Source organism: Protopterus annectens, chromosome 5.part1 (genome assembly GCF_019279795.1).
Source record: "Protopterus annectens isolate FY-2018-M chromosome 5.part1, PAN1.0, whole genome shotgun sequence".
NCBI lineage: Eukaryota > Metazoa > Chordata > Ceratodontiformes > Protopteridae > Protopterus > Protopterus annectens.
In genome coordinates, this window is record NC_056736.1 from 167,472,228 (window position 1) to 167,544,316 (window position 72,089).

Genomic DNA, 72,089 nt, shown 5'->3' on the forward strand with positions numbered 1-72,089 from the left:
CCCATATACTATGTCTACATGGCCCCAGTGAGATTATTCAGTCTGCACTAAGACACTGAAGCTCAGCAATTTATTCAGTGGTTTATAATATGCCCTCACTATGTCTGTGTGTCTAATAGTGCAAAAAATTCATATAATACCCAAAGGTCGACATCACTTATTTTTCCTGTTCCTTCTCCTCTGACTTCCAGCTGATATTTCTCCACCTAAATATGACATTTTTTTCTTTAAAATATAGAAGCATATACCATAACTGAATGCTTTTACCTCAAAGTTGTTTAAGTAATCATGGCTTCCTCCAGCTCTCAAAAGGGCTTCTACCTACTTTCTACCGCAAGTCTCGTCTCACAGCCTTAAATTCATAACATTCTTGTGTTGGTCTGAACAGAGCCAGATTCAGCAGTAAATGACCTAAGCAGCTGCCTAGGGCCTGTATTGGCTGCAGGGGGGGGGGGGGGTCGTCCTGGCATGGGTAGGTCCAATAAAAAATAAAATCTTCCATAAATAAAGAAAGCTGGAAGACTTCTCTAAACACTGGAGGACTTTAGGACCTCATGGAATATGTCTGTTAAGAACAGCAAATCCCAGAATCATCAGCTTTAGGACAAATGTCATAATGTAAATTATGGGAGATTTTATATTGGACAATGGTAGGGGTATAACAAGTGCAGTACTTCCTGTGTTAGCAAACAACCATAGCAAGTGAGCAAGATTTAGGAGGATGAGGAGGAACAGCCAAGTAAGCAGATTTCCTGTTCTATCTTTAAGCAGATTTAGTGAGTGCATTTCTATGTCCAATGAACCTGCATGTGTGTGCATGTCTGTGTCTGTGTGTGTAATGTCCCAGTCAGACTTTGCTCAGAGCCAAACCATGAGCCTTGATTATTGGCATTCAAGTGGCTCCAAGCCAACTGCCAGGTCTCCTTAACTTAATTTTGGTTTCTTTGTTCTTGTAAATTATTGAGCATTACTGTCTGTCAGTGTCAGTCCAACTGTTTTAATTCTACTGTTCAGTGTCAGTGGTGCAACGGGCAGCATACTTGCCTTTGGTGCAGAATGTTGTGGGTTATCTTTCCACACAGGGTGGATTTATTGCTGAGAATACTCTGCAGAATGGGGGATGGTTACTGCACTACTGAGTGTATCCTCTTTTGGATGAGATACCTAGTAACTATGAATCCGTTGTCAGTTTGCCAGCCATTCCGTATTGCATCTCATCAGTACACCATTTCTTTAACATAACATAACATATAAGCAATTTATTCTTCAAGAACAGCAGGCACTGAATTTGTAGATGAAGCACTAAAGTGTAAATCTCTTTGCCAGGAGCAACCTCTTCTTTAGTTACAGATCTCTTTAATGTAGAATTATTCAGATGATTTTAACTTCTGCAGAGATTGTGCATATTGACTGTTATTGGTGGATTAAAATGATAGCAGTTTGAGTGCCCTTTAATGGTTGAAATGTTCTGAAATTAATAGCCTTGCCATTATTGGTTCATATGTTTTGCTGATTGCTTATTTGAAAAATGTGTAAAAACTCCAAATTTAAAACTCACTCTAACAAGTGGAACTGTATTAAACAAAGAATATAGTTTAATACAATCAGGAAGGTAAATCAAAGATCACCCATGGGGACCCATGGTTTGAAAACAGCCCAAAAGTGCACTTAATCCACCACTGGCAGGATGCATTTTATATGAGTGTTTGTTTCAATGCAGTTTCAATGAGTATGAGTTTCAAGGTTAGAGAAGTTTATTCTTGCTCATGCTAAGTCTGTTTTTGTTGTGAGACTATATTATTTTGTTTAGCAAATAACTATCAGTTTGTGCTATAAAATTTGAAATACATGTTTTAAGTTAAATCCAAATATCTGTAACCACTGTAGAAGAAAAAGAAGAAAATAGTATGTACACTGAGAGGTTTGAACAGTATTTCATGGTATTTAATGGAGAGAGGCAAGTAATGGGATACTGGAATGGTTGCTGGGTGGGGATGTGGGGGGAGGGTGATCCAATACCCTGTCTAGTGCCCCATTTGACTATGATCTCGTTCTTGGTCTGAGTCTGAAAATAATATTTGTTACAGATAATGCAGTTTACCTTGCATTAGTTTGTGTGGTGGACAGTAAAGTGCTTTATGGGTGACATCATTGCAATTGTCATACCATAAGTTGTTGGAGTTTTTCACAGTGACCCTCCCTCCAAACTAAAGCCCTCCAGACTACCTTTGATTAAAAAAAATACTGTGGGTCTCTATCCAAAAAGTCACATTGAAATAGACTGAGCCTACTCCTTCAATACTCTCCCTCTCATCCTTCAAAACCATTCTGAAAAACTTCCTTGCAAAACACTGGCTCTGTTCTTGCTCAACAATAGGATAGACTATATCCCTAAATATGATTAAATAACCTATTCATACATTACAAAATCACAAACAGAGGTCCAGGTCCACAAACAGTAGCAAATAATTTATTCACCAACAACAGAATGAGCGCTTTTGTCTTGAATAACAAGACTTCATCAGATATCCCCACATGATTTTACTTAATTATTTATACAACTTTATGGAGTTCATAAATGTTAAAAATAATGATATTAAAATAACATGCAATAAAAAATGCAAAATGCAGAATAAACAGTGAACACTCCCAAAAATACTTACAATTGTAATGCTTTTGCTAGTAACACTGGTTTAATGGTGATATATTCATTCAGACCTATTTTTAACATTTATGAACTCCATAAAGTTGTGTTATGTTATGTTAAAGGTTATTCAGAAATGGGAGTATAATATACAAAGTAATTATGTGGGTTCACATTTTTAAGGTACTATACGTCTTTAAATTTCAATTAGCTCTAATGGCATATGGTATAAATAGTTAAGTAAAATCATGTGGGGATATCTGATGAAGTCTTGTTATTCAAGACGAAAGCGCTCATTCTGTTGTTGGTGAATAAATTATTTGCTACTGTTTGTGGACCTGGACCTCTGTTTGTGATTTTGAAGTCTCTACAATTACATTGCTATTCATATGTTACATTTCCTAACTCTCCATTCTTCACTCTCTTCCTTACTTCTAACAATTTCTCTCCCCTGGCTTTATCTCTCAGTATACCACTAACCTGCTTTTCTCTCAGCTCATATTGTGATTCCTGCTTGTATTATACTAACTTACTTTTAATTTGTCTAAAAAATGACTAAAATTTCTCTGACTATTAAATCATTGTAAGGAACCCCATTGTACCCCATTGTACCCCAGTAAAGAAACCACCATAAAAAACTTCTCCAAAGCCAACTTCATGCTACTCAAGTCAGAAGTGACAAACTTCATAATACCCATGCAGACGGGAACTGAAAGTTCAACTGCTGAATCCTACACTAAGGCACTGTACGAGCACATCCACTCATGCATGAATCGTGCCATCCCAAATAGAACCAAAATGCTCTCATCCAAAAAAAGGAAGCCAATCTGGTGGTCCCCTGCCATAAACAAACTTTACAACAAAAGGAAGAAACTTTTGCAGAAAAGAGGAAAATCCCAGGATGCAAAAAACTCCCTTACTGGCCTCAGTAAGAAACTGAGATGCCTCATAAAATCCTCCAAAGCTAGTTACGAAAATAAAATTGCCAAAGATTCCAAAGACAACCACAAAGCATTCTATAACTATGTCAAGAATCTAAATGGCAATACTCAGATCTGCGCTGAGCTAAAACAGAATGGCATTAAATATACTGATCCAAAGGATATTGCCAGTATCCTGGCAGATCAATTCAGTGCCAACTTCACCCCCCTCTCACCCCCTAAATGGCCCATCTCAATACCGGAAGATTGGCAAATTCCAGTAATAACGGCCACACAGGTACAAAACGCACTCTCTAAAGCCAAGAATACAGCATCCATGGGACCAGATGACATCCTGGGCTGTGTACTACATGAACTACAATATGAACTGGCACCTCACCTAAGTGTCATGTTTAATCATAGCCTCACCTCAGGTTTCGTGCCCACTGAGTGGCGCAGAGCTACAGTTATCCCAATCCACAAGGGGGGATCCACCTTGGATCCCAGAAACTACCATCCCATCAGTCTGACAAGCCTTATCTGCAAGGCCATGGAGCATATTATCATGGAACTTATAAACAAAGACACTGGCAACCTTCAAACACTGGACCCCACCCAGTTTGGGTTTGTGAAGGGCCGATCTTGTCTCCTGAACCTGATTGACTTCTTTGAATCAGTCTCCAGAGCCATGGACAAGGGTAAGGTGGTCCACACAGCCTATCTAGACCTTGCCAAGGCATTTGACACCATCCCCCACTCTGGAATCATAGATAAACTTACTAAGTTGGGCATTAATCCCTATGTCACCCAATGGGTTGCTAAATGGCTTACTGATAGAACCCACACTGTAAAAGTAGCCGACTCCAAATCCAGCTCCAGACAAGTGACAAGTGGAGTACCTCAGGGTTCAGTCCTGGGCGCTCTTGTTTGGCATCTACTTCTCTGAAGTACAGGTCAACACTAAGGGACTCTGGCTAACAAAGTTTGCAGATGACTGCAAACTGGGAGCCATTACTGAATCCCCAAATGATGTGGATACTCTACAAAAGGGCCTTACAGAAACAGATGCTTGGTGCCAGAGCCATGGGCTCAAGCTCAATGCCAAGAAATGTATTGTTATCCCCTTTGGGAAAAAACATGTATCCATGAATTACCATATAGGTGGCAGTACACTAAACACAGAAAGTGTGATAAGAGACTTAGGGACACAGGTGGACAGTGGTCTCACCTTCGATAACCACATCGCCACAACAGTCAGGAAATCCTTTTATGTGGCACACCTTATCACGAAGGACTTTTCATCCAGAAAAAATTAGGTCATTGTCCCACTGTACTCATCCCTCATTAGACCCATTATAGAATACAATGCCCCATTTGGTATGTACCTCTCAAGACATCTGCAACAACTGGAAAGGCCTCAGAAATACCTCACTAAAAGAATCACAGGCCTAAAGCAGATGCCCTACGCTGACCGACTTAAAAAACTCCAGCTATACTCTGTCGCATATCGTCTACTCAGAGGCGATCTCTGCTTAACATACAAGGCCATGTCAAACCCAGAGCTGTTGGACATGCTACACTTAAAGAAATCCCAATCCCTCAGAGCTACACACTCCAGGGATCTAAACCATGTCATCACAATAAACAAAACATGCTGGAGGGATAGGTTCCTGACCCAGAGACTCCCCAGACTCTGGAATAGATTGCCCATACATGTCAAGCAGAGTGCCTCTTTGGACCTCTTCAAGAGGAACCTTGACGATTGGACGGGAGAAAGGAAATTCACCCCAGGGATCACGTCAGTCGCCCTGCTAGACAGGGGTCCAGGAAAGTAAATAATGTGGGAAGAAATAGCCAGGGAATTGTTATGGCTAGGCTTGTATAGGCCCTAGGGCTGATAGCCTAGTACCAACCTATGAACCTATGAACCTATGAACCATTGTCATATAACTTGTATTATTCCTGACCAATGTTTTCATATTATGTCTAATTTGGCATAATTATTTAAACTGTAGTTGTTTTTGTATTATTTTAAAAGACTGTTAAACTATTGTTCTTAAAATGTTTTGTAATACTTTGAAGCTTTTCTACCCAAGCCTCTGCTTAAAATGGGCTTCTACGCAGTTAGACTTTCCCAGTAATCAAATGTCAATAAATAAATAAATGCACATATATTACATGGACAAACACTGTGTGTGTGTGTGTGTGTGTGTGTGTGTGTGTGTGTGTGTGTGTGTGTGTGTGTGTGTGTGTGTGTGTGTCTCTCTCTCTCTCACACACACACACACACACACACACACACACAGGTTTTGCAAGAGCTATCTTCAGAATCTGACCTGTTTCACATCTACCCATTCCTCCTGAGCTTTGGTATATTGTAATGCATAATGAAGCAGAAAACTGATTCATTTCCATGCTGTCAAGACACTGAATAAAATAAAATATCTCAACAACATACTCTTGCAATAATCCGTGACTGGGTGTTAAGTAAATCAGTACTTATGGCTATTATGGAATGCCACTATTAAAAAAATAGTTTACTTTTTCAGATAATAGCACTGTATTTGCAAACTTCTTTAAGTTGTTAATTTCTACTATCTTCAGCATCAAGACATAGCCTCCTAATGCAAAACATGTGTAGCACAGCACATATACATGCTGATTCTTGCATATTACCTTAGAATAAATGCAGTTTGTGACACTTTTTCTTTAGGAACTCGGGAGTATATATGCATCATGCTGTTTAATGAGGACGTTGTGGACACCTTATGCCTCGCTTGTGAATTTAAATTACTTTTAGTAACATTTCGATAGTTTTTCTGTGAAATTGAGGAGGGTGGAATTTTGCTTCTACCCTCTTTTAAATGCATATCAGTTCTCCACTCGGTGGAGCAGAAAATATAGAGTCTGTAGCTTTTGTTTTAATGGCCACAGCTGCACTGACTAATAGAAGTACTCTTGTGGATAATGCTGTATTTAAAGCAAGCAGATTCATTGCCTTGTGAAATCAACATGCATGTTTTGAACATAAATTAGGTTTCACTGCATAATTTCTCATTTAGATTGAGAGTGTTATAAATTATTACTTGATATGCTCTGGTTGCAATTAATTTATAATACTGCCTTTATAGTAATTCAGAAGTATCTTTAAAGGGATCTGGTTTGTATCATTGCTGCCACTGAGAATCTATATATAGCTGTCACTGGCCTGGTGTGTATGTGCATATGTACAGAATTACTTTGCCAGAGTACAACAACATGTTTGGTGTCAGTCCACTTGCTGTTCCTTTCTTTTCCCTTCTGCCACTTGGAAGCATTTCTACACTAAGTACAGCCATAAGCCAGCAGCTAATATGTGTTGTTTATCAATGTCTGGAATCATTTTCTCATGTTTAGACTCCTGCTATTCATTATATACTTGACTATATGTCTCACTGGAAAATTGCAGAATAATTACAGAAATTAGCTGGAAACCACAGCAGTGATTTAAACTATTCATGCGATGCATTTTATAAATTCATGGAGCCATACATGAAGCAAAAACACATATACATAAGAATAGATATCAAATATTTCAAAGTGTGTTTTATTTGAAAAATAATTATGTGTCTTGACTATTGAATTCATTAAAATAGAGAAACATTAGAAAAAAACTCAGTGTAAAAACATCCCTCCCACATTTCAAGGATATAACTGTTCAATAATTACAAGCAAACCTATTACTACATTTGATTAATTTTCATACTACATTCTTAAATATTTTCTGATTTCACATTACATTATTTTTTACAGAAGCATATATATATTTACATCATATCAACAGTTATTGGTGGAGGATATCAAACAGAAGCAAACACATACCCAGTATGAGACTCCATTGGAAAACTGTTAGAATTAAAGCAAAAATTGATGGAATTTAAAAAAGAAAGAAGCAAAAATGCTTGCACATCACAGTAAACATATACATAAAGTAGCTTTTGAGTATATAATAGGAATTTGCTGAAGTTGAACAATAAGACAGATCATTATAAACCATTAAAGAATCAGACTGATAGAAAAATCTAATGACAATAATATTAGGCATTTGAAGCAGCAAAGACTGTTAGAATTACGTGCAGGCAGAAAGACTGCAATGAACATCATGCAAGAAATAAGTTATTTGTATCTGGAACTTCAGGACCTATTTACCATAACGTTTTGAAATAAGAAAGGCAAGTTACCCAACTCCAAGAATACTGACCTTTTTTTTATAATTATCTGATTTTTCATTGAAACTTTTATTTCTGAAGAAAATTATAGTTTTACTGAACTCTCACAAAACACTGTTGAGATTTCAAAGGATTGACAAAGGGTAGTGGGTGGGAATAAAAACCGGCCTGCACCCAAGAAAAGTCACGTTCAACTAGTGACATGGGTGCTGAAGTGACTAGGTTGGATGCTGGGGTGACTGGGTTGGAGAGAATGGGTGTGTGTAGCTGATACCAGCTCACTCATCCCGTGGAAGGGAGGTATCTTGGCTCATTGTATTGATGACTCTTGTAGGAATGCAGATGAATTACCCACAACAATCAGGGTATCCTGTTCTTACTGCACAGTGTTGAACCACATAGTCAGCAGGTTGTGCATGATTGGTAATATGCGTATACCTCCTGAGAGCAACTATAGTGGAGTATGCAAACTGCCATGGGGATGATGGGGTAAGACAGTCCACAGAATTTGCAGGCTGTCCTGCTCCTTAACATCTCATTCTTACCTCACCACACATCAGATGGGCTTGAGGGCTGTTGGCCCAGGAGAGGAATGAATAATTGTGTGTTGGAAGGGGAATAACTGGGCTGATAATACTGACTAAAAAAATGAAAAAAGACTAGATGCTAATTTAAAAAAGCCACAAAACAAAATTAAGTGATGAAATGTGTGAAATCCAGAAAGATAGACATTAACAGTAAGACAGATCTTGCTCAAAACTAAAAATAATATAGCAGTCTGGTAATATATCACAGAGGAGTAAGGCTGTAGGAATCTAATAAGTTTAATTCTGTAATTCTGAGTAAAACTTATTCAGTCTTTTTTGCACACGAGTAATTATGAGCAAATCAGATAACCAATATGCTTCTAGGCTGCCTCTGAAATGAGGCATTTATATCTATTTATGCATGTATCTGTGTATTTGAATATAGACAGATAAGTCGATATGGAGCATTACTGCTATTGATCACTCTCTTTGTCAAAGAATTGCTTTTTTTGAATACTCAATAATGTGTGCTATGTTCAACTGCAGTTTAATCAGCTACAGCATTTTAATAGTAGATTCACTTTATTTGCAGTTCTGACACCATAGCACTAGTATGGTGACAGAATAAACAAATGTGCAAAGCTGTACGTGGGGGTGGAGTAGAGGCAGAGTACCCTGAATAAATGTGTATTATTGTTAATTATGTGTATCAGTCTGAGAAACAAAGTACATCTCAAGACAATAGACATATAGCAGAAAGGAAAGGAAGTATATGGTTAGTTAATTTTTTACTTTATTTATCTGTTACTTATTGAAAATAGATATTGGAAAGGTCAGGTAGATTATTGTGATTTGTTTTGTTGTCAGTTTAGGGGTTGTTGTGTGATGTTGGCAGTGATTAGAGGGTTAAGTTTTCTTTCAGTGGTATTTGTTGAAATGTGTTTCACTGGTGTTTTTTTCTAGCAATATGACATAAAATATCTTTTTGTCCATTTATCAGTGTAAGGTTACTCTACCGCAGTGTTTGACCCTAATCTCATCACAAGTCTGAAATGGACTTAAACATGGTACCTTTGGGGCGGACAGAACCAAATTTCCATTCTGTATGTTGAAATGAAACAAATGTTAATGTGCAAATATGCAACTCAATGAAATAGATATTAAGAACTCTGCAACTCAATGTTTATAAGGTAATCCACATATATTTCTCTGTGTGTGTGTGTGTGTGTGTGTGTGTGTGTGTGTGTGTGTGTGTGTGTGTGTGTGTGTGTGTGTGTGTGTGTGTGTGTTTATGTTTATATGTATGTAATATTTCTAATCCCTTCTTCTGCAGATACACTGGATCTCATCTCACTGGAACAGGAAGACTGAACTGGTAAAGTACAGCTATATTTACTCAAAACACTAGATGTTCAAGTTCCTCATCATTGCAGTAGCCCTTAACTCACACCTATGTGGTGTAGAACATCAAACATCTAGCAGCCTACACGCACATTTTATTCCAGAGCATTTTCTGAAAACAAAAAACTAAAAAGCGTAAGATAAACAAATGTAAATAATTTATGAACAAGGAAACCTATTTAAACTGTACAAATTGCAATGGTATCAGTAAAAAGTGTTCTTTGCAGTGATAACAGTCCATGTATTCATACAGTGGGATTCAGTAAAGCCTACACAGTAGTTTTCCATTGCGTGCGCATCATGGTGGGATGCACACATGGGCACGGAAACTTTTAAATTCAGTAAGCATCATGTAGCAGTGTGCATCCCTGTGCAAACAAGGTCAACACTGTGGCATGCTAATTACTGCATAAGCAGCTGGATTCCATGCTAATCAACCAAGGCAACACATTGGAGCTGTTCAACAAGCTATAAAGCATCCATGTAGACTCTGTGCTGGTGTTCCCCATGAATTCCAAAACTTTCGGAATACAGCCACTGAAAGGAGTCTACAATGAGAGAATAAAAAGTGAAATGTGTGAGATTTGTAAAGAATTGACCTTAACATATGACAGTAGGCTGGATGCAACAAAAGAAGAGTAACAACAGCAACATAATCTTTTTTGTGCAGTAACACAAATGCAGCTTTGCTCCCCCACCCCCAAATTAAAAGTACACCTGTAAGTAATGCAGACAGATAAAAGTGCAAAAGTGTGTGGAAATCAAAATAAATACAAAAAACATTAAACAGACTATTCATAGTCACATGTCAGCATATGCAATATGTAGCTGATGAAATGCAGGGATGTCAGCTGAAAATCAGTACACCTCTGTGCATATATATCACAAAGTAATATCCTCTCTTCTGTGTTCATCACATAAACAATTTGGCTCCCCTTCCTTTTTCCTACCCACACGGCTGCCTTCTGGTGTAGTTTCAGGGCTGTTAGCATGGTGAAGATGCAAATGAGGTCTGAACTCATTAGAATTGCTGAATCCCAAATCATTAGCACCGTGTAGCCGATGTAAACATCATGCAACCACTCCTTCAGTGTATGGATGGCAACTGTGAATGCTTACATCAGGTGGGTGTGTCAGGTTAGACTTACAAATTGTTACATGTATGCCTTTCAAGGTTGGAAATGCAAGTAAGCAGCACAAAGTTCACAGGTTTTGTTTCATTAACATCCAACCTCCTCTTCATTTGTGTGCAAATTGTGTTTTCTCTGTCAGTTTTTTATTATTATTTTATTATTTTTGGCCATTAATTGCATGATGCAGCACTAAGGAAAATCAAAGACAATGGAGGAATGAATGGAAAGTTTGACTGTGCTTATCTTGTTTGTGAGGTGTTGCGCGACTAGCAAAAGGGAGACCTTAAGAATGACTACTACATAAGGGAATGTCATGTAACTATTTCAGAGGCAGCACTAAAACATGATAGATAGTACTGAGTCTGTGAAATACACTTGCTACTTAACTAAATATGTTGCAGCAGGTGTTAATGTAGTTAATGCAGTGATGCATTCTTTTTTGTGGCCACATGGTACTGGGTTTGAATACAATTGAATCTAACACTTTTACGTTCTTTCATATTACTGTTGCAGCATGTTGAAATGTGATGCACACCATTGCACAATATTGCATTGAAGAAAAGAAATGGGGAAGATAGGACAGTGGTGAAATGGGGATCAAGCAGGAGGAAGAATAAATGGAAAGCAATACATGAATGTCCAGGACAGAGGTAGGAAAGAACCATAGCTATCCATTTGTTCAACAGTAAAAACTAATAATATATACAGAATATTAGTTGAATTTGCTCCAGAGAGAGGGGTGACCACAACGCAATCATGTTATATAGCCAATTGGACTGAATCAAGTGTGCCAAGAAGATATGCGTATAAAATGGAGAGCTATGTATGGCACTTTTTTTTTCTGGGAGAGGTGAATTTTTTTTTTTTGAGAGACAGAGAGAGAGAGAAAGAGAGAGAGAGAGAGAGACAGAGGAATGTTGGGTCTGGTAAGTTGGGTAGGTGAGAAAGCAATTGCAGACAGACAAGACAAACGACAAGACACAGAGACGGTGATGGCCACAAGAGGTTGGAGGACACCTTGGATGGGCTGAGGGCAGGGACATACAGGACCCATGATCGTCAAGCTGGATGACAATGAGAATCGAGTCCTCACCCACTGGACTGTCATCAATGTCACCTCATTCCACCACTGGCTGGAGTGCTTGACATCTCCTCCTCCTCCTGGTCCTACATAAAATGAGGGAGATCAGCCTCTCCATCTGGGTAGGCATGCACCAACAGTGCAGTGCACAACCCTAAGCACTATCCCTGGCAGTTAAGCACAGGTGATAAACTCACCACCTCTGCCACTAATTCCTGAGGGGAACCACTGAACTATCCTCTGGGGAAGGACTAACTGAGGGAACAGGTAGTGCAGGGGCAGAAGAGGTGGTGCTGCCAGGTTGGCTCATAGATGTGCTGGGTAATGATGCCAAGGCCGTTGGAATGGGGACAGGCAGATCCTGTGGGGCAGTCCTACCCCACAGTGCTGTGGAGCATTTTGTGATATGGCACACATAGATGACATGGACACATTTTGACAACATAAAATAATATAAAACAAACAAAAAAAGAGAGAGATAAGGGTTGGGGTGAGAGAAAAAAAAGAGATAAGATTAGCACCTTCATATGTAACATACAAAGCAGTAATACAATTATTTGACTCTATTATCTTAACCTTTACCATTAAGACCACCACCCCCTAACAGATAACTATTACTTTTAAGACTAGCAGCTCTTAACAGAAGCACACTATACTACAGATTGCAGCAAGTACTCATTTACATGTGCATATATTGCACATATGCATCTTCCAATTATACAGATTACAGTTTACAGCAGGGCATGTGCATCACTGGTATAGACCTTTTTACTTTAAACCTTTAAGTTACACATAATTGAAGAATTAACAGTACTGTATAGTTGGTAAGTATGGTATTTGAACCCACCACCTCTGACTAAAGTCTAATGTTATACTCTTGGTTTGTGCTACAGACTAAAGCATGCATACTTGCTTTTACAGTTGAGATATGCATTCTCAATTTGATACAACTATTTAAAACACCAGACAAGCTATCTTTGACTTTTAGTGCTACAGTAACACTACACTTTTGCTGTATACATATCACATGCCTTCCTCATCCTTGCCAATCTTGCACCATGGGTCCTAACATTGCACTCCCTCTCCATGGCAATTGTGGAAAAAAAAAAGAACAGAACAGAATACCATTATGAATACCAGTCTTGCCTATACTCAGCTTTTAACCCTTACAAGTACTCCCTGTAGTTGATTCTTACACCTCTGTGGGATGTTCTGTGTCTTAAAATCCTCAATCTAAGCATTGAAGGTACCCCTCTTTCTTCTCTGGAGGATGTTGTAGTGCTGCCTACATTGTTCACCAGTGTGGTGCAAACCGGTGGCACTGGTCAAAGCCCAGGCCAAACTATCCCAAGCCTCTGATTTACACTGGGACCCAGAATAGTCCCGCTGCAGAAACTTGGTACTATGGTGTTTCACTAGGACTTCAGCAAAAATCTTGGACTCTTACACACCCCATCTCTGAGCATAAATCTAACACCCTATCCACAAATGCCTGCCATGTCTATCACAGATCAAGAGTAATGGAGAATTATGGTTTCCCGCAAATTCCAGTTATCGTGTTTACTGGGAGTATGCACACTGTTTGAAAATGTTGCTCACCACTTACCATCATGCAAACACAGTGCGAGATGGTAGGCGGTGCACAACAGTGGCAAGCAATGCAATTTCAAGGTTATTTGCTGTACAGGCAGTTGTGTATGTGTGTTTGACAAATGTGAAGGTCATAGCAGTCCAGAGAGCAGAAATATACTTACAGGAATATAGTACACAGTATACCCACAGTCATACATTTAATAATAAATGTGATAATACATAGATAAATAAGTAAATAACTAACTGACACAACATTAATGTCTCAGCCATCATACATATAATTAGTATCATGTACATTATGCCAAGTGTTATAAGTGAGAGTGACTATAATGGGAAGTGGAACAACAGTAAAAGTCCATGGAATATCCTGTACTTGAACCCAGGACCATGTGCATAGCAGTCTTATACTAACACCTGTTGTCACAAGAGAGCTGAAACAACAGCTGTTCATGGTTCAGATCATTGTTATAAACTGCAATGTCACAACAGTAAAACTAAGGTTGAACATGCTGTACTAGAACCAAGGATTATCTGTACTCCGGCCCTATACTTACACCTGCTGCCACAGGCAATAGCTTTGATTGAATGCATCTGGTTTCTGTTTTTGGCTATCTACTTTCTGGGTGGTCTATTTATCCAGTTTGTGCACTACCACATTTCTCGCAAATGAGATAAGCACAGCCAAGCCTGACATTCTTTTTCTCCAGTTCCTATGCTTGAGCTAAGTGATGCATCGCTCAAACAGTAGACACAATTTTTTTTTTAAAAAAAGGGAGAAAATACTTGAAATGAGGAAAAAGAAATCAATGACATACTCAGTAGAAATGATAGTACACATGAGATATTTCCACATATGCATGGATTTCAACTCTCACTCCAATGCACCTTCAGGAAACAGTATGGGTTACCTTATCCCCCTGTCACACAAACAGCTTTGCAGTAAAGAACAGAAGTCCTTCTTCACACAACCAACTGCAACAGAATGTATACTAATATCTAACCATTAACTGTTATTTGTACATTTATTAAATTTATTATATTTGGATGTAGTGCACTTAGTAATCACACAACCTGTTATGATTAATGCTTGCAAATATACAGCTCTGTCTTACCTTTCTGTGTTTCTTGGTCATTCATCAGTTATCTGAGCAGTACTCTGACACATGCAGTATGTAAGCCATTCTATATTATTGGCCTTAAAATGTGTGAAGATATTAACAGGGAATAATATGATATGCAGTTGACAACAACTGAAGGGCAGGTTGGATGGAACAAACAAGCATAGAATGCTCTTTTGGGGGGAGTAAAGGTGAGTTACTGTTATGGCACATACAAGGGTACACTGTTCTTTTTGGGGAGAAACAAAGCTGAGTTTCTGCTATGGTACAAACAAGCATATACTGTTCTTTTGGGGAGAGCAAAGGTGAGTTACTTTATGGCACAAACAAGAATGGACTGCTCTTTTGGGAGGAACAAAGGTAAGTTACTGCTATGGCACAAACAATGATATGTTGCTCTTGTTACTTTCCTTGTTTTGCATCATGCCTATTTGATCTTGTGAGGGTACTGAAGTCAGAAACTGTAATGTGTACCATTACTTTCTAACTGCAGAGGTAGCATTGTTGCCTCACAGCAAGAGGTTCTCCGGTTCGATTCTCAGCTGGGGTGCCTTCTGTGTGGAGTTTGCATGTCCTCCCTGCGTTCGTGTGGGTTTCCTCTAGGTGCTCCAGTTTCCTCCCACAACTCAAAGACATGAATCTGGAGCATTTCTCCCTGGGCCTCTGCTGAAAATTGGATTAATTCCAAGTCAGACTTTCCTGGTAAACAAATGTTAAATAAATAAATAACAATTTTCCAGTACAAATGTATGGTGCTAAACTGAGGGCATGCAGTGATCATCAGTACTTTTGAGAGGTATGACTGTGTGAATCTTTGATGCCTGAGGCCTACTACTTACTAATGGACACATATAAGTCAAATATGTGTCTGCTGTCACATGTTAAGGTCATTTCTCTAAAAATCTCCCACATTTTATTTGCTTACTGTACCAAGTGATGAAATACAAGGCTATCTCATAATATTATTAAACAATACACTCCAGGGTCCGGATTTATCTTGTAAATGCAGCACTTGTCACAGTGTTACTTTAGGGCTGACTCTGTCTGATGCAAGCAGTATACAACCCATCCATTTGGAAGTAAAGGTTTTGTGAGTTGCCTAACATCAATATTAATATATGTATGTGGATAGGAGGAATGTTTTAGGCCCCTATGTGGTGAGTGAGTGTGCTATGAATTGTCTGTTAGCCACTGCAAGGGCATACTGATTATGCCTATGTCTGCCTACACCCACAGCAGCTGATGGTTCCCCCTCTGACTCTCTGACTCCTCATCTGCCTGTGACTGTGGTGACCTTGGCATTGGTGGTAGGATGTGTGCCCCTTCCCCTTGCTGATCCTACTGCAGCTGTTTCCCCAGGGTTATGTTGTGTAGCATGAAACATACTGCAAAGATTTCTGTACATGTCCATGGATTGTACTGCAGACACTGGATACATGACTTCAGCAGCCCAAACACATGCTCTATGACATTTCTGGTTTGAGCATGTTTCTCATTATTGCTTTTTTCCATGGATGTATGTTCATTTCTGATGGGTGTCATCATCCATGGTTCCTGTGCATAGCCTGCATCCACCAGTAAATGACTCCATGAGATATCCCCCCCTAGCAAACATCTGGTAAAGTTGGGAGGTCTGCCAGATATGCAAGTCGTGGTAACTGCCACGGTTGCCAACACACATGTTCAAGATGATTCCCTTGGCATTACACACAACTTGACACTCTTAATGTAGAGTCTACCATGTTTCTCAGGTGGTGCCTTCATTTCTACATGAGTGCAACCTATGGCACCCAGTAACTCAGGGTAGTGCACTACCCAGTAGAACTCCTGCATATTTCTGGCCCTCTCCTCAGAGCTATGGGGAAAATATATGTCCTCACTGGCATGTTGTAGCATAGCATCCAGGAATTGGTGAAGGATCCTGGATACTGATGCCTGTGACACCCACAGCATGTCCTCTGTTGGTCTCTGAAAGGTACCTGTAGCTATGATTTTAAGGGCTACTCATACCTTAGTTTCCACTGGGATGCTCTCCCCTCAGCTGGCTCTGGCTCTAAGTTGAGGACAGCAGCGGTCACAGAGTTCCTGTAGTGTATCCCCTGCCCACCCTACAGCACTGTATAATTTCCACATCATGTAGGTTGTGATAAGTTAAATATGGCCTGAAAACTCTTCTCCTTCTCAGCCTAGGCCTATTGGCAGCAGTAGCAGCATTGGCTTCAGCCTCTAGAACATACAAATGGATGAAAGCAGCAGCAGCCCCTAACAGTCTGTCTGTGTAGACTTTCTATGCCTGTACTCCAAAAGTTTGACATCTGCAGGAAAACACAGCATGAAGTCTATATGGGTGCTTGTTGAATAGCTCCACCATGTTGTTTTGGTTGATTAGCATGTAGTTCAGCTGCTTATACTGTTATTAGCATCTATGAAACACAGACAAAGACAGATGCAATCCATTAATAATCTACACCATTATAAAAAGGCAAATGTGTAGATAGCCAAACTGATGGAGAGAAAAGTTGTATATGTTTGGAAGACTGCAAAAATGCTTTTTCATTAGGATATATGTCTACAGAGGAGTACTGAACTTCAGCAGGTATGATCCCATTTTGCCACCTATATACTGCATATACTGGAATGTATTTAAGAATAAAGTGAAGCAAAGGCTTTTACACTTTTATCTGTATGGCTTAGTTAGAAGTGTACTGATGGCATGGGCATGTTTGCCAAGACATTTCAGAGGTACACATGACTGACAATACATGAAAGTAGAATGCTGTGTTTAAATATTTTCAAATGTTTCAGGGACAGGTCCTTTTATAGCACTTTTAGCATTTCAAAGATGCTTTGTTAGCAAAATGAGTCATTTGCTTGTTCTTGTGTGGGGGAGCAAAGATAAGTTACTGTTATGTCACAAACAAGAATGGACTGTTCTTTTGGGGGGGTAGCAAAGATAAGTTACTGTTATGTCACAAACAAAAATGGACTGTTCTTTTGGGGGGAGCAAAGATGAGTTACTGTTATTACACAAACAAGGATATGTTGCTCTTATTATTCTCCTTATTTTGCATCCTGTTGTTAGTATTTCACATCTCTAGACTGTTTTATGCTTCTCCAGTGGGTAATACTGACTAACTACCTTTTCTGTTTAATCTGGAAACAGTTATTTTGTAGTTATGTGATACTTATGTGTATTATAATTCTGTTGTCTTTTAGGACACCTACAAGTACATCATTCAGGCGTGTCAGTCCATGGAGACCCCGTTCACTGATGCCAAAAATCAAGTAATTATCAATGGGTTCGGCAACATGGTGCTTTTCTCATGGAAAGGGGAATGGGGGGATATGGCACAGAGGATAAGAATATGGCAGTGGATTGTACAAGACCTCAATGATATGGATGGCCATAGCAGAACATACAAACAGGTGGGCCACAGGGCCACTGACATGAGAACTTCTACACAGAGGCAAGCAGCTGCAGTGGGTCATGATCAAATGATTACCAGAAGAGAGCCTGCTAGGAAACAGCCACTACCCCCCAATAAAGAGTTACTGGCAAATATTAGAAATCCAGAAAGCTCCCAGGAGACTGCAGTGCAGCATGTTCTGATGTGGGTGTAACACCTTTCAAGACAGCAAGCATGTTCCAGGAGGAGCTTCCAGGTAGGCTTTGTTAACTGAATAGTTGAATAATGTTGTACAGTAAACAATTAAAATGAATAAGTTAATTCTGTGTCAGTTGTCTTTTTGGAGGAGGTTGAAGATTGGTACAGTTATAAGCTTAGGTTGGAGTTGTCAATCACATTCTTGTTGAAAGTAGAGCTAAGGCACATATAAAGGGGTAAATGTATTACCCCCTGAGTTACTGTTAATTGTGATAATGTTGCCTTTACCTCTTGCTTAACTACTTCCAGAACCATATTGACTACAGCACAGTACATCTCCTGCAGATGGTAAGCCAAATACTTTTTATGTCAGTACTACTGATCAATTTAAAGAAATATTGTAGTGTGTAATTTTGATCTCAGGCCTGTTATGTGTATTGCTGTACTGTCTGTAATAGTGGCAGGACTGTTAGTTTGTTAGCATATATTGCACTAAAGTAGTGCAGGTATTAATGTATTCCTGTGTTTCTTGCTTTTTATCTTAGGTGCACATAACAGTGGGAGTGTGGGCTCTGTGCCATCTGATGTCAGTGTATCAGAAGACTCTGATTATGATGGATGGCCAAACTGAGGCACAGTCAGGGGGTGCAGAGGTTGAATCTGATACAGAGGTTGGCATACAGCCATCCCCTACATTTTCATTGGATGCAGCCAGTAAGCCTATGCCTACACAGTCCACTGATCCTACAGATATTGGACAGGTGGAGGGTGAAGACATTGATCAGGGAAGTGTGGCTACTGTGGCTTAAGTCCCTGTTGAGTCTGGCCATAGCCAAAGTGTGGTTGAGGTGTCACATAGGAGTATTGATAGGGGTGCTCGGAGGGGGCCTGCTGTCCCTCCTCCACCTGGTGCAGGTGTCACTTTCCATGCCACTCAACATAAGTTTAGGGATGTCATGGAGGCACAGGCATGTTCCCATAGGTACTCCAGACAAATCCTCAGGGTTGTGGATGTGGCACAGTCTGACATGCATGACTGCCTCCACTATGTCGTCGATTCACAGGATCGGATGAATTTAACCTTGGAACGAGGGGTGTTTGTGATGGGCCAAGATGTATTTGTCATGGAAAGAGCAGAGTCTATGATGAAACATCTGCTGGGAAGGGAATGGTATCCTCGTGGGTGTTGGTTAGCCACATTATCTGCAGTCAGCCAACATGGCCATGCCCAATCACGCTTCCATAGTGGCACTACTTCCACTGCTCTATCAGTGAGTGTGCTGTCCACAAAAAGCACAAAGAGGACCAAGAAGAAAATAAATCCAAGGCAGGAAGCCAAACCAAACAGGCTAGTACTTTGTGAAAATGTTCAGAAAATGATCTGATTCTTTAATGCGAAACAGTACAAACAGTAAACACAAGCGCTTTCGCTCGGTCTCTGCCGAGCTTTATCAAGTTAAAAATACAAAGTGCAGCAAGACTTTATATACACTATAGCTAATTGTTAATTAATCATTTCAAAATTAAAATTGCTGAAATTACTAAATTGTTAAAAGTTACTTAATTGTTACAAGTTAGACCTGGTACATAGAAAACAATAATACTGTGCCAAGTCGGTTAAGAAAAAAACAACCTGATAATAGGACAAAGGTATTTATGTGCTTTGGGAAAGTATATTCATATTGAAAAAATTTGTTCGACAAGGCCAAAAGAATAAGTAGTTATTGATGATTATTAAACTGTAAATGAATAATGATAATAATAATGAAATAGTAGGAAGAAAACGTAATAATAATTGAGTAATAATAAAAAGAAGTACCAATACAAAGTGGTGGAAATACTAAAAACCAAAGCCTCGAGGGCACATGTTATCCGAGGCATTAAGACATTGTGAAAACACAGTCACAATCATCATAAAATCCAGTCGTAATCATCATAAAATCCCCTCAAAATGTGAGAACATGCAGGGAATATTCTGTATGTGCATGTGTAAATATATATTTGGAAGGATGTTTAGGATAAAATCCCTAAATAATAAAAATTTAAATATTGTATAGTCGATGTATACAGTGAATGGTGATCTAAAATATGAAGTAATCTAAAAAAACTATGAGCAATAAATTTAAGAATAAGTTGAAATAAATTATTTATCATATTCCACATGAAAGTTTTTTATGTCAGCAATGAATGAACTTCTCATAATCGGGCCTTTCCTAGCTTAAGGACACTGTTTATATTGATGCTGTCATTTAATCCGGGGTGTCTGCCTGCATCCAGTTTAAGTTGCCATATGAGTTCCCTATATTCAAGGGTTGTCTCCCAGTCACCTCCCCTGGCATCCGGGGTAACTTGCTCCAACACAATGAATTTAAGAACTATCTTGGGGCAGGTGAGTGAATGCTTATAGAATGCATTAGACTCCTTTTGTTTGCTTAAGTCATAAAAATGCTCGTAGAGTATTTTCCTAAATGGCCTCTCGGTTTTATCAACATAGAAGCTTGAGCAGATGGTGCAAAACCTAGGTAGACAACCCCTTTACTTCCACAAGTGTAATGATGGTGTGATTTGATGTTAAAATTCCTGGAGGGAATATAGAGGCTTGAAGCATTAATGATGGTGTGGCATTGGTTGCAGGACCCACATTTGAAAGTACCTAGTCGTGTGTTAGAATTGTTAACCTGAGAGGTAGGTTTTCTTTCAAATAGTTCCTTAAAGTTAATGTCCCTCTTTCTTACAAATTTAGGATGTAATAGGAGGGCATCTTTGAATTCTTCATGAAAGGTCAGTACAGGCCAATGCCTCCTGATAATCTCCTCAATATCAGGAGAGTTACCAGAGTAAGTATAGATAAAACTGTTCCGAGAAATGTCAGATGTCACGGTAGTATTAATTGTACCAGGAGGTTGCCCTGTGCCAAGAAGTGGAGGAAATATTGTTTCTCTGTTATCAATCACTTCCTTAGCTAAGGAGGTGATGAGGGAGAGAGGGTATCCCCTGTCTGTAAACAGGGACTGCAAAAAATGTATTTCATCCAAAAAATCAGCAGTGGAGCTGCACATCCTAGAAGCTCTAATAAACTGACCTTTAACAATGCCCTTTTTTGGCAGAATGGATGTCCACTTTGAAAATGCAGAAATGAATTGGAGAAAGTGGGTTTCCTATAAAGCTTAGAAAGAAATGTTAAATAATTATAATCTTTATATAAAGTCACATCAAGATAGTGAAGTTCGTTCTTGTTGATGTTATGAGTGAACACCAAAAAAGGGGTGGTGGAGTTGATGTAGCTAAAAAAATCCAGAAACTGATTAAGGGTGCCATTCCATAGGATACAGATGTCATCTAGGTATCTTCTATAGTGAGTTAGGTGTTGAACCCAAGCGGAAGAAAAGATAAATGTACGTTCCCATCTGTGCAAAACTACATTAGCGTAAAAAGAAGCGCAAGAGGCACCCATGGCCACCCCTTTCTTCTGTCTAAAAAGCTTGCCATTAAAGAATATAAAGTTGTTCTGTAATAGAATTTCCATAAACTCAACTAGGAGGCCAGTCACTTTGTTATTGAGATTAGTTTCAGTGGTTAAGAAATCGTTGAACCACTCGAGCCCTATTAGATGGGGTATGCTGGGAAACAGATCCTTAATGTCTATAGTTATCATGAGGAGTTCAGATGAAAAAAAGGAGGGTTGAATATCTCTGAGAAAGTCCCAGGAATCCTTACAGACGTGTTCTAGGAGGGGGACAAGTTGCTTAGTAGTGTGGTCAATGAATTTTCCTAAGGGTTCAGTAATGCTTCCAGCTCCTGAAACAATAGGCCTGAATCTCAAAGGGTCCAAGCCTTTATGAATTTTCAGAATCCTGAAAATTACTGGTGTTTTAGGTTTCTCAACATGTAGATAGTTGAACAATTTCTCATTTATAGCTCCTTGGAGCAGATGGTCAGTAAGCATGTATTTAATTTTAGAAAAAGCTATGTTAACTTCATTCCTAGATACTACCTGGTTAAACTCTGTACGAGTCACCGGGACGTCATCACCATTGTCTCTCAGTAGCTGAGGAGTTTCAGCAAAATTGACCGATTTGGCTTCTCTAGCCATGGAAAAAGAGGCGTAGTTATGAATCCAAAAAAAGCACAAATAGGACCAAGAAGAAAATAAATCCAAGGCAGGAAGCCAAACCAAACAGGCTAGTACTTTGTGAAAATGTTCAGAAAATGATCTGATTCTTTAATGCGAAATAGTACAAACAGTAAACACAAGCGCTTTCGCTCGGTCTCTGCCGAGCTTTATCAAGTTAAAAATACAAAGTGCAGCAAGACTTTATATACACTATAGCTAATTGTTAATTAATCAATTAAAAATTAAAATTGCTGAAATTACTAAATTGTTAAAAGTTACTTAATTGTTAAAAGTTAGACCTGGTACATGGAAAACAATAATACTGTGCCAAGTCGGTTAAGAAAAAAACAACCTGATAATAGGACAAAGGTATTTATGTGCTTTGGGAAAGTATATTCATACTGAAAAAATTCGTTCGAAAAGGCCAAAAGAATAAGTAGTTATTGATGATTATTAAACTGTAAATGAATAATGATAATAATAATGAAATAGTAGGAAGAAAAAGTAATAATAATTGAGTAATAATAAAAGGAAGTACCAATACAAAGTGGTGGAAATACTAAAAACCAAAGCCTCGAGGGCACATGTTATCCGAGGCATTAAGACATTGTGAAAACACAGTCACAATCATCATAAAATCCAGTTGTAATCATCATAAAATCCCCTCGAAATGTGAGAACATGCAGGGAATATTCTGTATGTGCATGTGTAAATATATATTTGGAAGGAAGTTTAGGATAAAATCCCTAAATAATAAAAATTTAAATATTGTATAGTCGATGTATACAGTGAATGTTGATCTAAAATATGAAGTAATCTAAAAAACTATGAGCAATAAATTTAAGAATAAGTTGAAATAAATTATTTATCATATTCCACATGAAAGTTTTTTATGTCAGCAATGAATGAGCTTCTCATAATCAGGCCTTTCTTAGCTTAAGGACACTGTTTATATTGATGTTGTCATTTAATCCGGGGTGTCTGCCTGCATCCAGTTTAAGTTGCCATATGAGTGTGCTGTCCACACCCAGATGTGGCAGGCCATGGGATCATGGTCCTGGGCATCCCCATGAAGGGAGCTCATCCAGCAGACATCAGTCATGTTCAGGTAGCAGCACTGCATCTGACCGTGGGCATGGACATGCATGTGCAACTACTGGCAGAGCCAGTTCTTGTGGTTGGGAGCAACAACTATGAACTGCCACCTCTACCATGCACAGCTCACTCCTGTCTGACAGACCAAGATGTAGAGATAGCACAGAGCTTGGCTGTGTTCATCCAGACACTCACACACCAATATCACCTGGAAGATCCCTACAGACACACACACAACAGTTACTCATTTTGTCTCATTGGCCATTTGTTGTTTTATCAGTAAAAAAGCTGCACAAATTCACTCTGCAAAATAAGAACCCAAACTAGGAACAGTGCCACAGCTCACAATAATCCACACCAGCAAAGTTGTCAAAGAATGTAAGATCCAAAAGGTAAAATACTTCATTTATTGTAAAAACCAGTAAAACCTGAGTGCTTCCATTCCAAAGTCAAAAGGGATTTCATCAAAGTTAAACATGTAACACACTTCCCAAATTTAAACACAAAAGCCTGGGGAAAGGTAACCAAAGGGTGTCTGAATTTAAATGTACAGTAACATCAAACCAAACATCTCTTAATAAACATTATAAATTATGAAAACTTTCAAACTTATTTAAAATTGTTATCAAACTTACATAAATAACATGTTTAAAAAAACACAGTATGCACCACGCAATTGCATTAAAATGCATCTTCATAAATCTGTCACACAACAGGAAAACAATAAAGAAAAGCAGGTAGCATAACCTTGCCTCTTATTGTTTTATCCCAATGTCTGCCTTCTTCTCCTTCTTACTTACACACACATCCACTGACCTTTTGTGTCAGCCTAGGCTTCCTGTTTCCCCACACAACACCCTGCACAAGTGATGATAACTGTGCCGTATCCCTGTTTTCTGTCTTTTGAATTCAGGTATACAAAAGCTGTTTCTGGTGTTCAGGGTGCATAGTTAACTTACTGCTTAGTATATCTGCATTTGTGTTGTTGAACTGCTCATTTTACAATTGACTTATATTGGCCTTGGAGAGTTAAACAGTTGATACATCAAAATTGCACAACTTTATAGTGAATTCTCTTGTAAGGGATGTGAATTCAGAAACTGTAATGTGCATCATTACTTTCTAACTTCTCTCTTTAATGATTTTCCAGGACAAATGTATGGTACACATCATAACTCACACCATCATATTCAGATCTTAGGATTGTATGACAGCACTGTAGTCAAACTTCATCAGAACAGTAATACAGTATAATGTTATCTTTTGCATGTACCTCAACATACACATGCAGCAGCTAGAGAGACCACATGGCTTTCTCGGGAAGATAACACAAGGCCTACAAACCATGCTATGATGTATGTGGATAGATTAAATCCCATGTCACTGTAATCTGTCTGGTGACATCTGCCTGGCCTATAGGCCAGTGTCTGACCATGCCCTAAGGGGATGACTGCATATCCAAAAATCTGATATAGCTGAGGACATAAGCAGTGCCTGTTGAGAATATGGTAATAACAGTGTCCCACATGCTGCAGTAAAAGGGTCTATGTAATGTCAAGCAAGAGCACACACACACCCACAGTTGACTGCAGTGAGAATTGAACCCCTACTTGTCTAAGTATACTGACTACAGAACACAGTGCTTAATGCAAGCACCACAGCACAAGTCTGAGTTTTGCAAAATTGCAGCTGAAATTGTAGTACATGACATCAGCAGGACATGTGTGAGACAAAATGTTGGCAGGCCTGCATAGGGTCATAGCTTCATAGGCTACAGGTTCATAGGATGTTACTAGGTTAATAGCCATAGGGCCTTTTCAAGCCTAGTGAAGTTGTACCATTGTTCCCTTCATAGACCAGGATATGTAGTCCATATTTGCAAAATCATGGTCAGCACTGGATGTCCCCTGTCTAAGAGTGACATAGGTGAAACCCCCAATGTAATTTTATGATTTCCCATCCAATTGTTCTAGTTATACTTAAATAGGATTAGTGAAGAGCTCAGTTTCACATGAATTGGGAGTTTGTCCCATAGCAGTGACAATCTCTGGGAGGCATATCCTTCTCTCCAGCATGTCCTGTTGATGTCTCAGGTTAGGTTAACTTCCCTACAGCAACTGAGTCTTGTCACATTTGATTTGCGGAGGTGCAGCATTTCCATTAAGGCAGAGTTCAAGAGTGCTCTGTAGGCCAAGTACAAGTCACCAATAAGCAGTCTATATGATACAGAGTACAGCAACAGGACCTTCAGTCTGTCCATGTAGATCATGTGTTGAAGTCCCTTGATTTTCTTGGTAAAAAAACTCTTAGGTGTCTCCAGCTGCTGCAGGTATCTGGTTAGGTACATACAAAAGGGAGCATTGTACTATTATTGGTCTCATGAGAGAGGAGTACAGTGGATTGATAACATCCTTAGTCTTGTATGCTATTCTCTTACTTATGAGGTGTGCAGCGTAAAAGGGCTTCGTTGCCATTGTGCACACATGATGGTCAAATTTGACAATGCTATCAACCTGCATTCCCAAAACTCTCACCATTGGGTTGGAACTTAGGTAGGTATTATTAATAGTGTAATTTGCAGGTACTCCTTTTCCAAAAGGGATAATAGTGCATTTGTTTGGGTTAAGTTGAAGTCTGTGGCTTTGGCAACAATCATTTATGTTTGTTAGTCCATTGTGTAGTATGTTGACATCATTTGGGGATTCAGTGACTGCACACAGTTTACAGTCATCAGAGAACTTGGTGAGCCACAGGCCATCTGTTATTGCCTGAATTTCTGAAAAATAGATTCCAAACAGTAGGAGGCCCAGCACAGACCCTTGTGAAACACCACTTGCAACAGGTCTGCTGGTAGAGGTGAAATCCCCACATATGACTGTATGCATTCTGTTGGTGAGCCAGTTGGCTACCCATCTAATGATGTACTGGTTAATCCCCAGAAGGGTGAGTTTCTCATGGATGTCTGAGTGGGGGATTGTGTCAAAGCCCTTGGCCAATTTGAGATAGGCAGTATGTACTGATTTACCTTCATCCAGGGCTTTGGTGACACTCTTGAAGACTTCCACTAGGTTTAACAGGCATGATCTGCCCTTAACAAATCCAAACTGGGCCAGGTCAAGAGTTTGAAGATCACCAGTATCTGGATCTATATTACCTTATTGAATCCCGATAACATCGAACACCATAAACACCAACACACAAAGCCCAAACTGAAAATACGTCGAACCCCCTAAACCGCAAATTTTCAAATCTCGAACAGTCATAGTTGTCCAACGCCACCGTGCGCTACATGCTACATACCCAAACATAATAAATAAAACACATACATACACAAATCAAACCCTAGTTCTAACACTACACTAAACCTTACATACATTACTATCTATGCACTTTCCTTAACCTGCACCCTAACCCTAAGGTCCGTAACTATCGCACACTTACCCTACAGACATATATCCAAATAAAACAAATAATCCACACACATACATTTAACAAAACCCTACTTCTAACCCTACACTAAACCTTACATACATTACCTATCTATGCACTTACCTTAACCCGCACCCTAACCCTAAGCTCCGTAACTATCATGCACTTACCTTACAGAGCTATATCGCAGACGGGTAAACCATCACACTTCAACATTTCTCGTTTCGTGGTTTTGTACGTTTGTCATTACCGTAGTTCGCGCTTTATGTGTCGGTCTTCTGGGGTTTGATATTACTGGGATTCGATAACGTAATATAGACCCCCAATATCTTTGTTGATACGGTCCAAGATGATTCTCTCCATGGCCTTACAGACAAAGCTGGTCAGGCTTATGGGTTTATAGTACCCCGGGTCAGTTGAGGGACTCCACTTGTGCAAGGGGAGTACTGTTGATGTTTTTCACTCTGCCAGGACAAAATCAGTACTTAGACTGTGGTTGAAGAGAGTACCCAGTGGTTCCACTAACTCTTGCTTTACATTGTTTAGTAAGCAGCCTGGGATGGTATCCAGTCTCATAGAGGCTGTGTTTTTGGCCTTGGTGAGTGTGGTTATGACCTGTTCTTTGGAGATAATAGGTAGAGAACTGGTGACAGGTATGCTTTGGGGTATGATTGCTGGAGACAAGGGTATGAAATTTTTGGCAAACCTGTCTGCTAACAGGTTGGTAATGTCCTCGGGTTCAGTATGACTGATACCATCCACTATGAATTCATTGCAAGGCTGAGCCTTCTATTTTACATTACAGATATAGCCAAAGAATGCCTTGTGATCATCCTTAGCTATGGAAGCTAATTTACTTTTTTAATTAGCTTTAGAGGACTTTACAAGATATCTCATTTGCTTGTTCAAGGTTTGGAGGGTGTTATTTTGCTGAGACTGTTCCCTCTAATTCCTGGACATAGTTATTGTCTCATGTTCTATAACTTATTTATGCTATATACCAACCACAGCAGTTTGTTTTTTCCATGAGCAAGATTTGATCCATTCTAGTATGGCTAAGTCTATACACTTGTAAAGCTGTTTTGACAGGGCATTTGTGTACAACTCCATATAGGAATCTTTAATGTCAGTGGTGGCAGAAGGTTTGAAACTATGAAACTTTGGAGAAACTTTTCAATCTTTTGGATCCTTGGGGGTGGTCAGGTAAGATTGTTACATTGAACATGACTGATATATGGTGTTACATTGAACATGACTGATTTATGGTCAGACCTTACTAGGGAGGGCCTCACACATTGGATGGTGCAGCAATCCCCCATGTTGGTGACTACTAGGTCATGGGCAGGAACCTTAAGATGAGTGTGGTTGAGCTCATATATGTATCCCAATTGATGGAAGAATAATTAAAATCACCCATGCCTAGAATGTTTGGCTGTATTTATGAGTGACTCAAGTAGGTCCAGGAAGGCACTGCATGGAGTTCCTGGTTCATGTTGGTGGACCTGTAGCTAACAATGACATGGAAGGGGATCTTTCCTACAGATAGCTGGACTTAGAGTAACTCTAGGGAGTCATACTGATTAACCAGTCTTGAGGTGTATTTGTATTTCAAGAAGATGGATACACCTCTTCCTTTGTTTCTTTCATGTTAATTTTGTGGCCTGAATGTTTGGAAGCCATTATAGCCTTTCATGACTAGAGTACTCTCTGTGGCCCAAAACCACATCTCTGTGACTGCACAAACATTGACATCTTCTCAAATAAGTAGAGCCTCCATTCAGTGTAGTTTCTGATTTACAGTCCTAGCATTAACCAGCATAACAATAAGTTTGTGTTTTGAGTATATTTTCACATCAGAAATGCTGTTCTTGTGACATTACCTAAAAAAGGCACTATGGAGGAGGCAAGTATCTTGAACAGTAACCAAGAGGCAAGAGATGACAGTTGAAGACCATCCCTGGCAAAGCAGTGTGGTCTGTCAACCATATCATCCCAGGCTGATAAATACTGGATCCCCCTGGACTGACACAAGTAGGTAAGCCAATTGTTGAAGTCAATAATTATTTTGAGGAATAACAGTGAGTGGAGTAAACCACTTCTCCTGACTTAAACGCTAAGAAAATAAACTTGAAAACGAAAAACACCAAGTCAGGGAAGCAGAACAAAGCAGCCGGAGAGCCAATTCCTTAAACGGACATCAGATGTTATTCAACTCATAAAATAATGAAATCCAACTCTCAAAAATCAGTTATGCAGTTTATTGTAGAGAGTTAGCGCTTTCACCTATTCAGGCTTCATCAGACTCAACACACAACGCTGTTAAACATAAAATATATATACTAAGCAAAGGGTGGGGAACAAAATCAATAATTCAATAATTCAATCAAACCTTAAGCCATTAAAGTGCAATAAATCAAAACCACTAACTAATGGTCAACTAGAATAAAATAAAGTAAAATGCACCAATAGCCTTGGTGTAAAGATCATTAAATGAAGACCTAAGCTACTATACAAGAATATAAAGCATATGTAGACAACAGTAAAAATAGTAAAACCACTCAGTTAATAACAATAAAGGATGCATTGTCTCAGATAACTCTTACTTAAAAATATATATATATATCAACTATGTATGAACTATTTATATTAAAATGGACACATATGAATATGTGTATATACACATAAAAACACTAATAAAACAAAAACACTAATACAACAAAAAAACAAAAATGCCCATACAATGGTGAATAACAAAGCTAAGAAACCACTAGGTGGAAATGACGCTTCTAGAATCCAACTTTGGTCTGTGTATGTATATATACAATTGATACAATCAAAAATATATATATAAATGTGTATGTATAAAACGGGTGCTGGGTATTCTGAGTGCTAAACTGCACTAATATACCTTCAATCTCCTCATTTTCAAGAATGGTTTTACTGATACCTTAACATTCAGGCCGGGGGGACTATCTGATCTAAATTTCATTATCCAAAAGTTCTCCCTACCTTCTGTGTGGGTCCTTATATCCCCTCCCCTATTAGTGACATGTATAGTCTCTAGAATCCTGAAACTAAACACATGTAACGGGCCATTATCAAGTACATGTCGGGCTAGGGCATTGGTTTTATGTGCCATCCTAATGCTATAGAGATGTTCACGGATGCGATCTCTAAAGGTCCTGTTGGTCTTGCCTACATAGAAGGAACTGCAGACAGAACAATGAGCAAGGTATATGACATGCTTAGTCATACAGTCTCCATGGGCATTAAGGAAGTAAGTATGATGGGTAACTGGATGTGAAAATATATGACTAGTGCATATGTAGTCACAGAAATTGCAATGACCACAGCTACGTGTCCCAACTGAAGGGACTGGGGGGGTCAAAGTAGTAATAATATTTGGTCTCCTGTCACAAAGTAATCTTTTCAGGTTTTTCTTATTCCTGTACCTGAAGACAGGAACATCACCTAGAATGTCTTTTATGTGGGAGTCTGCCATGAGGATCCTCCAATGTGTCTTAACTATATCCTGGATGTCATGTACATCAGTAGTATAAAAAATGGAGAAAGCTGTTTGATGGTTAAGAGAAGAGGTCCGTGATGGGTCAACTATACATGGGGGTGGGGCAGAAAAATATGGAGCAGCATGGCCTGTCCTAGAGCCAGGTATGTGGTCCATACCCTGGTGTATATCATGTGTTGTATACCCACGTTCTAACAACCTCAACTCCAAGTCCCTCATATCTCTGTTAAAGCCAGAATCAGTGGGATTGTACCTGGAGATCCTAGTGGCCTGTCCTTTAACGATATTATTAAAGACGTAAGGGGGATGCATACTAAAACGATGTAACAAGGTATTCATATGGCAGGGTTTCCTGAAGACCCCGGTGTTAACAAGGCCATTGGGTAATTTCTCAACAAAAATGTCTAAGAATGGTATCTTGCTATTGGATATCTCATGACTAAAAGTGAGATACGTGGTACAAGTATTGATGGAATCAATAAAACTCAATAGCTGTGCATGGTCTCCTCCCCACAAAAAGAAGAGATCATCCACAAAACGCCTGTAAAATAAAACATGTTGAGAAAAAATGGGTAAACTATAAATATACTCATATTCCCATTCAGCCATGAACAGATTGGCGTAGCTATTGGCACAAGAAGTGCCCATAGCTACGCCGTCTTTCTGTAGGAAACATTTCCCTTCAAAATAGAAAATATTATTGTATAGAACTAGGTGTAGTAGAGAGGTCAAGAGATCAATAGTAGAATCAGCCAATGTGGAGTCACGAGTTAAGTAACGTCTGACCATGTCTATGCCAATGGTGTTTGGTATAACCGTGAATAAAGATTTCACATCCATGGTTACAAATATATAGTCAGTCTCTTCTGACAGGCCTTGCAAGTGTTGATAAAGATCTAGCAAAAATTGTCGTGTATCTTTTAATATGTAAGTATTAGCATCAACAATGGGTCTTAAGGTGTTTTCTACAAAGATAGATGCTGGTTCTGTAGCCCAACCTCTACCTGCCACTATCGGCCTCAAGGGTGGATCGATCAAATCCTTATGTATCTTGGGCAGACCGTTGATCAACGGTATAGTGGGAGTGGGCACATCCAAAAATAAAAACAAATCATTGTCTATCAAATGGGTATTAAGTAAATTCAACAATTCAGAATGTACTCTATGTGAATAGAACGGGACAAGATCCAAGTCAATAGGTGAATAAAACTGGTTGTCACCTAACATAGAGAACATTTTTCGTACATACCAAATAGTGTCCATTACTACAATGCCACCTCCTTTATCAGCTGGACGAATGGATAAAGTACTATCCGTGGACAACTTCTTTAAAGCTGCATTCTCTTGGAATGTAAGATTATATTTTTTAAAAGGACGTTTCAAATCAGCATCTCTCAACTTATAAAGGTCATCCTCCACTAACTTAGAGAAGGCAGCAAGTAATGGGTGTGGTAGTGGAGTAAAAACACTTGGTCTGTGAAAACCTCTATGTGTTGTAGTATCATTCGCGTTGTTGAAAAATAACTTGAGTGACAGATTGCGGGTAAACAACTTAAAGTCCCGTATGGTTTCTTCAAAAACACTATGTGTGGTGGGTATAAAAGACAAGCCTTTAGTCAAGACTGAAAGCTCAACTCGTGTCAATACATGAGTGGAAAGATTGAAAACTAAGTTTTCTCTTTCCCTTTCACTTCCCACATTTTCTTGATGTTCTTGTTGGGAAGATGGTCTACAGATAATTTTCTTTTTTGTCTTCCTCTGCTCTGTGAGCGTAATCTCCCTTCTCTCCTGTCTTCTCTTATTGGAAAAGGGTGAGAGGAATTGAAAATGACTGTATTTGTGTTCATGTTAGTGGATGTGGGTATATTAATCCCTACATTGGGAGGGGCAACTCCCATGTCAGATGTTCTATTTTTATTCCTCACCACTGGTGCAGATCTATCATCATGGACTACATCTAGGTCATGTGATACAATAATTACATCAGAGGTACAGTTAGTCTTAGTAGTTCTGTCAATATCATTGTCGTTATTTAAAATACAGTCCCTTTTATCGGCATCATGTACCGGTATAGGTGCACCAGCTGTATGCATTTCAGAATAACCAGTCCCAGAAGGATGTTCATCGAAATGAGTAGCCTCACTGACATGTAACGGTCGGCTATCCCTCATACAGCTCACCCTGGAAAGAGGCAAGTCAGAGGAGGGAGGTATAGATGGCTGAGGTTGATTATAGTTGGAACCATTAGATCTGTTACTCGTTGCTGGGCGGTTATGTTCCGTAATAGGTCCCGTAGCCCTGGGCCAAGTAAAAATGTGGCCTAGCCGGAAATCGGTAATATCTCGTTGTAGTTTACTCTTTTTTTGAGAGAACAGTTTCCTCTCATATTCCAAGAGAATGCAGCTTTAAAGAAGTTGTCCACCGATAGCACTTTATCCATTCGTCCAGCTGATAAAGGAGGTGGCATTGTAGTAATGGACACTATTTGGTATGTGCGAAAAATGTTCTCTATGTTAGGTGACAACCAGTTTTATTCACCTATTGACTTGGATCTTGTCCCGTTCTATTCACATAGAGTACATTCTGAATTGTTGAATTTACTTAATACCCATTTGATAGACAATGATTTGTTTTTATTTTTGGATGTGCCCACTCCCACTATACCGTTGATCAACGGTCTGCCCAAGATACATAAGGATTTGATCGATCCACCCTTGAGGCCGATAGTGGCAGGTAGAGGTTGGGCTACAGAACCAGCATCTATCTTTGTAGAAAACACCTTAAGACCTATTGTTGATGCTAATACTTACATATTAAAAGATACACGACAATTTTTGCTAGATCTTTATCAACACTTGCAAGGCCTCTCAGAAGAGACTGACTATATATTTGTAACCATGGATGTGAAATCTTTATTCACGGTTATACCAAACACCATTGGTATAGACATGGTCAGACGTTACTTAACTCGTGACTCCACATTGGCTGATTCTACTATTGATCTCTTGACCTCTCTACTACACCTAGTTCTATACAATAACATTTTCTATTTTGAAGGGAAATGTTTTCTACAGAAAGACGGCGTAGCTATGGGCACTTCTTGTGCCAATAGCTACGCCAATCTGTTCATGGCTGAATGGGAATATGAGTATATTTATAGTTTACCCATTTTTTCTCAACATGTTTTATTTTACAGGCGTTTTGTGGATGATCTTTTCTTTTTGTGGGGAGGAGACCATGCACAGCTATTGAGTTTTATTGATTCTATCAATACTTGTACTACGTACCTCACTTTTAGTTATGAGATATCCAATAGCAAGATACCATTCTTAGACATTTTTGTTGAGAAATTACCCAATGGCATTGTTAACACCGGGGTCTTCAGGAAACCTTGCCATATGAATACCTTGTTACATCGTTTTAGTATGCATCCCCCTTACGTCTTCAATAATATCGTTAAAGGACAGGCCACTAGGATCTCCAGGTACAATCCCACTGATTCTGGCTTTAATAGAGATATGAGGGACTTAGAGTTGAGGTTGTTAGAACGTGGGTATACAACACATGATATACATCAGGGTATGGACCACATACCTGGCTCTAGGACAGGCCATGCTGCTCCATATTTTTCTGCCCCACCCCCATGTATAGTTGATCCATCACGGACCTCTCCTCTTAACCATCAAACAGCTTTCTCCATTTTTTATACTACTGATGTATATGACATCCAGGATATAGTTAAGACACATTGGAGGATCCTCATGGCAGACTCCCACATAAAAGACATTCTAGGTGATGTTCCTGTCTTCAGGTACAGGAATAAGAAAAACCTGAAAAGATTACTTTGTGACAGGAGACCAAATGTTATTACTACTTTGACCCCCCCAGTCCCTTTAGTTGGGACACGTAGCTGTGGTCATTGCAATTTTTGTGACTACATATGCACTAGTCATATATTTTCACATCCAGTTACCCATCATACTTATTTCCTTAATGCACATGGAGACTGTATGACTAAGCATGTCATATACCTTGCTCATTGTTCGGTCTGCAGTTCCTTCTATGTAGGCAAGACCAACAGGACCTTTAGAGATCGCATCCGTGAACATCTCTATAGCATTAGGATGGCACATAAAACCAATGCCCTAGCCCGACATGTACTTGATAATGGCCCGTTACATGTGTTTAGTTTCAGGATTCTAGAGACTATACATGTCACTAATAGGGGAGGGGATATAAGGACCCACACAGAAGGTAGGGAGAACTTTTGGATAATGAAATTTAGATCAGATAGTCCCCCCGGCCTGAATGTTAAGGTATCAGTAAAACCATTCTTGAAAATGAGGAGATTGAAGGTATATTATTGCAGTTTAGCACTCAGAATACCCAGCACCCGTTTTATACATACACATTTATATATATATTTTTGATTGTATCAATTGTATATATACATACACAGAACCAAAGTTGGATTCTAGAAGAGTCATTTCCACTTAGTGGTTTTTTAGCTTTGTTATTCACCATTGTATGGGCATTTTTGTTTTTTTGTTGTATTAGTGTTTTTGTTTTATTAGTGTTTTTATGTGTATATACACATATTTATATATGTCCATTTTAATATAAATAGTTCATACATAGTTGATATATATATATTTTTAAGTAAGAGTTATCTGAGACAATGCATCCTTTATTGTTATTAACTGAGTGTTTTTACTATTTTTACTGTTGTCTACATACGCTTTATATTCTTGTATAGTAGCTTAGGTCTTCATTTAATGATCTTTACACCAAGGCTATTGGTGCATTTTATTTTATTTTATTCTAGTTGACCATTAGTTAGTGATTTTGTTTCATTGCACTTTAATGGCTTAAGGTTTGATTGAATTATTGAATTATTGATTTTGTTCCCCACCCTTTGCTTAGTACATATATTTTATGTTTAACAGCGTTGTGTGTTGAGTCTGATGAAGCCTGAATAGGTGAAAGCGCTAACTCTCTACAATAAACTGCATAACTGATTTTTGAGAGTTGGATTCCATTATTTTATGAGTTGAATAACATCTGATGTCCGTTTAAGGAATTGTCTCTCCGGCTGCTTTATTCTGCTTCCCTGACTTGGTGTTTTTCGTTTTCAAGTCAATAATTATTTTGTTTGTATTCAGGCATCATCCTGGGTAAAGGTAGAATGCTGCTTAGGACTATAGACATACCTGTCTGGGACAGATAATCTGAGAACTTGGTCATATATCTCATCATATAGTCCAGGGAGGTACTTCTCTAACTTCAACATGGAGTATGACAGAGGTGTGACTATGCTTGTTCTTGAGAGACTTGAGTGCGTGCGTGACTTTGCAGATCCTGGCACTTGACAGGTAGCTGACTGTAACTTTCTCCTTGTACAACCTGGTAAGGGGGACATCTGCATGTCTCACTATGAATTATCCTATGACCAAAACATTGGTTTTCAGGTGTTTTGCCTTAACAGCTTAATGGCTAACACACTGATACATTTGTTTTTATGTGTAGTGGGTTCCGTTTGGACTGTAATGTGTTCAGAAGACTTGCATTTATGAGGTCTCTGACCTTTTAGTAAGCTTCTAAGGACTATCTCTGCATATATGGGGTTATGTGGTGTGCACTTGGTCTTTTGAGGAGAAGTGTGGGTGTTGACAACCTTTTTGATATCTGGCTTGTTGTTACCTGAGAGAGAGTATTTTTTCTAGATTCATTGTATAGTTGTCTCTCACATATTGTTATTTGTAATTTTTACATTTTACAAAAATGTTGTTGCCAGTATACATGAAGCAATAGAAGCCTAGCTTTGTAAAAACATAAGTACCCTTATTAAACATATTTAGATGGTCATTGGTAGCAGGGTGATTTTTGTGAGCAGCAGCAACTGGGCCTGCCTCTGAGGGACATATATGCCAGGCCAGAGGGGACTTTACAATCACCCAACCAGTAGTGAAGGTTGCACTTGAACAGGGTCATTGTGGAGCACTGCTTCACATACATTGGGAGCCAATAACAGAGGAGTGTGAATCGCTGGGGGATATAATTGTCTCTCCCGCATGTTCTGTTTATGTCACAGGCTAACTTGAGAACCCTGGCCCAAGTTATTCCTGTACCATTTGATTTTCAGATGGACAGCATTCCCAGTAGGGCAAGGTCTGAGACTTATCTGTAAGTCAGACACAGGTCACCTGTCAGCAGCTTGCAGGAAAATGAGCACAGTGATAAGTCTTGTAGTCTTTCCATGTATGTGATCTTTGGAGGACCCACACTCTCCCATTCACAAACCTCTATTTTTTTCACCAATTGCTGCAGTTGTCTGGTGAGGTACAGACAGAAGGACTCTTGTATTCAATTAGTGGTCTGATAAGGGTGGAGTACAACATGGGATGTCCATATGTATAATGTGAGCAATGCAGAATGTGTGGAGACATAGTGATGAAAGTGTAGACTGCTATGAACATGTGTTCATAAGTCTCACAACACAGTGTTTGAGCTGAGAGGGGTGCTATCTATATCATAATTAGCAGTGGTACTTCTTTGCCAAAGGGGACAATGAGGGGTTGTTTGCTGTAAGGTTCAGTGTGATTTTGGCACCAATCATTTGTCTCTGTCAGCCCCTTCTGTAATATGTTAGCATCATTGGGGGAATCTGTATGAGTCTGTATGAGTGTGTCCAATTAAGTCATCTGCAAATGTGGTAAACTACAGGCCACCTACCATTGGCTGCACTTCAGGGAAGTCATTTCCATACAGCTGATGGCCCAGCACAGATCCTTGGGGTATTTTATTGGTAAGTGGATAGCTGGGGGGCAGTCCTAACTTTGAGACTGCGCGTTCCATTGATGAGCCAGTTGGCTATCCAGCTAGTACTGTACGGCATAATTTCCAGATTTGACATTTTCACTATGAGACATGAATGAGGGATATTGTCAAAGGCTATGAATAACTGAACATTGGTAGTATGTCCTGTTATCTATCATCCAAGTCTTTGTGGTCAATATCAAAGAAGTCCACAAGGTTCAATAGGCAAGATATATCCTTGACAAGCACAACATGGGTCAAATCAAGTATGCTGAAGGTCAACTATGTCCCTGTGGATAAGGTCCATGGTGATCCCTTCCCTAGTCTTGCAGATAAGGCTTGTTAGGCTTATGGGTCAATAGTTGTAGTTCTGCATGTTACCAGATTGATGTGCATTGCATATAACAAAACATTTGATATTACTTTCTGTAGCTTAGGCCCCAAAATGTGTTGGATAGATTAGATAGCAAAACAAGAAGGAGGCTTCATGCTCATCAAATGATTTATAAAAATCAGTGCATACCAAGATTATATATTCCCCATTCCAAAGGAGGGATGGGCTTCCTTGAAACTGATTACATGTATAGATCTGTAATAATGGGACTCCACACATATCTGCTGACCTCACAAGACCCAAATGTAGTTAAAGTTTTGAAACATGAGGAGAATAAATCTAAGATGACTTCCCTGCTTAATCTAGCAAAAGCATATCAGCATCAAGCAGGAATGGGAATCAAACCACAAGTGGATAAAAACCAGGCAAACCCCAGGGATCTGCGTTTGGCCCATTACTGTTTGGACTCTGTTTCTCAACAGTCCAGGCTAAAATATATGGCCTTTGGCTTACCAAGTTTGCTAAATCTTGCATATTGGGTGCAATAATTGAGTCTACCAATGATGATAACATACTACAGGAGGAGCTAACACAGACAAATGCTTGGTGACAAAGCCACATGATCTACAAATAAATGTAGAAATACGTCTTTATGTTGTCCTTCTGAAAAGTGGTATTCCATGCTAATTACAGAATTGACAACAGTCCTGCTATGCTGAAACCCAGTAATGCAAGCACTGGGAACACATATATATAGCAATCTGAACTTTTACCACCAAGTGTCCACATTGGTATTGAAAGCCTATGTTGTGCAATATCATGTCACACCATCATATTCAAATATTATGAGTATATGACAGTACTATACTTGAACTCCATCAGAACACTAATAGAATATAATGCTCTGTTTTTCATGTACCTCACCAGACACATGCAGCAGCTGGAGAGACCACAGGGCTTTCTCATCAAGAAAACACAGGGCCTACAAACCATGCCATGATGCATGTGGATAGTCTAAAAGCTGTGTCACTGTAATCTGTACCATATAGGATGGAGTGACTTCTGCCTGGCCTCCAGGCCAGCCTCTGACCCTGTCTTGGCAGGAATAGTGCATATCCACAAATCAGATATAGCTGCTTGCATCAGCAGTATTTGTTGAGGAGAATATGGTAATAGTGTCCCACATACTGGTGTAAAAGGCTGTCTGTCAAGCAAGAGCACAAACACACATACACACACACACACACACACACACACACACACACACACACACACACAGTTGAGTGCAGTAAGAATAGAACTCCTACCTAACTTAGACATACTACTACCTCTGTATTTTAGGTGAGCACCACAGCTCAAGTTTGACTTAGAGTGTCTCAGACAATACTTTATAGCTGATGACATCAGCATAGTCTGTTGAGGAGAATATGGCTATAAGTATCCTACATGCTGGTGTAAAAGGTTCTTTATAATATCAAGGAAGAACACAAACACACTCACACCCACCCAGTTGGCTGTATTGAGACTAGAACTCCTACTTATTGAAGTACACAGACTATAGACCATTGTATTTAAGGCAAGCACCAGAGCTCAAGTCTGACTTGTAATCAGTCAAACAATACTTTGTAGCTGATGACATCAGCAGTGTCTGTTGAAGAGAATATGACAATAAGAGTGTCCCACATGCTGGTGTAAAAGGCTCTCTGTAATGTCAGGCAGGAGCATAAACATACTCACCCACTTAGCTGCATTGAGAATAGAACTCCTACTTATTGAAGTATGCAGACTACAGACTGTTGTATTTAAGGCACGCACCACAGCTCAAATCTGACTTTGAGTGTCTCAGACAACACTTTATAGTTGATGACATCAGTAGTGCCTGTTGAGGAGAATATGACAATAAGAGTGTCCCACATGTTGGTGTAAAAGGCTCTCTGTACTGTCAAGCAAGACCACAAACACACCCAAACATACACACACCCATTTAAACACACAGATGACAGACCTCTGTATTTAAGGCACACAGTATAGCTGAAGTCTGACTTGAAGTGTCTCAGACAACACTTTACAGCTGATGACATCAGCAGTGTCTGTTGAGGAGAATATGAGAATAAGACTGTCCCACATGCTGGTGTAAAAGGCTCTGTGTAACACCAAGCAAAAGCACACACACACACACACACACACACACACACACACACACACACACACACACACACACACACACAGAGAGAGTTGACTGCAGTGAGAACAGAACCTCTACTTCTCTAAATGCACAGATTACAGAACTCAGCACTTTATGCAGGTGCCAGGGCACAAGCATGACTTTTACAAGAGTGCAGGTCAACTTATAGTGGATGATATCAGCAGGCCATGTTGGAGAAATGATGTTCGGAGACTGCATGAAATGGATGTGTAGGCATGTGCAAATATTGAAAGACTGTCAATCTACGGCATTGGAGCAGTAACTGTAAGATATGCACTTCTGTCTAGACACACATGCACACACCCAGTTGACTGCAGTGAAAACAGAACTCCTACCTAAATATACAGACTACAGAACTCAGTACACTACACAAGCACCACAGCACAAGTCTGATATTTATAAGCCTGTAGGTCAACGTATAGTGGATGGCATCAGCAAGCCATGTTGGAGATAACATGTTGGGAGGGCTGCATGAAATGGATGTGTAGGCATGTGCAAGTAACAAAATACTGTCAGTTCATAGCATTGGAGCAGTAACTGTAGGAAATACACTTCTGCTCTTCTGTCTAGACACAAACATACCAAAATGACTGCAGTGAGAACAGGACTCCTGCCTATATAGGTACACAGACTACAAAACTCAGTACTTTACACAAGTGCCACAGCACAAGTCTGACTTTTATAAGATTGCAGGCTAACTTATAGTGGATGACATCAGCAGACCATGTTAAAGAGAAGATGTTGAGAGGCCTGTATAGGTTCATAGCTTCATAGCTTCATTGCAGATTACTAGCCTAATGGCTCTATGGTGTTTACAAGCCTAGCTATGTAAAAACACAAGTAAACTTACTGAGCATAGTTAGATGATCATTGATAGCAGAGTGATTTTGTGACCATCACCAGCTAGCCCTGTCTATGAGGGACATAGGTGCCACCACAGAGGTGAATTTACAATCACCCATCCAGTTATCAAGTTTGCACTTGAATAGCTTCATCGAGAAGCACAGCTTCACATACAGTGGGAGCCTACCACATGTGTGTCAATCTCTGAGAGATATTTCTGTCTCTCCAGCATGTTGTGTTTATGCCACAGGCTAAGTTTGAGATCCCTGGAGCAAGTTATTCTTGTCCCATTTGATATGCAGATGTCCAGCATTTCCAATGGGGCAGAGTCTGAGACTGCTCTGTAGGCCAGGCATAGGTTACCTCTCAGCGGCCTGCATGATACTGAGTACAGTGACAGGTCTTTCAGTCTTTCCATTTATGTCATGTTTTGGAGGCCCTGGATTCTCCCGGTCACAAAGCTCTGTATTTTCTCCAGTTGTTGCAGGTGTCTGGTGAGGTATAGATAGAAGGGAGCACTGAACTCAATTAGTGGACTGATAAAGGTAGAGTACAGCAGAACTATGACCTCCCTGGCGTTGGATATGATGGCCTTATTTATGAGGTGTACAATGTAGAATGTGTGTCCCAGCACTATGGACACATAGTGACTGAAGTGTAGATTGATATCAACATGTGTTCCCAAGTCTCGCAACACTGTGCTTTTGTTTAGAGGGGTGCTATGTATATCATAATTAGCAAGGGTACTTCATTGCCAAAAGGGACAATGAGGCATTGTTTGCTTTAAGGTTCAGTCCGTGTGTTTGGCACCAATCATTTGTTTGTGTCAGCCCCTTCTGTAATATGTTACCATCATTGGGGACTCTGTATGACTGCATCCAGTTAACAGTCATTTGCAAACTTGGTAAATCACAGGCCACCCACCTTTGCCTGGGCTTCAGAGAAATACTTTCGGAACAGTTGAGGGCCGGCACAGATCCTTATGGTATTCCATTGGTAAGTGGTCTAATGGTGGAGGTGCAGTCCCCAACTTTGACAGTGTGTCTTCTGTCAGTGAGCCAGTTGGCTATCCATCTAGTAATGTATAGGTTAATTCCCAGATGGGAGATTTTCTCTATGATACATACATGGGGGATAGTGTCAAACACCTTGGATAACTCATCATAAGTGGTATGTCCTGTTATCCCTCATCCAGGTCTTTGGGGTCAGTATCAAAGAAGTCCACTAGGTTTAATAAACAAGATCTACCCTTGACAAAACCAACATGGGTCAGGTCAAGTGTGCTGAAGGTCACCTATGTCCCTAAAGATAAGGGCCATGCTGATTCCTTCCCTAGCCTTGCAGATAATACTTTTTAGGCTTATGGGTCAATAGTTCTAGTTCTGCATGTTACCAGATTGATGTGCATTGCATATCACACAACATTTGATATTAACTTGTGTAGTGTAGGTGATATGTGTGTGGGAAAAGTACTGAGACACCAGAGCTGTAGGGCTTGGGGGGAGGCATCCCATTGCTGTATTGTAAAGATGTGGCATATTGTTATATATATATATAAAGAGAAGTAATACATAATATTTACTTTTCTATAGCGCGGTGAGCAGTGGATTTGTGAGACAGTTGGCAAAGTGTTTGCACATGCAAGATACACATTTCCAATACTATTCATATTTGTGCATAGCTAAGCAGTATGCAAATGCAAGCTGCATTGCTAAAGTCTGAGAATTAGTACTGAGTCTATGGAACACACCTGCTGCTTAACTGACTCTGGGGCAGCAGGTGTAAATACATTAACACATTTCTTTTTGAGCTCAGATGAAACTGGTTCAAATCCAGGTGTATCTAACATGTTTAAATAAACACTGATAATGCAATTCTTTATAGTGCATGCATTGCTGTGTGTTGGCATAGTGCAGCATGTTTAATTGGCATTGCATGGGGGTAACTGCAGCATTTTGCCGCATCTCAAAATCGCTGCTCACCTCCATGCAAACATGCAGCCCACAAAGTGAAGGGATACATTGCTATTCTGCTACTTATGTGTGTTGTGTGTGATTCTATTTTTTGACCAGATTAAAGTGGTGAAAATGGGGTAGATTGGAAAGTGGTGAAATGGGAAGCAACAGGGGGGAAGAACAAAGAGAAGGCAGTACAAGAATGTGCAGGAGAGAGGTAGGAATGAACCATAGCTATCCATTTCTTTAACAGTGTAAACTGAAAATATGTGCTGAATATTAACTGAATTTAGACTGTCACCTCCACAAAGAGGGGTGAACATAACACAATCATGTTGGATAGCCAATTGGACCGAATCAAGTGTGTCAAGAAGACACATGCACAATGGAGAGCTATGTATGGTTGATTTTTTTTTTTTTTTGGGGGGGGGGGGCAGGTGCCTATTTTTTTTTTATTTCATTAAGAAAGGAATGTTGGGGAAGGGACATAGTCACGTTTGGGTCAGGTAAGCTGGGTAGGTGTGGAAGAAATTGCAAAAAATACAAGACAAGAGACAGGGATGGTGATGGATGCAAAAGGCTGGGGAGCACCATGATTGGGTTGAGGCAGGGAACAACCCAGAACCATACCAGTTAAGCTTGGAGACAGTGAGAATCGAGTAATCACCCAATGGACTGTCATCACTGTCACCTTACTCTGCTGGTGACTGGAGTGCTTGACATCTCCTCCTCTTCCTATGGAACATGAAGGACAGCAGCCTCTCTCTCTGGCAAAGGCATGCACCAGTGGTACAGTGCACAACCCTACGCACCATTCTCGGTGATGAAATCACCACCTCAACCACTTTTCCCAGAGTGTACCACTGCACCAGCCTCCAAGGCAGGACTACCTGAGGGTGCAGGTAGTGCAGGGGCAGCAGAGGCAGTGCTGCCAGGTTAGCACCCAGATGTGCTGGGCATCAGTGCAAGAGCCATTGGAGTGGGGGCAGGCTGATCCACTGGGGCTGGCCTACCTCACTGTACTGTGCTGTGCTGTGGAGCATTTAGTGATGTGGTACACATGGATGACATAGAGACATTTTGATGACACATAATAGAAAATAAAAAAAAATAGAGATAAAGGATGAGGTGAGAGAAATAAAGAGATAAAATTAGTACCATCATATGTAACATACCGTGCTTTAATACAATTATACAACTCTTTTATCTTAAGTATGACATTTAAGTATACCTCCTAACAGATACACATTATAGTACAGATTACTGAAGGTAATCCTTGAAATGTGCATATATTGCACATATGTGAGACAGTTGGCAGGGCGTTTGTGCCATTGGTATAGAGTTTTTAATTTAATGTATATATTACTGAAGAAATAACAGTATTGTATAGTTGTGACTTTTGGTGTTTGAACCCACAACCTCTGACTACAGTCTAATATTGGACTCTTACAACTGGTTTGTGCTCAGGCTAATGCATGCATGCTTGCTTTTACAGTTGGGATATGCATGCTCAATTTGATACAACTCTATAAAATACCAAAAAAAACTATCTTTACTTTTAATGCTACAGTACCACTTCTCTTCTGCTGCATACATGCTACTTGCTTCCATCATATTCTCCAATCGAACAACATGGGCCTGGACATTGAACTCACACTCCCTGGTGGCTGGGGAAGGAGCAGAAAAGAATAGAAGAGCATTATGCATACCAGTCTTGCCTATATTATGCTTTCTAAGTCTTACAAGTACACTCTGTATTTAATACTAACACAGCTGTGCGATGTCTGCAGTCTCAAATTCCTCCAACCAACAGTTGAGAGTATCCCTTTTTCTCCACTGTAGGTCATTAAAATGATGCCCACATTGCTCTCCAGTGCATGGGATACCAGTGACACTGGATATAGCCTGGGCCAAACTATTCCATGCCTCAGACTTGTACTGGGAGCAGAACAGTCCCCCTGCAGTCCTCCTTTCGCTGTGATGCTTTACTAGGAGTCCAGTAAATATCCTGGACTCCTGGACACTCCACCTCTGTGCCCTAAACCTGGCACCTTCCCCACTAATGCATGCCATGTCTACCAATAGAACTAGAGCAATGGAGACAGATGCTTTCCCAGCAATTACAGTTATCACATTTACTGGTATTGCACAAATCTGAGCAATGCATTTGGGTTCTATATTACAAGATTAAAGCTTTACTTAATTGAATAAGTAAAGCTTGAACTTGTAATATCATAACCATAAATTGTCGAACGGCCGATTTAACCCAGGGGAACACTTCCCTTGGCCGTTCTGTGGAGTATGCCCATTTCTCCAATTTGGAGCGATCTCAGAGTTGGTATATTTAGGTAGGGGGGTGTGGGGTCACAGCTTCCCACATTGGGGGGGTGTGGGGAGGTGAATCCCCCCACACTTGATTTCAGATGTAAAGTTTTTTTTTGTTTTTTTTTTGATTTGGCCAAGGGAAGTGTCTCCCTTGGTTGAATCAGCCGTTCAACAATTTTAGCTGTCGATATTACAAGATCGAGCTTTAGTTATTCAATTAACTAAAGCTTCGATGTAATATAGACACTGCATTTGCACGACTTTACACAGAGATCAGCACTGACAAGTAGTAAGGAATTAAGTAATTGCAATTAGAAAGTTAATCTGACACTTGGCCTTAGTCTGAGGGGTGTCTACTGATGTAACCTGGAAATATATACTGGAAATTGGAAGGTAACTGTTAAGTGAGTTAGGTTTGCAGGCATGCACTCGGGGTATAAATGTAATGACCTGACACATTTGTTTTTACTTTTATACACTGAGAAACTTGATCTTTACACTGTGGGATTCAAACCTAGGCATAAGGGATAAAACATTTTCTTCCACAGCATTGATTTTTACGTTTGATAGTAGATGTCAAAGACTTATTTTTAATAATACCACATGAACAGGGGCTAGCGTGGTTGTTTGAGTTTCATGTTGAAAATTGTGAATTGAATGGGAGAGAAATTAAAGCTACTGTAAACTTGATGGACATGGTTCTGGCAAATTTTATTTATTTTGATGGTATGATTTTTAGACAGAAAGGAGTGGCTTTGGGTTTATCTTGTGTCCCCATTTTTGCTAATATTTTATGGGGTGTGGGAGAAGAAATATATTCTAAATTCCAAGTTTACTAATTGTTGGTCCATTTACACTAGATACCTATATGATATCTTTATTTTTTGGACCAACCATCATGATAAGATACAGGACTTTCTTGATTACATTAACAACACCACCTCCTTTTATAAGTTTACACACTTATTTTCTCGTGAAATCCCACACTATTTAGAAATTGAGTTAACTAAAGACAGACTTAACAACAGACTTGTAAGCCCTGGTATAAATGACAAAATGTCTATTAACTATTTACTTAGGCTAAAATCTTTAGGGCTTATGTGAGGTTATATTGAAGCTGTAACTTTATTTTAAAGTTTGCAATATTAATGTTTTTAACTTTGTGATGGATTCAGTAAAGTGCACATGGCTGCAGAAACTTTTAGATTCAGTAAGCTCCAGATAGAGGACTGCAACACCATGCAAATAAGGTAAACACCACAGCATGCTAATTACAGCATATGCAGCAGAATTACATGCTATTTAACCAATCTAACACAATGGAGCTATTCAACAAGTTATAAAGCAACCATGTAGGCACCGTGCTGGTGTTCCCAGTGAATTCCAAAACCTTTGGAATACAGCCATGAAAATGAGTCTACATGTACAGAATATAAAGTAAATGTTGTGAGATTTGTACAGAACTGACCTTAACATGTGACAACATTACATATAGGCTGGATGGAACAAAAGGAGAGTAATAATAGCAACATAATCCTTTTTTTGTGCCACAACAGAAATGCAGCTTTGCTCCCCCACCCCATATGAACAGTACATTTGTAAGTAATGCAGACAGATAAAAGTGTAAAAGTCTATGCTAATCAAAATAAATATTAACAAAAAACATTAAACAGACCATTCATGGTTACTTGTCAGCATATGCAATATGTAGCTGATAAAAAGCAGGCATATCATCTAAAAATCATTACTCCTCTGTGCAGACATACCCCAAAGTAATGTCCCCTCTTCTTTGCTCAACACATAAACAATCTGGCTCCCCTTCAGTTTCCCTAGCTACACGGTTGCCATCTGGTATAGATTCAGGGCTGTCAGCATGGTGAAGATGCAAATGAGGTCTTAACTCATTAGAATTGCTGAATCCCAAATGCTTGACTCTGTGTACCAGATGTAAACATAGTGCAGGCACTCCCTCAGTGTTTATGTTTAATGGACAACAACTGTGAATGCTTACATAGGTGGGTGTGTCAGGTTATTACACAAAGTGTTGCATGTACATCTGTCAGGGTTGTAAATGCAAGTAAGCAGCGCTCAACTCACAGGTTCTGTTTCATTAACATCCAATCTCCTCTTCATTTGTGTGCAAATTGCATTTTCTCAGTCAGTTTTTATTATTATTTATTTATTATTTATTTAAGTTTGATGACCGGGAAAGTCCACTGGGCCATAAAGAGCCCGTTTTCAGTGGAGGCCCGGGGAGAAAAGCTCCAAGACATTGCAAGTTAAATGTAACAAAGAAATAACAAAGAGTTCATACAGAATAATTAAACATTACAGAAGAATAATACATTATGTAATAAGCACTTAGAGAGTTAACATTGAAAACATGAGGATTACTAGACCTTTGCAGGTTAGGTCAACTCAACATTAACAGAAGAACATTATGTAACTTAAGCTCTAAGTGAGTTAACTTTTAAACCATAGCTACAATCATTTGTGGGTAGATGAACCATTTTTTATGGAAGAAGCACCAAACTATTGTTTGCACGATGCAGTGCTTAGTGCAATCACAGGCAATGAAGGAATGTATGGAAGGTTTGACTGTGCTTATCTTGCTTGCACTGCATTGCATGGTGGGTAAAAGGGAGACCTTAAGAATGATTAGTAAAATAAGGGAATGTCATGTAACTATTACAATGACAGCATTGCTAAAGTATGTCAGTTAGTATTGAGTCTGTGGAATGCACCTGCAGCTTAACTAACTCTGTTGCACCAGGTGACAATGTGTTAATGCAGTGATACTTTCCTTTTTGGAGCCAGATGATACTGGGTTCGAATACAACTGAAACTTACACTTTTAAGTACTTTCATTTAACTGTTGATGTGTGTTGGTGATGATGTGCATAATCACGTATTAATGCATTAAAGAAAAGAAATAGAGAAGATATGACAGTGGTGAAATGGAGATGCTAAAGTCAGTCTTACTGTTCGTATCGAGTTTCTGGAATACACCTGCTACTTAACTGACTCTATGGTGGTATGTGTTAATGCAGTTAATCTAGTGATACATCCCTTTATGAAGCCAGATGGTACTGGGTTCGAATACAACTGAATCTAATACTTTTAAGTAGTTTTGTATTACTGTTGCTTTAAATTTAAGACATGCACACCATCATGCAATAATGCATTAAAGAAAAGAAATGGGGAAGATAGGACAGTGGGGAAATGGGGAGCAAGCAGGGGGAAGAACAAATAAAAAGCAATACAAGAGTGTGCAGAAGGGATGTGGGAAACAACGATTGCTATCCATTATTTGCAGAATATTAGCTGAATTTGGACTGTCACCTCCAGAGAGAGGGATGACCACAACACAATCATGTTGCATAGCCGATTGGACCAAATCAATTGTGTCAAGAAGGCATGTGTGCAAAATGGAGAGCTATGTATGGGACAATTTTTTTACAGGATAGGTGCCCATTTTTTTTTTTTTTGAGAGAGAGAGACATGAATGTTGGGGAGGGACGTAGGTATGTCTGGGTCTGGTAAATTAGGTAAATGAGGAAGCAAATGCAGAGAGACAAGACACAGTGATGGTGATGGACACAAGATGCTGGAGGACACTATGGATGGGGTGAGGGTGGGGACATCCAGGACCAATGCTCATCAAGCTGGTGACAGTGAGAATCGAGTCCTCACCCACTGGACTGTCAACACTGTCACCTCACTCCGCCATTTGCTGGAGTGCTTGAAGTCTCCTTCTCTTCCACCTAGTCCTAAGTAAAATGAAGGGGATCAACCAATTCATCCGCCATAGGCTTGCACCAACAGTGTGGAGCACAACCCTATGCACCATCCCTGGCAGTTCAGCACAGATGATAAACTCACCAGCTCTGCCACTGCTCCCAAAGGGAACCAGTGGACTATCCTACTGGGCAGAACTACCTGAGGGGGCAGGTAGTGCAGGGGCAGCAGAGGTGCTGCTGCCAGGTTGGCTCCCAGATGTGCTGGGCAATGGTGCTGGGGCTAGTGGAGTGGGGGCAGATGGATCCTGTGGGGCAGGCCTGCCCTGCTGTGCTGTGGAGCATTTTGTTATATGGACTCATCGATGACATGGACACATTTTGACAACACATAATAATATAAAACAAACAAAAACAAGAGAGAGATAGGGGCTGGGGTGAGAGAAAAAAGAGATAAGGTTACTACTTTCATATGTAACATACAATTCATTAATGCAATTATTTGACTCTAGTATCTTAACCTTTACCCTTAAGACTACCACCCCCTAACAGATAACTATTACATTTAAGACTACCAGCTCCTAACAGATGCACACTATACTACAGATTGCAGCAAGTACTCCTCGACATGTGCATACATTGCACATATGCATGTTCCAATTATACAGATTACAGTTTACAGCAGAGTATGTGTGCCACTGGTATAGAGCTTTTACTTTAAACCTTTAAATTACACATAATTGAAGAATTAACAGTATTGTATATTTGGGAAGTGTGGTATCTGAACCCACCACCTCTGACTAAAGTCTAATATTGTACTCTTGGTTTGTGCTACAAACAAATGCATGCATACTTGCTTTTCCAGTTGAGATATGCATGCTCAATTTGATACAACTGCATAAAATATCAAACAAGCTATCTTTAACTTTTAATGCTACAATAACACTACTCTTCTGCTGCATTCATACCAAATGCTTCCATCATCCTCGCCAATCTAGCAATATGGGCCCTAACATTGACTCCCTTTCCATGACAGCTGTGGAAAAAACAGAACAGAACAGAATACCATTATGAATACCAGTCCTGCCTATATTCAGCTTTTAAGCCTTACAAGTACTTTCTGTAGTTGATACTTACACATCTTTGGGATGTCATTCATCCTAAATTCCTTGGCCCAAGCATTGAGGGTATCCCTCCCCTCTTCCTCCTATGGAGATCATTGTAGTGATGCCTACATTGGTCACCAAGGTGGTCAATAATGGTGGCACTGCTTACAGCCCAGGCCAAACTATTTAAAGCCTCTGACTTATACTGGGATCTAGAATAGTCCCCCTAAAGCAAGCTGACACTGCGGTATTTCACTAGGAGTCCAACAAAAATCTCAGACTCCTGGACACCCCATATATGAGCCCTAAATCTGACACCCTGTCCATGAATGCCTGCCATGTCTACCATAGATAAAAAGCAATGGAGACTGATGGCTTCCCGTCAATTTACAGTTATCGCATTTACTGGGAATATGCACACTGTTTGAAAATATGGGGTGCACATTTCTGAGCAATGTGTTCGTGTGATAGGTGGTGCACAACAATGGCAAGCAATGCAATTTCAAAGTTATATGATGTACAGGCAGTTGTGTATTTGTGCTTGCAAATGTGAAGGTCATGGCATTCCAGAGAACAGAATATACTTACAGGAATATAGTACACAGTATACCCACAGTCATATATTTAATAATAATTGTGATAATACATGGATAAAGAAATAGATAAATAACTGACACAATATTAGTGTCTCAGCCCTCATACATATAATTAATATCATGTACTCTATGTCAAGTTTTATAAGTGAGAGTGACTTTAATGGGAAGTGGAACAACAGTGAAAGTGAATGGAATATGCTATATTTGAACCCGGGACCATGTGTATGTCAGTCTTACACTAACATTTGTTGCCACAAAAGAGTTGAAATTATAGCTGTTCATGTTTCATATAAACTGTAATGTCACAACAGTGAAAAGAAAGTTGCACACCCTGTATTAGAACCCAGTACCATCTGTACTACAGCCCTATACTTTATATCTGCTGCCACAAGCAATAGCACTGATTGAGTGTATTTGGTTTCTATTTTTGGCTGTCTATTTCTGGGTGGTCCACTAATCCAGTTTGCACACTGCCATGTTTCACACAAACAAGATAAGCCCAGCCAAGCCTGACATTCTTTTTCTCCAGTTCGTGTGTTTGCACTAAGCGGAGTATCATGCAAACAGTGTCCAAAAAAAAATAATAATAAAAATAAATAAATAAATAAATGGAGAAATAGGTGAAATGAGAAAAAGCAATCTATGAAAAACACAGTAGAAAATGTTAGTAGACATGAGATGTTTCTACATAGGTCTGGATTTCAACTCTCATTCCAATGCACCTTCAGAAAACAGGATGGGTATCTTATCAATATTTCTCACACAAACAGCTTTGCATCAAAGAACTGAAGTTATTCTTCACACAGCCAGGGTTGACTCTGTCTGATGCAGGCAGTACACAGCCAATACATAGGTTCATAGGTTCATAGTTTAGTACTAAGCAAACTGCCCTTGTGAGCCATTTTAAGCCTAGCCAATTATCCCTTGTGAGACTCAAACTCTGCACCTTGTGTTTGCAAGGCAAACACCTTAGCCATTAAGCCACCCTCCCAACCCCACATGGGGAGGTACAGGCTGTGTACATTGCCTGGTATCCATGTTACAATACCTTTGTGAGTAGGAGGAAGGTTTTAGGCCCCTAGATGGTGAATGAGTGTGCTATGCATTGTCGATTAGCCAATTCATGGCCATGCTGAACATGCCAATGTCTGCTCACACCCACAGCAGCTAGTGGTTCCCCCTCTGACTTCTCATCTGCCTGTGACTGTGCTGACCTTAAATCATCATAAGAAAAACTCTTTAGTAACAACTCCTTTAGCTGATACTGGTTCTGTACCTTTAAATGATAAGGAAAATGTAATACAAGAGCCGCCTTCTGCTGATAATGCGACTGACGTTAGAAAGGATGATGCTGTGCGTCCTAAGATGAGGGGGAACATGGCGCCGAGTAGCGTGGATACAAGTAAAAGGGTGTCGCAAAGGGAGATTACATCTTTTTCTCCTTTTCATCTAAAGCAACGGTTTGGTTGCAAAAGGTTGTTTTACAACCGCAACAGAAGGAACCTTATCTACAGCAGCAGCAACAGATTTTGTCTGGGAAAAGAAAAAACAGCAGTCAGCTGGTACACAACAAATCCAGCAGACGTTAATGAAGTTCATTAAAGGTACTGTAAATCTTTCTAACATTGAGGTAACGGATGCTCAGCTGTCGCTTTTAAGTAAAGGTCTTAAATTTATTCCTAATATGAGGGATAATGTTGTTCAAGCTATAATAGACCTGAAAGTGTTTCTGCGACATGTTAGTCTTAAACTTATTTTCAAAAATGATGAGTCACATATACCAACGTGTAGAAAGTTAAGTGTGTTTATGCCTGTATTATGCCCTATTCTAATTGCTTTTTCCAATATTGTTGAACGTGAGCTACGGTTGTATTATAGGGGAAATGTAGCCAATAAGAAAGTGTATAATATAACATATCCTGAGTATTTAGCTTTAAAAGAACTGTAAACTTGTAATACTACCATAATAAAGCAAGCAAATAAAGGGGGAGCAATTGTGATTATGGAGAAATATTTTTATTTTAAGAAATTTAAAGAAATGTTGAATGATGCTTGCACTTCTAAAAAAAGTTTCATATATGGAAGTGCAGAAAATAATTGCTGAAGTGAATATGGCTGTTTATGAATTGCAAATAACTAATGACTTGAGTTTAGAATTGTTTCATTATTTGAGTGTTCCCTGTCCGAGAATACCTCAGATCTATAGCATTCCAAAAATACATAAAGATGCCATTGATCCACCCCTGAGACCTATTGTCTCAGGTGGCGGATGGGTAACAGAGCCTATTTCAAAATATCTCCAAAATATATTAGGGCAGCATCTGTGAATTTGTTCTACTGTATTAAAGGATACGAGTGATTTTTTGAATAGTTTGTATATATGGCAATTGGATTGTGATTTGGATGAGTATGTTATGGTCACCATGGACATCACCTCACTATTCACTGTTATACCTAATAGTTATGGTGTTAATGCCATACGAAATTTTTTGAACAGTGAGGTAAGGATGTACGGAAGAGAAATTGAAAGTGTATGTACTCTTCTGGAAGTGGTTTTAGCACATAACATCTTTGTTTTTGATGGTGAACCATTTTTGCAGCTTACTGGTGTGGCGATGGGTACGCCTGTCGCTAACACCTATGCTAATCTAGTGCTATATGAATGGGAGAAAAAGGTGATATTGAGTAAAAATAATCAGTTTAATGAAAAAGTAGTGTTTTATAAGAGATTCGTAGATGACCGTTTTTTGTTATTGAAAGGCTCCCTTATGGAGTTAGAAAGTTATGTGCGGTATCTAAATGAGTCGACTGACTTTCTAAAATTTAAAATGGAGGCATCTTATTATAGTATAAATTTTTTGGATGTGACTCTGTTTAAGAGTAATAATAGATTAGAGTCCAAGGTCTATAAAAAGGAAGTTGATGCTTTGAGGTATGCAAGTAAAGATAGTATGCATGCCCCCCATACCTTTAGAGGAGTACTAAAGGCGCAGTTTATTAGATTGAGTAAGTTAAATACAGTTGAAACTATGTTTATTGAACAAGTTGAAGTTATGGCTCAAGAATTTGAGAGGAGTGGTTATTCAAAGCAGTTTATTAATAAGGTAATTGAGGAAGTAAGTAAAGAGAGGCAGACAAAATATAGACCAGTTCTGTTGGGAGGTATAACAACATGCGGGGATAACTCACATAAAGAAGTTAAATTTGTGAGATATTTGACAACTTATAATTTGAATACACATAATGTGAGTAATATAATAGAAAAGAACTGGCCGATTTTATTAGCTATGCCAGAAATAAGGTCCATTGTGGGGGATAAACCTAGGTTTGCATACAGAAGCGCTGAGGCATTAAAATGAAAATTATGTTATAAAGATTTTCAAATGAAGACTAAGGTAGTTGACAAGATAATGGGAACAAGGAAATGTTATAATTGTTCCTGTTGTAATGACCTATATGAAGGTGAAAATGTTTATAAGCACCCCATAAGTGGTGAAGTTTTTGCGTTAATGACAATGACATCCTGTAATGAGGAAAGGGTGGTTTATTTGGCTACATGTACGCTCTGTACATCATTTTATGTGGGTAAAACATCAGAAAGTTAAGAGAGAGAATAGTGGAGCATAAATCAGAAGTTAGGAGAAAAATATTAACAAATGCTTTGAGTAAACACGCTATAGATAAGGGTGAAAAACATGTCTTTAAAATTAGGGTACTGGCCACAGTGGAAATCAGTATAAGGAAGGGAGATGTGAACAATTGTTTAGAGCTGAAGGAACTAGAATGGATTATCAGGCTGCAGGTAGACATGCCTCCTGGTTTGAATAATGCTGTTAACTTAAAGCCTGTGTTAGTTAAGAAGCAAAGGGAAAGGCTTTAAAATGTATTTTCATATATATATATATATATATATATATATATATATATATATATATATATGGATTGTATGTTTATATGTGACTATATGTATATGTATTTATACATATATATGCATATTTTAAAAGGAATTTTATAATGGATTTGTTATTATTATAGATGTGCATAATTTATATTGTGAGCTAATATAAGTTTTTTTAGTATAATATTACTGCACTATTTGGTTGTTGAAATTATTGCACATTTGATTTTGTATTTTGTATTTATTGTATTAGTTTTAGTAAGTTTTATGTTTGGTTCTTCATTGTTTTACGTTTTATTTTGTATTTTATTGGTGGACAGCATTATAGTATGTTTTTATATAACATGTTATTTCTTTAAGAATTAATTATCTGTTAGGTAGTGGGATGGGCTGAAGCATGTGACTATATGATTTCTCCTATTTAAATGTTGTATTAATGCAGTTGATTTGTACTGATGAAGGGTGTAGACCCGAAAGCTTTATGTAATAAACTTTTTGGTGTGGTATAGTCGACTGTGCTGACCTTGCCATTGGTGGTGGGATGTGTGCTCCTTCCCCTTGTTGATCCTGCTGCAGCTGTTTCCTCAGGATTATGTTGTGTAGCATGGCACATACTGTGAATATTTTTTACACATGCCTGTGGATTGTACTGCAGGGCTCCCCAGATGTATCTAGGCACTGGAATTGTGACTTCAGCAGCCCAAACACGTGCTCTATGACATTTCTGGTTTGAGCGTGTACCTCATTATGGCATTCTTCTGTGGGTGTGTGTGCATTTCTGATGAGTGTGATTAGCCACGGTCCCAGTGCATAGCCTGCATCCCCCAGTAAATGACCCTGTGGGATATTCCCCCTAGCAAACATCTGGTATAGTTGGGAGGTATGCCAGATATGTGAGTCACAGTAATTGCCAGGGTTGACAGCACACACACATTCAAGATGATTTCCTTTACATTAAACATGACTTGGCAGTTGATAGAGTGGTAGCCCTTTCTGTTAATGCAGAGCCTACCCTGTTCCCCAGGTGGTGCCTTAATTTCCACATGAGTGTAATCTATGGCACCCAGTACTTCAGGGTAGTGCACTCAGAATCATGGGAAAATATATGTGCTCACTGGCATGTTGGAGCATAGCATCCAGGAATTGGTGGAGGATCCTGGATGCTGATGCCTGTAACACCCCCAACATGTCCCCACTTGGTCTCTGAAAGGTACCTGTAGCTAAGATCCTAAGGGCTATACAAACCTTAGTTTCTACTGGAATGGGTTCTCCTCAGTTCGCTCTGGCTCTGAGTTGAGGGCAACAGAAGTTACAGAATCCTGGTAGTGTGTCCCTGTCCACCCTGTGGCACTCTACAATTTCCACATCATATAGGTAGTGAAAGTTAAACAGGGCCTGAAAACTCTTTTTCTTCTCAGCCTAGGCCTATTGGCAGCAGCAGCAGCATTAGCTTCAACCTGTAGTACATACAAGTGGATTAAAGCAGCAGCAGCCCCTAATATTCTGTCTATGTAGACTTTCTGCATCTGTACTCCAAAAGTTTGAAAATCTGCAGGAGAAACCAGCATGGAGTTTACATGGATGCTTTATAGCCTGTTGAATAGCTCCACCATGTTGGATTGGTTGATTAGCATGCAATTCAGCTGCTTATGTTGTAATTAGCATCTATGAAACACAGACAAAGACAGATGCAATCCATTAATAATCTACCATATAAAAAGGCAACCCTATAACTAGTCAAACTGATGTTGAGGAGAGTTGCATATCTTTTCAAAAATGCTTTTTCTTCAGGATATATCTGTACAAAGGAGCACTGAAGTTCAGCAGGTATGCTCCCATTTTGTGACCTACATACTGCACATGCTGGAATGGATTTAAGAATAATGTGAAGCAAAGGCGTTTACACCTTTATATGTATGCATTAGCTAGAAGTGTACTGATGGTATGGGCATGTTTGCCAAGCCATTTCAGAGCCTCACATGATTGCCAATACATGAAAATGGAATGCTGTCTGTTAAATATGTACAAATGTTTCAGGTACCGGTTCTTTGATGGCACTTTATCATTTCAAAGATGTTTTGTTAGCAAAATGGGTAATTTGCCTGTTCCTTTGTAGGAGAAACAAAGATAAGTTAATATTATGACATAAGCAAGAATGAACTGTTGTTTTGGGGAAGCAAAAGTGAGTTACTGCTATGGCACAAACAAGGATGAGTTGCTCTTGTTACTCTCCTTGTTTTGCTTCCTGCCTGTTGTTAGTATTAAACATCTGTAAACTGTTTTGTTTCAGCAGTTGGTAATACTGACTGGCTACCTTTTCTGTTTTATCTGGAAACAGTTATTTTGTCATTATGTGATGCTTATGTGTATTACAATTCTGTTGTCTTTTAGGACACCTACAAGAAGGCCACTCAGGTGTATCAGTCCACAGAGACCCTCCCCCCTTTACTGATACCGGAAATCAAGTTATTGTGGATCGGTTTTGGCAATATGGTGCTTTTCTCCTGGAAAGGGTACAGGGAGATATGGCATGCAGGATGTGAATATGGCAGGATGTCTATGCAGTGGGTGGCCATAGTAGAATATATGAACAGGTGCACCACAGGGCCACTGACATGATTACAACTGCATGGAGGTGAGTAGCTGCAGTGGACCATGACTAAATGGCTACTGGGGGAGGGCCTGCTAGGGAACCACCACTAATCCCCAATGAACAGTTTCTGGCCAATATCAGAGATCCAGACAGCTCTCAGGAGAGTGCAGGATAGCATGTACTGTATGTTGGTACAACATCTGAGACAGCAAGCACATCCCAGGAGGAGCTTCCAGGCAGGCTTTGTTATCTGAACAGTTGAGTACTGTTGTATAGTAAAACGGTTGCAATGAATAAGTTAATTCTGTGTCACTTCTTGTTTTTTGGGAGGGATTGAAGATTGCTACAATTATTTCAGGTTAGAGTTTTCAGCCACATTCTTGCTGAAAGTAGATTTAATGTGCATATAAAGGGGTAAATATATTACTCCAGTGTTACTGTTAATTGTGTTGATGTTGCCCTTATCTCTTGCTTAACTTCTTTCAGGACCATCTGGACTACAGTGCAGTATGTCTCCTGCAGAAGATAAGCCAAATATTTTTATGTCAATACTGCTGAGCAATTTAATGAAATATTGTAGTGTGTGATTTTGATCTCAGGCCTGTTGTGTATTGCTGTACTGTCTGTAATACTGGCAACACTGTTAGTTTGTTACCATATACTGTACTATAGTAGTCAGGTATTAATGTATTCCTGTGTTTCTTGCTTTTTATCACAGGTCATCATGACAGTGAGAGTGTAGGCCCTGTGCCACCTGATGTCAGTATATCAGCAGACTCTGATGATCATGGTAGCCAAAGTGAGGCACAGTCGGGGGTGTGCAGAGTTTGAATCTGACACAGAGGTTGACATACAGCCATCCCCTGCATTTCCATCAGACACAGCCAGTAGGCCTATGCCTACCCAGTCCACTGAGCTCAGAGATATTGGACAGGTGGAGGGTGAGGACATTGATCAGAGAAGTGTGGATCCTGCAGCTTCAGTGCCTGTTGGGTCTGGCCATAGCCAAAGTGTGGGGAAGATGCCACACAGGAGGATCAATAGGGATGCTTGGAGGGGCCTGCTGTCCCTCCTCCACCTGGTGCAGGTGTCACTTCCCGTGCCACTCAGCATTTGTTTAGGGCTGTCATGGAGGCACAGGCATGTTCCCATAGGTGCTCCAGACAAATGCTCAGAGTTGTGGATCTGGCACAGTCTGACATGCATGACTGCCTCCACTATGTTGCTGATTCACTGGATCAGACAAATGACACATTGGAAGGAGGGATGTCTGTGATGAACCAAGGGGTGTCTGTCATGGAACAGGCAGTGTCTGTGATGGAATGTCTGCTGTGAGGGGAACAGCATCCTTATGGGCATAGGTCAGCCAACTCATCTGCTGTCAGCTAATGTGGGCATGCCCAATCATGCACCTATAGTGGCAGTACTTCCACTGCTCCATCAGTGAGTGTGCTGTCCACACCCAGATGTGGCAGGTCATAGGGTCATGGTCCTGGTAGCAGCACTGCATCTCAACTTGAGCATGGAGGTGCCAGTGCAACTCCTGGCAGAGCCAGTTCTCATGTTCGGGAATAGCAAAGATGAACTGCCGCCTCTACCATGCATGACTCACACCTGTCCAACATACCAAGACTCAGAGCTAGCACAGAGATTGGCTGTGTTCATGCAGACACTCACACACATTTTCACCTGGAGAACCCCTACAGACACACACACAACAGTTACTCATTTTGTCTGACTCGCCATTTGTTGTTTTATCCCAATGTCTGCCTTCTTCTTTTTCTTACTCGCACACACTCACTGACCTTTTGTGTCAGTCTAGGCTTCCTGCTCCTCCCCCCCACAACACATTGTGCAAGTGATGACAAGTGCGTCATATCCCTGTTTTCTATCTTTTGGATTCAGGGATACAATAGTTGTGCCTCATGTTCAGGGTGTGTAGCTAACTTAGTGCTTAGTGTATCTGCATTTGTGTTGTTGAATTTCTCATTGTACCTTTTACTTATATTGACCTTGGAAAGTTAAACAGCTGATAGCATCAAAATTTCACTTTTGTATAGTGAATGCCCTTGTAAGGGTTGTGAAATCAGAAACTGCAATGTGTGTCATTGCTTTCTAACTTCTCTCTGTAATGACCCCCACACAACACCCTACTTGGATTCAGGGATACAAAAGCTGTGTCTGATACTCAGGGTGCATAGCTAACTTAGTGCTTAGTATATCTGCATTTGTGTTGTTGAACTGCTCATTGTACCTGTAGATCAGTATGTGTGTACACCTTTCATAAGCTTTCTAGGAGCTTGCACAAGTGCATAAATACTGAGCCTGACTGCCATTTTGTAGTAAGCTGTTGAGATGTAAGCATGCATGTCTGTGTAGTCTGTCAATCAGTTTGTTTATATTTTGTACTGCTACTATCCATCCTGATGTGCTTCTGTGTAATAAAGCATGTAAAGGAACTACTCTGCCTGTTTGCCTTTAATGGGAAACAAGACGGACGACAGTACCTTTGACTTATACTGGCTCTGAAAGGTTAGACAGTTGATAGCATCAAAATTTCACAACTTTATAGTGAATGCTCTTGTAAGGGTTGTGAAGTCAGAAACTGCAATGTGCATCACTACTTACTAACTTCTCTCTTTAATGATTTTCCAAGCAACATATGATGCACATCATAAGGCACACCATTATATTCAGATGTTAGGATTGTATAACAGCACTGTAGTCAAACCTCATCAGAACAGTAATACAGAATAATGCTTTCTTTTGCATCTACCTCAACAGACACATGCAGCAGCTGGAGACACCACATGGCTTTCTCAGCAAAATAACACAGAGCCTAGAAATCATGCCATGATGTATGTGGATAGATTAAAAAACATCCAAAAAAGAAAGCTGAGGTAAGGCTCCAGTGTCCAAATAAATGCAGAAACCAGTCTTTAGGCGTTGTATAAAATGAAGTCTTCTTTAATGTCACACAAGTGCTTTCACACAATGCTTCTTCAGGTGTATGAGTAACATAATTAACTACACCTATTTATATACCTAATTTAGTCACAAGACCTAACAATCTATTAAAATTAAAGTTATACAGTCATACAGTAGATTAAAAATAAATGTGTATGAAAGTGCTAGCATCGACTATCTTATTAGTTTATTAAAAAAAAAATATATATATATATATATATATATATATATATATATATATACAAATAAAAAATATTTATTCACATAAAAAATATATTTAAAATAAAATAAAACATTTAAATGCTCATATATATGTGAATCTTACTTATTAAATAAAAATACATATTTGAAAATATATATAAAATCATAGCAAACCTAGTATCATATCTATCTACGTAACCCCCTTTTTCTCAAAATGGGTTTAATGGGCATGCTGTAATTGAGCCCATGGCCAAAATTAGCTCTCAACATAACTATCCATTTGGCCTCTATCTCTTCAGTTCTATCTCTAATGTCCCCACATTTCAGATTTTCATATGTTCTTGCAACTATCATAAACTTGAATGTATGCTGTTTACCTACTTTAGAAACATGTTTAGACAAGGCATTACATTCAGACCCCTTCCCTATGTGGTATATATAGGGGAGAAGTGATGAGTTGGGTTAGGCCATGTAGGTTAATATGGGAGAGTGGCTTATGACTGGAACAGTTTTGCCAGTCAGTATTAAGGTCTCCTAATACTATGCTTTCCTGGGGGAGGGAGTTAGATATCCATTCTAGTAGTTTTTCTGTAATGGGGATATTGTTGCCTGGAGGGATGTAGCACCCTATGATGTTGATGCATTTATTATCATTAAGTTTTAGTTTTGTTAGAGTGAGTTCAACTTTGAGGTCTAGGTTTGTTATGTCTACTTTCTCAAGGATGATGTGAGATTTATACACTACAGCAACACCCCCCTTTTTTTACCTATTCTATCACTACGAATTATATTGTAACCTGGTGGAGTGATTTCATTGTTGTGGTTGCCTGGTTTAAGTCAAGTCTCTGTTAGTATGACTATCTCAGGCTGATAAAAGGAGAGTAGTGCATGAAGGTCGTGGACTTTTAGTATACCTAACATTTAAATTTAAAATGAGGAGCATGGATTTGTCAGGGTGGAGTAGGGTATCATTCAGGTTGAGGGTTGGGGCTCCTAGATTTTCAGTGCCTGGGTTTGGGTGTATATCACCGCAGCTAATGAGTTAGGTTCTGAGGTAAAAATAGAGAATGAGTAGTTTGCTTAGGGTCTTAAAGTTCTTTATAGTTGTTTAAGACTGGTAGTGTGATGGCTGTGATCTGTGTGCATAGTGGTGAATAAAGAAGGTTTGGTAGTGATGTGGGATTAGTTGAGTAAAAGGGTGTGTTGTAGTTATGTCAGTGGAAGTAGTTTTTCTTGGTATATGGATACAATTGTGTTGTTTTTGGTGGTTGGTGATAGAAGTTAGCAGTGGGAGTGTGGATACACCTAGGAGCAATAGTAAGAGGTGTATGTATATCTGTGGGTTTGGGTAGTTTGGGCATGGTTTGGTTGGGTTTTGTCATGAGTGAGAGATCTGCTTGGGATGGGGTGGGTGTGGTGGATGATGAGAGGTGTTGTTTGTGATTGTAAGGTAGTTAGATGGAAGACTGTGCTTTACAGGATGTGGAATAGTGGAAGAGAAGGAAATGGGTACAGGGGTGGGGCAGATTCAGTGATTGGTGGTTAGCATGATGGGCGTGGCTAAGTTCAGTTGAAATGTAGCACTAGTGGGGGCGGGTGAGAATAGGAAGCAGGGAGGGGAGCGAAGTGAGCCCGAGCACAGCGGGGCTAACACTAACTCCAATTATATCAATGGGCTTACTTGTTTCTTTTCTTTGTACACCAGATGTATCATTCCACTTGTTTCTGTTTACACCAAATGTGTCTGTTTGGCTGTATTGTACTAGTTAAATTTACTTATATTGATGCAGTCACACTGAAAAAGGTCTGGGGAAGCTTCCTCACCACAAGCTAAGATAACTTTCAAAAGGGCGCCGCTCAAGGAGACCCACTAATATAGACTAGTTAATGTGCATGGGGGAGGAGGGAGTTAGAGGAGGGAGATACAAAATGGGGGAAGGTATAACCAGAAAAAGACGGTAGAGATCTGGCCCGCCCCCTCACAAAAAACTGCAAAGAAAAGTAATCAGCATAAGAAGTGGAAGTCTCGGAGCTGTAATGTAAGTGTAAGCAAAGAAGAGGTTGAAGCAGGAAATTAGGAGTGTAAGCAGTTAGTTGCAGAAACACTACTTTAAGGCCTTGGTGTGCAAGTAATACAAAGGAAGGTAAATCTATCTGGGGACAAAATACACCAAGTAAATGGTACTTGCCTTACTACAAGTATTCAGTGTGGAGGCAGATCTATTTGGGACAAGATACAGCAAGTATATTGTTAAGTTATTCCACCCAGTGGCAATAGACAAATCTATAGTTGCCTGGAGGGGGGCCTTGCAGGTGTGCATGCCGGCCAAAACAATGTTTAAAAAATAACTAGTAAAAGTAACAAATGTGCTGTAAAAGGAAATGTAAATAACCAGTCACAATGGTTAAAACATAACTGTTTAAGGACCACATCTGCTAATAACAAGAACTGTAAATATCCAGTCACCTATGCAGAATTGTCTGGTAGGTATCCTTATTAAAAAGTGATGTTCTTTGTGGTTCACTGTTACAGTCATTACTGTAGAGTTCGTCCTGCTGGCAGTAGCCCTAGATAGGCCAGAGTCCCAAAGTCGGGTCCGACGTCGCCTGAAGTCGCTCCTGCCCTGACGTCAGTGCACCAGGGGTATAAAGACCTCAGCCAACGCCATTTTTCCCAGTCTTTCTTGCTGTGCGGTGCCCGTTGCAAAGCAGTTCGCAAGTGCAGGTCGGCCGACTCCTGTTTGTTTTTGGTGGCTTTTGAATTGAAGACTTCTTCTTTTGAGCAAAGTACCCCGTTGGGGAAACCTTTTTCTTGCTCCAGTCCGATGTCAGAAAAAGTTAGTAACTGTATTTCTTGTGGGAAGCAAATACCTCATAAGGATTTTCACTCTTACTGTATACCTTGCTTAGGTCCTGACCACGACGTAGCTAATTGTAGGTTTTGTGCTAAGTTTAATCAACGCACTATTAGGCTTAGGTACGATTTTGCCTTCCATTATTTTGGAAAAAAGATTTAATTACAATATGTCGGATTCTTATCCAGCTACTGCAGTGTATAAGAGGCGCAAGGATAAAGACAGGCCTCCGAGGTCCAAAGTGGATGACTTTATTTAACCAGAGCCAGTTGCCGGTTCGGCTGTCGTCAGTGAGGCACTTTTGCAGCCCCTGTCGTCCACCACTTTAGAACTGGTTGCCTGTACCGACTCCCGTGAGGAGCCGATGGGGCCTTCAGACTTTTCAGGGATTGGAACTCCGGATATTGCTCCCTCAGATGGGTCCAGAGCCGCTGTGCAGACACCGGCTTCTGAGGGAGTTTTTAGGCCTATGCAGCTTCATGTACAGATGACTCCAGTTTTGCAGTCAAGGACAAAGGCAAAGACTAAGGCTCCGGCAAAGATAAAGCAGCATGCACAGGCACCTTCTGTTCAGGGCCCTAGACCTCAAAGACAGATGCTTAGAATGGCTGAAGACCTGTTAACTATGATCAGGGGTTCTCATCCCCCTCCTGACAAGAGACCTAGGCTAGAGCCAGATTATGATTCCTCAGATCAAGTTTCGATTTCTTCTGCTTCTTCTTCTGAGCAGGATTATTCCTTCCCTCCTTATGAGGATTCTGATGCTGAAGAATGTCTTCCTTCGGCCTCTCCTCCTGAGGATTATTCATTTGGGGAAACCTTGCATGACATGAGAGAGCATTTTCACTGGGAAGGGAGGGAATACTCTGAATCTAAGAAAAGGCTTAGGGATTTTCTTCTGCTTCCACAGCATAGACCCCTGGCTATTCCCCCTATATTGGACATTGTGGATGATGTTTTTACAGAGGCATCTCTCTCTCTCCTGATTCTTTTCCTCTTGCTCCTGTCAAACCGGATAGGTATTATAGGGTTCCAGATTCCACAAATATCTATTTAAGAATCCTTCAGCTGATCCAGAAACTATTTCTCAGGGCCCTAAGTGTGTTAAAGCGGCCTCTGCTAAGAATCCTATTCCCTCTGACCAAGAGTCCAGAGCCTTGGAAAGATGGGGCGAAAAAGTTTATACTTCTGCTACATTGTCTATTTGAGCTTTGAATTGCCAATTTCATATGTTAAAATATCAGCAATACCTTTTGTCTATGTTAAATCAAAAGATGTCTGCTGTTTCTGGTGGTGCAGACAATAAGGAATTACAGGATTTATTGCATGCTACTGAGCAGGTGGGTAAACATACCCTGCACTGTGGTTTTGATTCTTTGGAGGCTTCTTGCAGGGCTGCAGCAACTGGCGCAGTTATTAGAAGGCATGCTTGGTTAAAGGAGCAAAGTTTGCCTTAGCAGGTTAAAGCAAAGCTTTTAGATGCCCCTTTGTAACACAATGTTTTGTTTGGGGCCAAAGCTGAGGAAGTATTGAAGAAAATGGAAGACAAAGCCAAATCTATGCAGACGGTTAAAGATTTTCTACAGGTACAACCCCCTAGATTTAGCAGGAATTGGCCAGCTAAACCTTGGTCCTTTCTGAGCTTGGACAGACCTCAGAGGGGCAGATACAGGCGTTCCAGAGGTAGGAATCAGGCACAGCCCCCTTTCAGAAATAAGCAGTGGAGTGCCCCCTCTCCCAAGGGAGGGGAAGATAGGTCACAACCTTACAGGAAACAGTCATTATGACTCTCCCTTACTAGCTCCAGGGGCATCCCTCCTGGATGCGCCTTTGGGAGGAAAAATCTCTCTTTTTTATCACAATTGGAGCCACATAACCCAAGATAAATCGGTTCTGGACATAGTTTCAAGGGGTTACAGGTTTCATTTCCATACCTTGCCAAGATCAAATGGATGGCCAGATCTGCCAAAGCATCAATGGGCAGAGGCACAACGGCAAGTTCGGTCCCTCATGGATATGAGGGCCATAGGTTTGGTACCAGATTCAGAAATGGGGCAAGGGTTTTATTCAAGACTTTTCCTGGTTCCCAGGAAGGAAAACGTATGGAGACCAATCCTGGACCTTTCCGTATTGAACACCTTCCTAGAAATTCCAAAATTCAAGATGCTCACTCTGCAGCAGCTGCTGCCTATGCTGAGCAAGAATGCTTGGATGGTGACTTTGGACTTGAAGGAGGCTTACCTGCATATTCCCATATGGCAAGAGTGCAGAAGGTACCTGAGATTGAAAGCGGGCTCGAGGCATTACCAGTTCTCTGTGCTGCCCTTTGGCTTATCTACTGCGCCCAGGGTCTTTACAAAGTGCCTGGTACCAGTAATGGTGTTTTGCAGACAGAAAGGAATTAAAATATACCCTTATCTGGACGATTGTCTCATTCAAGCGGACGACAAGGAGACTTTACTTCAGCATCTAACATTTGTGCAGCATCTTCTCTTGTGCCTAGGGTTCACGGTGAACCTAAAGAAATCAAACCTGGTGCCTACGCAGCAAATTACTTTCCTGGGTGCGTTTTTGAGCACTACAACCCAGATGGCTTATTTGACACCAGACAAAAAAGTGCAACTGGCTTCTTATTTCAAAAATCTGGCTTTAATGAGTCAGCTGTCTGCAAGAAAAGTTCTGCAGGCTGTGGGTTACATGGCATCCTGCATTCTGTTAATACCATATGCAAGGCTGCATATGTGAAGATACAGTGGTACCTCAAGAGTGTATGGTCTCATCATTGCCACAGTCTAGAAACAGTGATCGCAATTTTGCCTTGTCTCCGGCAGGAGTTTCTTTGGTGGGCCGAGGCCTGTCTCCAAAACAAGGGGAGGCCTTTCTGTCCCATTCCAGCCAATCAAGTCATAATGACAGATGCTTCGGATCATGCATGGGGAGCCCACATGCAAGGAAAATGTCTTCAGGGTGCCTGGACAGAGGACTAAATGCATCTGCACATAAATTTGAAGGAGATGCTAGCTGTACAGAATGCCCTGACAGCCTTCAAAGATCTTATTCTACCGGGGCAATTACTGATAAAGACGGACAACACTACGGTGATGTGGTACATAAACAAGCAGGGAGGATCTCTTTCTTACCCCCTGTGCAGTTTGGCCATGGCTCTGTGGAACACAGCACTAGCCAACAAGGTGGACTTACTAGCTCAATTCCTGCCAGGAAAGGACAACACTCTGGCAGACAGTCTAAGCAGAACTCTTTTGGATCCACACGAATGGATGTTGGATGTTCGGATATTCAGGATGATAATGGAGGCGTGGGGGTGCCCGGACAAAGATCTTTTTGCATCTCCCCAAAACCATCAACTTCAAATGTTCTGCATGAGGACCTACCACAAGCTAGCATAGAAAGTGGATGCTCTTTCATTCAGCTGGAAGCACCTCTCAGTATATGCTTTTCCTCCTTTGCCTCTTCTTCCTCGGGTACTTCTGAAAATCAAACAGGACAGACTGCAAATGATTTTACTGGCTCCCAACTGGCCCCAGCAATTCTGGTATTCCTCCCTGATGAACCTGGCTCAGGGTCCACCCTGGATTTTGCCACAACTTCCACATCTACTGTCTCAACAAGACGGCCAGTTCTTGCACAGCCATGTCAAAACTCTGAATCTAGCAGCTTGGCGGATCCAGGGTCTTTAAACAGTTCTACCCTTACCAAACAGGTACTGGACGTAATTCTTGAAGCTAGACGGCCCAGCACCAGGAAATCTTATGCAGGTAAATGGAAAAGATTTTGCTCCTGGATTCAGGCCCAGGGTTTTGATTCTGCAGTTCCAAACATTCCTCTGATTTTACAATACCTAACAGAGATGTTACATAAGGGCCTATCTTTTTCATCTATCAAAATTCATGCTTCTGCTATTTCTGCACATTACAATATGGCTCCCCCAATCTTTTCTCATCCGTTACTTAAGTAATATATGAGTGGGGAGAAGAATATAAGGCCTCCTTTAAGAGCACCAGTTCCCACTTGGGATCTCAACTTTGTTTTGGAAAAGTTAACTTTATCTCCTTTTGAACCTGCAGCTTCCACAGATTTAAAGATTTTATTATGGAAAACTGCTTTTCTTTTAGCCATTACCTCTGCCAGAAGAGTTTCAGAATTGCAAGCTCTCATGGCTGTAGAACCCTTTATTATTTTTCATCAGGACAGGGTGTCCCTGAGGACTAATCCCACCTTTATGCCTAAGGTGGTTTCGAAAGTAGCCTTGAATCAGACTATTCATTTGCCTACCTTTTATCCTAATCCTCAAAGTGAAGAGGAAAGTATTTTGCATTCTTTAGATATACACAGGCAGCTTTGTTTTTACCTGGCCAGGACCAAGATTTTCAGGAAATCGGACCAATTGTTTGTGGCTTATGCTTCTACCTCACAGGGGAGAGCAATCACTAAGTAGACTATTTCTAAGTGGATTGCCCACTGCATCAAGTTCTGTTACTCTCATCATGGTAAGCCTGTTCCTGTTAATGTCAGAGCACATTCTACCAGAGCTACTGCCACTTCGGCAGCTTTTCTCAGTGGAGTTCCTACCAAGGAGATCTTAGAAGCTGCAACTTGGAGTTCTGTGCATACTTTTTCTAAGCACTACAATCTCCCTCTCTGTTCTAAATCTAGGGCAGTTTCTGCCTCTGCAGTCCTGCAGGGTTTTGTGGCCATCCCTTCTGTTCCTTCTCCATCCACCCTTTCTTAGCTTTGGGATTCAACCCTACAGTAATGACTGTAACAGTGAACCACAAAGAACATAGTACAGTTGTGTACTCTTACCACAAATGTAGATGTTCGAGTATGTTCACTGTTACAGTCTGGGTTACCCTCCCTCCTGTCCCCTCTTTTGTTGTTCTTTGAGTGCTGTCTGTGTCTCCTTGACATTTCTTTTTTCTCTGAGGTATTTTTGCTGGTGATATTTGGGAATGTTCTGGTTTATGTTTGCTTATTCTTTTTGATTAAGCTTTTGGCCTTTATTTTTGGGCACCTGACATCTGGGGCAAGAAAAACTGAGGAAAATGGCATCGGCTGAGGTCTTTATACCCCTGGAGCACTGACGTCAGGGCAGGAGCGACTTCAGCCGACGTCGGACCCGACTTTGGGACTCTGGTCGATCTAGGGCTGCTGCCAGCAGGAAGAACCCTACAGTAATGACTGTAACAGTGAACATACTCGAACATCTACATTTATGGTAAGAGTACACAACTGTACTTTATTCTTGGCTTGCAATAACTGTAGGGAGAAACCGGACCGTAGCAGTGGTTTTATCTGGCAATGTTGCAGTTGCTGGCGGGGGGGGGGGCCCGAGCTGCAATGATGCAGGTAGACCAAGTGTGCTATGCAGACTTGTCTGGTAGGCACGGCCGGCCTTAGGCATAGGCGAACTAGGCAACCGCCTAGGGCGCCGTACAGGCCGGCTGTGTAAAGGGCGCAATTTGTAAGTATTTATACATTTTAATTTATTTTTCTAATTAGGTGGGCAGCAAAATGATAGGGAGAGGGGGAGGGGCGAGCACACTCCCACTTTTGTAGCTGCAGCCTGCAGGTTGGCCAGGAAGTTTTAACAATCAAATGATGAGTATTTTCCTTTAAGAGGAACATGCGTGCGTCTCATACATGCACGCCAACGTAGTCGCGCGGAAGTTAAAGTAGTAGTAAAGTTACGAGACGGGTTAAGTCTACGTGCGCGCATGGCCGTTTATTTTAAGAAGAAAGTAAGCGTGTGTGTCTAATGACCATGTGAGTGAATGTGTGTGTGGTTTGGGGGGGGGTTATCATACTTCCACACTTCACTCAACAAAATAGCAAAACATACAACACTAGCTGAGGAGGGAACCACTACACACTAATAACTTTAAATGGCAGTTAAACATAATGTGAATGGCAGAAATGACGACACCAGGGAGTACAGTTAGCATTATGCCTCTATGGCAATTAACAAAGACATGGTCAGGAGGCAGCACTAGACTCCCAGAGTACATTTAACAACATGCATTAATGACACATGAAGATATGGTCAGGGACCAGAGATTGCACTTAACATATGCCTTAATGGCACTTAACAAAGATGTGGTTGAGGGGAACATTAGACATGAGGAATTACACTTAACATTGTCCCTTAATGGCCTTAAATGAAGACATGGTCAGGGAGAACACTAGGTACCAGGGGTTACACTTAATATTGTGCCTAACAGCACTTAACTAAGACAGGAGTTGGGGAGGAAGGACTAGTCACCAGTGATAATTCTTTAACAGCATGATCTTAATGACACTTTAAAAAAAATGAAAGAAAGACAATGTGGATGGGGGGTACAACTAGACACCAGGGATACTCTAATTAGAGTGCTTTAAAGACAGTAAAAGGGATTCAGTCACTGTACCCTCCCACCAAGGATACTAGTCTTCTGTGCCACCACTGATCAAGAGGGATAACCTGGAAGTAACAGCTAAGACTTTAAAGATAAATCAATACATAACAAGGAGGGGAGAGGCTACAGACCCTGCACTCTTGACTTCAAAAACTGCATTATCAACCCATGACACTAACTGAAAAGTCATTATAAAATATTTTTTTCTGTTATAACAGAAAAAAGCAATTCTGTGATATAATGAGAATCCTGGTCATTATATTAGCTCTACAGCAGTTCATGAATTTTGAGGGTGAAAGAGACAGGGCACATATAAGCATACCTCTCAACCTCATAGTGCAAATATCTAGAAAAAGTCAAAATTAATGGTGGGATAAAGATACACAGTCACGGGCAGATTTTAATTATTATTCCTAGAAATTTAGAAAGGCACTAGAAGAACAGCTTTTGCATTAGAATACATTGATGTGATATACCATGCAAGAATCAAGACCATAAAAACAAATCACATTAACACTGCATACTGGCTCCATTACATTTTCTTTTGCAAAAATTTGAAAAAATAAAATATAACTGGCATGTTTGCTCTTGTTTACATTAATCATACCTTATAACATCTGTCCTTTCAGTCATCCCCTCTACTCCTTACATATTCCCTCCTTGTAGAACCCCATGCCATTTCAACTTAACTTTCCCTTTATTATTCCCCCTTAGTCTTCTGTAAAATCCTTTAGCCCCCCCCTCTTAAGTTCACATTTACTCTTGGGTAATTTTCACACAAATCCTTTTCTATCCACTTTCAAAGTTAAAAAGTGCAATATTTAAAATCTATCCCTATTTTTCAGCCATTGCATCCACATTGTTATGCTTTGTCCAGATTTTTTGCAATAAGAGGTTGACAGGTATGCATACCTCTCAACTGTCCAGATTTTTGCCTCATATTGTTGGCCTATTCCTCATAATATTTGTGGTGTTCTGACAAATCACCGAGGATTTAAATAACTAAATGTCATACATTTGAGTTTCACCCTTCATTCCCTTCAGAAAATGCACACTAAGACAAATGCTGTTATTGTAGCAACTTTGTAGGTCTATAAGAGCAATATTTATAATCTGCCCCTGTTTGGGGTCCTTTGTCCCCCCATAATTTTAGCCTTTGTTCAGATTTCTTGTGCCAAGAGGTTGAGAGAGGTATGGAAACATGGTATGTAGTGCCCTAGTTGCTGATTATTTGGTGCATTTTAAGGGGGATAGGGTTCTGCATTCCATAGTGTGCCCTCCTTTGTTTAGGATACCTAGTAACTATGAACTTGTTGGTTTCTCATTCATCCTCTTTTGCAATATCACTAGCTTATCATTTTGTTCTTTAATGTAATGTAGGCAATTAATTCTTCAAGGGCAGCAGGCACTGAATTTGTAGATAAAATACTGAAATGTAAAGCTGTTTGCCAGTAACAGCCTCTTCATTAGTTACACATCTCTTTAATGTAGAATTATTCAGATGAATTTTACTTCTGCAGATATTGTCCTTATTGACTGATAGTGGTGAGTTGTAATGACAGATGGTTGAGAGGCCGTTTATGGTTAAAATATTCTGAAAGGGGTAGTTTTGTCATTACTGGTTCATGCATTTTGTTTCATTGCTTACTGGAAAAATGTTCAAAACTACAAATTTAAAACACACTCCAACAAGTGTATATGTTTCTATGTGCAACTAGCCATTTTTGTTTATCAAATGGCACACTGTGTTTTAAAATCTGAAAGCATGTTAGTAGCATAATTGCCTTTGGTGCAGAATGCTGTAGATTCTACTCCCACACCATGTAGATGGAGTGTTGATATTGCAGTGCCCATATGATTGTTGATTACTTGGTACATTATAAGGGGGATAGGGGTTCTACACTCCTGACTATGTCCTTTGTATGAGATGCCTAGTGTCTATGAACTTGTTGGTTTGTTAGTCATTTTCCATTGCGATATTACCAACTTACCAATTTTTTAATGTAATATAGACAATTAATTCTTCAAGGGCAGGAGGCACTGAATTTGTAGATAAAACATTGATATATGAAGTTTTGCCCGTAGCAACCTCTTCATTAGTTACAGATTTCTTTAACGTGGAATTTAGATGATTCTACTTCTGCAGGGATTGTGTGTATGGAGTAATATTGGTGGACTGTAATGACAGAAGTCTTGAGTGTTCTTTTATGGTTGAAATTTTCTGAAAAGGGTAGTTATTGGTTCATACATTTTGTTTCATTGGTTATTAAAAGAATGTTTAAAACTACAAATTTAAAACACTTTCTAACAAGTGGTGCTATATTATACAAGGAATATAATTCAATGCAATCAGGAAGGTGAATCAAAGAACAAATACATGTATGTATGGCCCTAAAAATGTGTGCAAGGAGTCTGCCCAAATGTAAACTTAATTCTTCAATGGCCAGATGTATTTTCTATGATTGTGACTTTTCATGCCGTTTCAATGAATGAGTTTTTCCATTTCAATGAATGTGAGTTTCAAGGGCAGAGAAGTTTACCGCTTATGCTAAGTCTGTTTTCATTGCGAGACTGTATTGTTTAGCAAATGGCTACCTGTGTTTGTACTATTTTATTTTAATATCTGTAATCACTGTAGAAGCAAATAAAAGAACAGTATGCATGGTAACTGGTGAGAAGTAACCAAATAATGGAACACTGGAATGGCTGAGGAGGGGGCTGCTGCTGGGGGGAGGGGGTTGCTGCAGGGGGGCAGTCTATTACCCTGCCTAGGGCCCTATTTGACCATGATTGAGCTCTGGTATTTAAAGTAGAAAATACTATGCAGAATTAGTTGCAGTTAAAGATACC